Below are 72089 nucleotides of genomic sequence, written 5' to 3' on the forward strand. Positions count from 1 at the left end.
GAGAACAGTTCGCTGGAAATGGCCACGTCTGCAATGAGATCGCTGACCGCCGTCCCAGTTACTAGTATATCAGTTTGACTGATTATATGATTAACATGTACATGTATATGGACTTTTTAGAAATAGTGTTTAAAATCCGATGCCAACTTCAGATAATCCGTTCGTCTCTCCGTACCATACAAAACAAATGTTCGCCCCAGTTTTCTCAGCAACTGATCATTGCAGATGCTTGAAATTTTAGCAAATTTTTCGTTGAGGCATGCAATATGGTTTTATTCATTTTATAGCTCAACTGATCAAAATTGTCCGCCGTCTGTCGTCGTTGGCGTCATCGTTGTTGCTGTCGTTGTAAACTTTTTACATTTTCATCTTTTTCTCAAAATCCACCGGGCCAATTTCAACCAAACTTGCCACAAAGTATCCTTAGGTGAGGGGAATTTGAGTTTGTTCAACGGAAGGGCCACGCCCTTATTCAAGGGAAGATAATTCAGAAATAGTGAAAATTTGGTGGTATATTTTAAAAATGTTCTTCTCAAAAACCACTGTGAAAAGAAACTTAAAACTTATAGGGAAGCATTTTCAAGTAGTGTAGATTCAAATCTGTTCAAATCATGACCCCCAGGGTTGGGCGGGGCCATAATGGCCGATCAAAGTTTTACATAGAAATATATAGGGGAATTCTTTAAAAATCTTCTTCTCAAGAATAGCTAAGGCATGAATGGTCATATTCATATGGAAGCATCCTCAGGTAGCGTTAATCTAGGTTTGTTCAAATCATGACCCCAGGGATAGGGCGGGGCCACGATGGCCGATCAAAGTTTTACATAGAAATATATAGGGAATTTCTTTAAAAATCTTCTTCACAAGAACCACTGTGCCGGTCAAGATGAAATTTATGGGGAAGCATCCTCAGGTAGTGAGATTCACGTTTGTTCAAATCATGACCCTCAGGGGTAGGGCAGGGCCAAAATGGCCGATGAAAGTTTTACATAGAAATATATAGGGAAATTCTTCAAAAATCATCTTCTTAATCATAGCAAAGTCATGTATGATCTTATTTATATGGAAGAATCCTTAGGTGCTGTAGATTCAGCTTTGTTCAAATAATGATCCCCGGGGGTAGGTCGAGGCTTCAATGGTGAATCCAAGTTTTACATAGAAATATGTTGAAAAATTCTTTAAAAATCTTTTTTTAAGAATAGCAAAGCCATGATAAGTCATATTCATATAAAAGCATTCTCATGTATAGTGTAGATTCAAGTTTGTTCAAATCATGTCGAGACCACAATGTAAGTTCAAATGTAAAGGGCCATAAAGAAATATGCAAGCATCCCTAGAAAATGTAAATTTAAGTTTGTTCAAATCATACCCTCTTCCCTTTAAGGATTTGTTGGAAACACTTTTGGGTTTAAACTTTTCAATAATAAACTAAGTCTAATTTCTGCTTTTTTCAAACTACAGTGCTCAGGTGAGCGATGTGGCCCATGGGCCTCTTGTTTTAAACCTGATATCAACTTCCCGTTTATCCATGTGTCTATTCCATAAATTACAAAACAATTTTTGGTGTAGTTCCTCAGCAACTACTCATCGCAGATGCATGAATTATTCGCAAATTCTTAGCTGAGTTATCGCATATATTTGAATGAATCTTATGGGCAGCGGAAAGGGTAAAAAAGACGTTTATGCAAAACTAACAACTAGTTTTATTAACATAATGAAATACAAAACAGACAACCTTAAAAAAAATCAACAGACTCGTTTTCAAAATCAACAGACTCCGATGCGAAACAAACGATCACCAATGCAAAACCAACGATTATTTCCTGAATTGTCGCTAGATGGCGTGCAAAAAAACATAAATTACCTGAATTAACGCTAGATGGCGCGCAAGTTTTTCTACATCATCATTATTTTTGTACTTTAATAGGAACGTAAATGGATTAGGGCCACAATTATAGAGTGAAGGTCAAAAGATTGAAAAGTAGCACATAAAGGAAATTCGCATGCCTCTGTTTCAATGATAAAAATAAAAACAGAAACTTTCTGGGTATAGAATGTCAAAAGTTTACAATGATATGCATCAAGGTGCATTTCAAGCATAAATTATGCATAGAAATATGTATTGAAATAAAAGGTCATTTGGTTTTTTTTTTTTTTTTTTTTTTTTTTTTTTTTTTTTTACACATTTTTAGCCAAGCAAAAGCTATTCAGAGGTCATGACGTCAGAAATTTATTAATAACCATGGATTTCCACATTGAATACCCCCACATTTATGTGAATATTAATCTGACACATTGCTCTGTCATGCGTTAAAAATATTTGGGAAAATGAATCTATTTAAAAAAAGTTACAAAGAAAACAAAACACATGTTTTTACTATATAAGTCTATATATGTACATGTAAGCTAATTGTAGTCCGGGTCCAAATCCTGCGAAATTGTCTATCAACATCCACTTTGCAAACCTCGGATAATGTAGCGCATCATGTCGCACTTTTAAAATTCAAACAAATTAGAGGCAGCGAGACAAACGACTGAAAATATATTACAAGAAACCAGTAGCAGATATTGTTTTTCCCCAATGAGAAAATTTTTGCAAGAAAAAAATCCGCTTACACTCTTAAAAATGTTCATATAAAATTATTTTATTGTGTTTATGCATTACACAATTTGTTGATATATGAAAATTCGCTTGGCAAATTGTACTTTTATCATTTTTGCTTTTCTTTATACGAATAAGTGAAGTCTATTAAATTTTTTTTAGAATAAGTTAACTTAGGAAGCAATCTGATTAAAATCAGATCCTTTGGTCCGCTCACATAAATCGCTATTTGTTTAGCGGTCTATGGGCGCGGATCAAAGGATCTGTGCACGTGAAAAAAAATAAGGGCTTGATTGTTTTTATTGGGGTGGACCCCCCCCCCCCCCCCCCCCCCCGAAAAACAGGATGGATTATATAATACAGAAAAGATAAATGCTTTGAGGAACAGGATAATCAAGGTGGGTACTTTTTGTGCAAAGGAGTTGATAATTTATTTATTTATTTTTTTTTTGGGGGGGGGGGGGGGGGGTTCGATATCAGTAACTCATGAAGTTTCAGTCAAAGTCTTGCAAGATTTTGGTAACTTGTTGATGAAACATGAATTAAAATGTTTGATAATAAATCTGGAAAACATATTAGAAAGGATAGTTTTAATTTTATTAATAAGTTTACTATGCGTTTCATTTTCCTTTTAGTATAGTTGAAACCGTAAAAGATATGCTTGAAATTGGAAGGCTTTTAAATATTCTTTACCTACATGATCAACGGGTTCATATTTCTTTAATACATTATAAATTAAAAACCTTTATAAATAACGTCCTTCCGCAATGAAAAATAAATAGGGAGATGAAAAATAGTGGTCTCGTACTTTTCATTACATGCAATTGTTATACATCGAGTCTAATATATTCCTATTCTTACTAGCTTTCAGTGACCTTCACTGTGACCTATATTACTTTATCTGTCATGCATACATAATTATATTCAATCAAGGGCAGATAGGTGTATATTTTGTGTTTTTTGTAAACAATGAGGAGAAAAAAACCATGGAGTGGAATAAGTGTATCAAGTAGGCTAGGCGGTCAACAAATAAACCATAAGATATAACTTAAATTTTTAGATATGATATCTTAAGCTGTCATCTATCAATTGGCAAAGAGGAATTTCATACACTTTAGTTTTAAAATTTGATCACATTTGTATTTCTTTACATCGAACTCTTCTTCTTAAGGAGACAAAAATTGTGTAAAATGGCCACAACCAAAGCCACAGTGTTTAGTAATGTCATCTTTTCCAGTTTTCTTAATGTCGTTGGTTCTGACGTTTTCCAGGCAATAAAGATAACAACAACGTAGAAAAGCACGTAAATATTTCGGATAAATCATGATCAGAGCGGGGGTACTGTAAGGGAGAATTGTCTTACCGTCTTGTTGTCCGCCGCTTTCCCGAAAGCTAGGGGACCTTAAATCTTATTCGTCTGTCCGTCTGTCTGTCAGCTAGTCAGTCAGTCTGTCTGTCTGTCCGTCTGTCACAAGAACTTTTACCTTGCTCATAACTTTTGATTAAGTGGAGCTATGACTTTCATATTTCACATGTGTATTAATTCCTTGAAAGACCTTTTTTTGGGTACCACCAAATTGGACCTTTCTACTAGATACTAAATGTAGGGCTTTCACATAATTATGTATTATTTGTGACAAGTCCTTTCACAGAATACCAACGACCTTCTGATCTTGACCTTGGAGATTTCCGTTCTTTTGAAAAAACTTTAACCTTGGCCATAACTTTTGAACGGTTTGGGCAAGGGCTTTCATACTTCACACATGTAATACTTATTGCAAGACCTTTCTTAAGTAGCTTACACAATCCTTGACCTTGGAGTTTGACCTACCTTTCAAAACTTATCCTTGACCATGCTTTTTGAACAGGTAGTGCTGGGGATTACATATTTCACAATCATATTTCTTGTGACCCTACGTTGGGAACCAATACAATATATTTGATTTGCATTTAAGAAAAATTTAATCTTCGCTTTTTTTTCCATACTGGGTCATCAGTGTTTCACTTTCTTATAATTTTTGATTGAGATAAGATAGGGCTTTCAAATTTTACAAGTGCATTACCTTTTTGTTTAAATGTTTAAAATTCATAACTAAGGCATTATCTAATGATAAGCAAATATTTGAAAATCATGTGTTGATTAACAAACGAGATGCAGAACTTAAAGTACTTCATAATGTAAACAAGGCTCGTGCCTTGTTTTTGTTTACGTATAGAAAATATCATATTTATAACAAGATGAAATTCAGCATATCAATAGAAACTGTCAAATCTGTTTTGAAATTAACTTTTTATTGAAATTATCTACTTTGAATGAACATATATTAGTATATTAACTTTGTAAACAAAAGCATGACACGGACCTAGTTTACATAACAAAGGTTTGGACCTCTAAATCCGTCTTGTATCTGGACAACTGATCATGAAGTTCAAAATTTTTGATGATCATTAGAAAGACTTAAATATCTGTAAAAATGGGAAAATAAATTTTGAAATTTAAGCTGAAACTGTGTCCAAGCCCCTTTAAATAAGTCTAGATTATAATTTCTAACTCCATATTTAGGTTAAATAATTATTTTGTATAAAAAAAACGCGAAGCGCTTTATAAAAAAGTGTAACCGTTCCAACCCAGTTTATACCGTACAAAATGGGTAGCTATTAAATTCATTGCTTATATTTTAATTTTCGTTCATTTGATGATTAAAGCAAAAGCATTATTTATATGAAACAATTAAAGCTAAATATTGAGTTTGAGGTGTTTTGTATGTTTTCTGTATGTTTCAATGTAAAATTTAGATTACCAATTTTGTCCCACTTTACCAATTTAGTTGTACAATTTCAGCCCAGGATCAGGATGCTTGCACATAAGTTTAATGTCCCAGTGGTTCTTGAAAGGAAGTTGTTAATGATTTTTCTTAATTACTTCAATAAAGAGAACTGGTAAGGGGAATTTTAATGGGAATGTATTAGCTATACATATTGCAGTCAATAATTTACAGAACCGTATGCAAATAACAGCTTAGAAGGATATGGAAATAACGAACAGTATTCAATCTCAACGTCCATTAAACAAATATACAAAATAAGAGCAGAGCAAACACGGACCTCCAAAACATTAGAAATAAAATGGTAAAAACACTGTAAGCTATAACTTTCCAACCCCAACCCCGCTCTTATACCCCCCCCCCCCCAAAAAAAAAAAAAAATGCATGACAACTTCCAATTCTGGTGAAATGTATATTTACAGGAAATTCTTTAATTAAACTATGCGAATTATACGTACTTAAGCATATTTATCTAAATAAGTATTATTTTGTCACTAAATTAAGAATTATGTTTAAGCTCAAGAAAATCAACCCTACTGCAGAATTCAAACATAAGATAAACAATATTATTTCTAATTATCGGCTTGAGTCCTCCACTTTTTTGCAAAGATAAACATTATGTGGACATTGAAAATAGGGTTTACGGTTTTATTGGGGATTAGCTCCATTTCAATATTAGCCCCCCCCCCTGTTTAATTTGCTTTTGACGCCTATGAACTATGCTGAATGTATCGCGACTGCTTATTATAAAACTGCAATACTGCGTGGTTTATAACGTGCAAACTGCCCCAAGTTATGTTAGAATTATCGAATTATTCGAATAACCTTCATTCCTTAAAAAATTATAGGCTCGATTAAGAAACTTAATTTACATGCGTAAGTACTAAGTCAATAGTACATCTATAATCCAGATGTTCCATAGACACGAATGTTTGTCAGACTTGCTGATGATCATACCCTAGTAACGTAGCATAATATATGTAACTTTAACCTTTAAAAAATACGGAATTAAAAAAATAAGAAAGAGAATATATATCAAGGTAATGTTTGTTTCAGGAAAGGTCACGTGACACGTTTTTCACTATACTACCGGGGACACGTGTGTAAGCCCCAAGAACGAACCTTCGCTCATTATGAAAAGTTCACACTAACACACATCTTTTAATCCTAACTAACCGGGGACATTTTTTCAACATGTTAAAAAATGGATTTTTTCGGCTTTTTGGGGTAATTAGACATCCCTGATTTCGAATTTGGCGCTATTTTTAATCGGAGACAACCGGGGACGTCCCCGGTTGGAAGGTGTGTAAACAAACAAATGTCCCCGTTTGACACCTTTCACGCACGCACACACACACACCCTCCCTCACACACACACACACACACACACACATTCTTTGTGTTCCCCTGAAGTTTTTGTAATTCGAATTCCTTTATTGTCTGGAAGAATATGGCGATTTTTTTTTACTATAGTTATCATGCCTTTTTGGTACATGCAACTTTTCACCAGTGCTTCTTTAAGGTCTGTTACACTGGCAACATTCTGAAATAAATGCATTTTTTTAGCGAAAATTCCCTATTCTGTTAATTAATTCATAATGTTGTTCGCATATATTAGATAATTACCTCAATAATACATTCTACTTCCGGTCCAGAAACCCTTTGTAAAGTTATTATTGAACTTCGTCTGTGTATAATGAAGGACATATTTAATAATTAGTAATTTTCATAATGTAATAAGAAGACTAATGTTAAAAAGAAAAAAAAATAAATGCACATGCACTACAGTAAATATAATTGGTTACAACTTAACAATTAATATCAATACGTTTTCTTACACGGGATGTCAAGGAGACTTGCTGACAGGTTGTTTTGTGGATAATATTTCTTAATAAATGTTTTATTGGCCATCGTTATCAAATGAAACAGTTAAATTGAAGCATTTGATTATAAAAAACAACAACCCCAAATCTGATTGTTTCTGTCTCACATCCTTATGTCAAAGTTTTTATAACCAATGAAACGTACTCAGGAAAATACTTGTGACCCCTCTTTGTTTTTTTTTGTTGATAAGCAGTTTGTTTTGCATATTGATACTGTTTTTTTTGTGTGGGCTGCCTTGTCCGTCAATTTAAGAAAAATAGATATCTACTGATATATATAAATGGATCCATGCCTCATTTAAGATTAAAGTTCCTTAAAAGCATACACATAAGATTAAAAGACAATTATTAAAGCACACATTTTTTTTCTAGTTTCAAAATCATTAAAAGGTTCTGTACCTCCTTATCAAAGCCTCAGTTTCATTATCACTTCCTCTCTGTCCATCTTCTCAGTTCAATATGAAAGAATTATTTATCAAAATTACTTAGAAAAAAAGCAAGCAAATAAAAAAAAGACTGTCATAACACATAATGCACTTTTAATAGCCTTCAAAAGAATAAATACTGTATTCAAAGTTATCATAAAAAATATGTTATGTTTTTTCAGTATCTCTATCCTCTTACAAGCTGCGTATTATGTGCAATGCATTGTGTACAGAATACGAACGTTTATTCATCTCTTTTAAAAAATCTCTTTAGAATTTTCTCTTTGAAGACCAACATGAAAATTAATCCGGCAATAAGGCAGGCAAAGATTATTATTAGAGCTATGTAACCTCCCTCTGATGAACATTTTAGATGACTGACCATGGGCTTCACAAAAAAGGAGCTAGATCAAGGAATTCATAGAGATGTACTAGATAGAACAGAATTTCTGGATATTTTAGTATATTAAAATGATAAAATTAATATCCAATTTTATATTTAGATGTCATTTGAAAATAATGAAAAAGGTTTTTTTTTAGAAAGCTGTTTTTATCAATACTTTATATTCCCATTAGTGAACTCTTCAGAATTAGTGGCGCGTTTGGTCGTCTGATTGGGACAGCATGGCATTGCGGATAATACAAAACATGCCAGTATCAATCCTATTTTAGATGTTATATATGCATTTGTCATTCTAACTAAAGAATAGAAGAACTAAAAGACATATTAAAAGAGAGAAACCCCTAACTTTATCATCCATTAATAAAAATACGATATTTCTGATGTATGTGTATTGACTTTAAATGTATACCATTACCATGATTACGATAAATAGATACACACGATCACCAATAGTATCACTCGTGATTTGAATAAAGTCCACAACAGTAAAAACTTTCATATGCATTTTGTTAGGATTTGTTCATCGACATTCAACGTGTTGTTTACATGTTTATGTTACATTTGTCCCAGAAATCCCACGAGATTTGTACATTCTCTGACTTTTTTTTACAAAAGAGCGCACAAAGAACTATAACTCTTCGATAGTGGAAATAGAACGTATTACATTGTATTTAACAATTTTTTTTGTATATTACCCGTTTCTGATTTCTTCTATATCAGGAGCGTCTGTGAGCAGTTTATAGCAATCTTGGTCTAGCAAAACGTAGTAATAAAATATTAAACTTTTCACTCGAGATAATGCAGAAAAAAATATATAAATTCATTATTTTTATTTAAATTTGTTCTCAAATAAAGAATTTATAAATTGTGACAAAAAATTCCTCACATTTGTATGCTTCCGTAGAATTGTATCTTATTGGACAGGGTTTCGAGAAAGTAAGGCATTCCGTATCCGGGCTATTCCAAATTTTTGCATCGCGTATACTGTATCTAGCACAGTTTCCTGTTAAACAAAAAATTTCTGATTACGTACGGAAAATAAATGTGACAAATTTCATGATACATCTTATCTACAGATATTCATTGCTGTTCCTACGGAATATTCAAAATAATTGTACATGTTATGATAAATAGGTATTGTGTGCTCATATTGAAACCAAAGTGCATAAGTTAATATATAAATAATAAAAAAAGAAATGTGTGGTGCCTGCTTCAGGTACAACGTATACCTATATTATTGCTTGTAAATGTACATGTAAATACCTGTTAAAAACCATACAGGAACGCACGCCTCTAGTAGTTTTGTGACTTCTTTATTCAAGACACAGTGATACTCATACTTATAAGACGATGTATAGTTATTCAACATGTCACATTTTTTCAGCTTCGCTGCCCTATCCCAAGATCCCTTGTTAACAGGACAGGAAGTGACATATGTTATTGCTGGTAATGATGCTGGAAAGGAGATTCCCTCACAAAACATGTTCAATGTAAACTGCAAATATCGAGAGTTTTGCATGAAAACAAAACTGCAAGCATGAAATCAGTAGGGAAAAATCTAAAGCATTGCCACTGATCTCAAATGTTCATTCTAAATACAGAGTTTTAAAAAGTACATACTTACCTCTGTAGAACATGCATTACAATAAATGTATATTCTGCAAAGGTTGATTAATAACTAGAGTTTTCGAACTCGATGTGCCTAAAAGAAACCTCAAATTATCACCGAAAAATTAAGATTGAACTTAAAAGACCGTTTGACATATCCAAGGAGATTTATGTGTCAGATGAAATTCAACTGTATTTTCAAATTGATTTATTATCAAATTGAATAGACTTCTGGGAGAATGAAGAGCACTTATCTCTACATGTATCTACCATTCTTACCGTGCTGGTCATTATGACAGAAAGAATGGCTTTTATCACCATATTTGAATTAACCTTGCACAGAACCACAATACTGAAAGATAAAAAAAATGCTGAAATACAGTTCAATTGTCAGAAATATTCCTTCTTATTACTTTCTCCAATCTAAAAAAAAAAACAGTTTATGTCTGGTTTTTTCAATATATGTGGAATAATATTTTATGCAGAAAGAATTTTATTTTGATATGAAATAAGTTCTCACCAAATTTTATGATTTAGAATTGATTAGAATTAGATTAGAATTGATTATCTTAAACGTAAATTATTATTTGTTGTAGTCAAATGCGTGCAATGTAACCCAGTTCTCTTCAGTAATGTTCTTGTTATCTAAAGTGTACCAAAGCTTGAAAGGCTCATTCCAGTTTCATGATATGAGACTCGAAATTAAAATTGTGGGTTTCAAGATCCGAACTAACCAATCAAAAGGCGGTTTAAGATTTAATTACTCCACTTGACAATAACGAAATCGTTGAATATGTTTGTACTACCGAAAAGGTCATTTTATATTTTAAATTACAATACAAGTAATGTTTATAGCCGATCCTTGGTATTTCTTATCAATAATTGTGTTCTCCCTCATCAATGTCATGAAATAATTTTTCGACCTACTAAGTTATAATTCCGCCATTCAAAGGAATGACCATGAAATATTCTTTTTACGTATTTATTAATTTGTTTAATTGGGAATATTTATTTCAGAAAATTTTTTTTTTAATGTAACAAAAATTATTTTTATGATATTGTTTGATCCATCTGACTTTTTCTTATAAATTGCATTATCATTTAAGCAAAGGATCCATTTATCTTAAATATATTTTAATACAAATATAGAAAGTAAAAACCTAAAATTAATAATCAAATATTAAATATATCTTTTAATCATTTAGTTTGGATTTAAATTCTCGAAACTCGTATCTCGAATTTCGAGTCTCTTATTTTCAAAACTCGAATCTCGAAGAAAAAAAACCTTTGGGCTTTCATATATAAATGTCCTAAAGAACTTCTTTTCTTTAATAGAAAAGGTATTTGTTTTCAGAGTATTTTCTATAGGTATATAGAGATTTGGGAATAAAAAACAATGTGTTGTTGTTTAAACTTAACAATTATGGGCAATTTCAGGCTACGAAAAAATAAAAAAAAATATTCACGAAAATGTGTTGATCTATAATCTTGTAATAAAAAAGTTACGATGAAATGTCTACATATTTTTGAATGACCCTCGTATTTAGCTTGCACGATTATAATTTTGATGATCAGATGCAATCTGAATGATTGAATATAGTTTGAAATGTAACAAATATCATAATTATCAATTTTTAACTTATTATCATTATGTGAGATTGCAGTGTCCCTTTAACAATTCAAAACACGTAGATCATCGGCGGATCTAAGAATATTGAAAGGGGTAACATGTTGGGGTCGAAGTAGGGGACCACAGACGCATTAAAATAATCTTGATTTATTAAATCTTATGTGTATTTTTGACACAAAAAAGAGGGCTGTGCAACCAGGGCCCACTCTTAAATACTCAGCCGAGTTGCAGTTAAAAAGAAAGCTATTTTTAAGCACACTAATCTGAAAACAATTCAGGAAAGGTATGCACGAGTCACATATGGCATTTAAAATAATTTATGTTGAAGAACCGTAGAAGTAAGATAGCTTTCTTTTCTTAGCAGATAAAAAAGAATAGGTCACTTTTGTTTCATAAAAACATCAACCAACTATACCATTGAGTGCGTTTACAATGTACCTGGTATGGAAATCCCCAAAAAATAAAGACAAGAACCAACTTGAAATTTAAATAATATGTTCGCAGTAATAAAAGAGTAGGGACTTGAAGCATCCGAATAAAATACTGCTAAATTATTAAATAAATATATATGAAAATGAGTTCGTCTGTTTCATATTGTATTAATAAGTATTTAATGAAGTTACTTATTCATTCAATAATTATTTACTTATCTATTCATTTACTGTTCGTTTTCTTTTTGGCACACTTTTATTGAACTCAATCCTGCAGAGTTTGTAAACAAATTTATACAATTCCCTGGCTTTTCATTGGCTTATAATTCCTAAGATTTCATCTCCCCTATTTCAAGTGTTTTTAGGGCTGCCTCTGTCGTGGCAACCTCTCGTGAATGAACCAAAATTTCAAGGTCAGCTTCTAACTTTGCGTTTTCTTTTTCCATTGCAGCATTCTGGACAGCTATTCGTTCTTTTTTAGCTGCCTTCTGTCTCTTTTATTCAGATTCTTTTTTTTTTTTTTTACAAATTAGAATAATTGAGTTATAATTAAATTATAAGAGTAGGGCCCTGTAAATTATTTTTTATAATTTGAATTTTATTGTCCTTTGATCTTCACACTGATAGTTTCAATTTTGATTCATAACACAATATGTAAACATACATAATTATGGATATACTGTACAAATTTATATTTCAATTAAAATTATGTATTTTACGTTCATTTAATTTAAAGCAATATGAGCTGCATGTTTGACATTGGAAATTTTTATTGCAAATTTGTGATTAACTACTGTAGAAATACTTTTTTCCGCGTGGTATTAATTTACGCTATGTACGCGGTCATAAATTTTCCGCGGAAATTTGTCCAAGCGTACTAAATGTAAATGTAAGGCATATAGCGACAGTCTAGAAAATCCGCGTATTTTTCTACCCGCGGATTAAACAGAAATTGAGATTCCGCGGAATTATGATCCCGTGGAAAGAAGTACGTCTACAGTAATTAAATGACAGAAAAATAAATCATTCATAAATTTCTGTTGTTCATATTCGCAATGGAAAATTTATTTTTAGCTGTGATTGAAGCAAAATTGTCATCCTGTACAATAATGCTTTCTTATATAAAACTGTATGTTCGGTTGTACAGAAATATTTCTTCTGAAACATTTTTAAACTTTATTTTGGGCTTATTAGTCATAAGGGTTTAAATTATATACAAATTAATCATAATAGCACATTTTACCAGCAAAATAAAATTTTCAAAGATACAGCTCATATTGCTTTAATAACAAAGACAATGACAATGTAATACACCCAATACACAAATTAAATAATCACTCACTGATTCCCAGCGATACTACCTGGATTGAGCAACACATGTATAGAGTGGATTTTTCTTGTCTTCTAAGATCCTGTTAAGGTATATACCAATTTATTATCTTTTCATCCACTTTGTTAAAAATTCGGTAGTTCTTTTTTATTAATTGAAATGTATTTGACTTTGTAGATCCACTTTATTCAATATAAGTCAGTATGCTATTTTAACTGAGATCAGTGAAATCGCTTATGGACCTCTCTTCTTTAATATGAGAGGATGCCTTATTTTTTAATCAGAAACGTTCATCTCAATTTTTTCATCGATTGTAAATCAACTCACTTTGATTGCAATTGAGAGAGATATGATAGGGTGCGTTATTTATGTAAATGCATACACATTTTAGTAGGAATTATAATTTCGGCACAATCCCTCTACCTGTCATCTCCTCGCTCTTGATGAACCGTATTTTTTAAATCCCTGTCTTCTACTCGTCGATTCTCTGTTACATTACAATTTTTCTTACCAATTCGATTGGCGTAGTTTGGAATAAATATTGAGACATGATAGGCTCTTAATTACAAATTGTTTACAATTGATCATCATTAACTTCCTGTTATTTAATTATATATAAACTACTAGTAATATAAAACTAATCAAAATACATTAACTTTATATATGCAGTCTTAAATCAATTTTTTACTTTCAAGGCATATTTTAAATAAGTACTAGATATTGGATATGAGAATTCAATTCAACCTTAAGTAATAAGTTTAGTTACTCGGGAGAAATGTAGACTACTGGGTTCTTTTCATCTACTTAAAACCCAAAGACACTCTGCAATTTTTGCAATGAATTCTGCGAAGTAAGACAGAGAAATTAAAAGAACTGATCATTTAATTCATAATGAATAATAAAATTCAAATACTTTTTTCTGCAAATAAACATGTATTTATTTCTTAATAACCACTATATGTCTTTTAAAGGTTACAATAAGATAAATGAAAGAGGTCAAGATATTTAACAAAACATTTATTTATTCTATTACTGAAGAACAATGTAATATAAAAACACATGGCAATGCATTAAAACTATTAAAAACATAAATTTACATAATCAGAAGAAAAATATATTGACAAAAAACTATATTTAGTTTATGCCCTGCTTTTATGTCGATCAATTGACACTCCTCCCTTGTTCAATTTCATATACACGTATCAAAATAAAGTAAAGACTCTATGGTTTCATTTAAAAAAATGAGAAAAGATACTTGACATTTATTGGAAATCAGGCGTAGTGCAAATGCAATGTTCTAAAATTTTGCAGAAAATGGCGTATTTGACAACCTTCAGAATAAAACTAAAATATGAGCACAGTCCTCGATCCAAAAAATAAAAAAAATGTTTATGTTCTTCACTGAATGATCTTACAGTCTGTTATCTTATGTTATTGCATATTTTGATCAGTGGTTTTGCTATGAATGACATTTTGAAAAAGAATCTTTCATTTCGTGGCCATTATAAAGGAAACTAACATGACATGGGGAAAATGACGCATTTTATGACGTCATAACACATTGGCTAGAGAGAAAATTAAGTCATAAGCAGTTTTGACTTAAGAAATTCACAGAGCCAAAAAGATCCTTGCTATTTATGTGTTCATTTCAATATGACTGGAATGTTCTAGTCTGTTCTCATTGGGATGGGAATCTTGGTCGTTGGTATCTTCTTTTATTTCGCTGTATTCATCGCTTTTCTTAAGAGAGCCAAACTCAACAGATTCATAGTAATTAGCCGATGAGGAGCACCTAGTACTGACTGAACTTTTCCGAGCTTCCATCTTGATAGAACTTTTTTGAACTGGTTTGCTGGGACTACGACATGGGGCACTGTACTGTTGACTGGACAAAATAGCATCTCGTGTATCGATGTATTCGCCAGCTTCGGTCTGTTGATCGGCAGATGGACAATTGTCATTTGTTGATTTCATGCGTCGACAGATTGCAATTATGAGAGCAAATGAAATGGTAACGACTGCCGCGAGAGATATAGATAATATTAGAACCAGTATAGGAACGACTTTAACTTCTTCCTTCGAAATTGAGGAGAACATTGATGTGGATGTTTCAACACCAAAACTAGCTGTAGCTAAAACATACATATTAGATTATTCACATAATATGTTGGATTGTTCAAGTAATATGGATATAAATCATTTAATTCTTTTCATATAATTTAAGTATTATTCTACAGGTTGTATTTTATATGAAATATATTAGCTTTTAACATTTTTCTTTTCTTTTCATAATTAATCCTCTTTCTGCAATACTTAAACTGAACTTCTAATGTGCATACGAGGGTTGATCCAAAAGTAATGTCACAGTGTCCATATCTTTTATATTTGGCGTTATATTATCAAATACAATATACCAAAAGATGCACAAATATAAATCTAATTAACATTGAAATTTTAATTTAATAATGTTTATTTGAATTTATTTTATAGATGTTTAAAACATAGAGTATAGGGGGTGTCGTAGCGTCACAACGGAACGTCACGATTTTAAGTGTATTTTTTCTTAGAATGAAAAAGACAAACACATTAAAGATTCTAAAAAAACACCTAATCTCCCATTTTTTTTTTCAAAGAAAACCACACACACACAGTCCTTGTCATTTTCTAGTCATTAAATGAAAATTAAATGACGGTATTGGTTTTTGTGATCATAAACATTGTTGTTTTACTCTGCTGAATTCAATATAAAGATTGTCGAAATGGGGAAAAAGGCTCGACGTGTTGTAATGCATTTTTGCATCAAAATATGGGAATCATCACTTAAGCGACATTTCCGTTAATCAATCAGACTTACAGAATAAAGTATGAAAATAAGAGACATCTAAATAGATGGTTTCAGCAATTTTAGGCGGGTGATTGGTTACTGAATGATTAGCAGAGGACAAGAAGACTGAAAGATACGAAATCGGACGGAAACGTTCAATGGTGTCTGACGTTGTCAAAAAAGACAGTCAGATAGAGTGACATGTGACTTTTTAAGTTTGTCTTGTGCTACAGTAACTGTTAAAAAGATGACAAAGTTCTTAATTATGAAAAGAGTGAGTGTATATAGTACCAAGAATTCTTAAAGAAAGTGGATTTGGTGAAAGTGTTTGCGAATCACACATATTTTTTAATGAAACGAAGGGGAAACGCTTAAAAGTATGACGGTTCCTATCCGTCATATGACGTTATATTTAGGTGCGGCGACTACCATAAATGCGCATTGTTTAAAATCCGATATTTTCAAAAGTATACATCATATTCCTTTGAATTTTTCAGGCCTGATTTGAAATAAATAAAGCTTCCATCTTGTATAATTTTGTTGCTTTACGTCGATTTATAGCAATTTCATCAAAGTTGTGACATTACTTCTGGATCAACCTTCGTATTTACAATATGAATGTTTGTTTTGTTTTAAGACTTTTGTGATTTGAATTTATCACACTAATTTTATATTTTGATCAATCAACATTTTTAAACACACATATGGTTTATCTTATTTTGAGAGGAAGTTATGGAAAGAGAACGAAGAAAATCTATTCCGAGATAATATTTATTAAAGATGTAAAACTATAACCGCTTGCCTTCCTTTACTGGACAGCCGGTAATGTAATGACAGATAGATTCATCACACTGGCAGATTTGTTGACAATGTTTTCCATACACTGGTACTCTGCATTTAAACATACATCTTTCTCCATAGTAACCTGTCCTACATCCATCTTAAAAGAAAAAGAGGTTAATGTGTATATTACTGATTTTACCATAAATCGAATACAAAATCTTTGCCTATACCACATTTGCAATTATTTAATGATAATGTAAACTAGAATAAAATAAAATCTACAAAGAAGTTAAATTGTTTGGCTTTATTGGTGCTGGAGGAAGGGGTTTTATCTAAGAAATAAGGTTTCATTTTTTGAGTTTTATTGGGATGTAAAACGGGTTGGTCACGTGATCAAATCCCATAAAGCCCGAAGGGCTCTATGGAAGATTTGATCATGTGCCAACCCGTTTATATCCCAATAAAACTAAAAAAATGATACCTTATTAGTTATATTTACATTTGTGACTTATTCATACTTTAAATTTGCCTGATTGTGACTTTTAACATGTAAAATGCATTATTTTTCAAACCCAACGGCATGTATGTAATCCACTGAACGCGCGTTGACCCTTTATAACGTCACTGAGAAATTACATCGAACGTTTATTCATACGAGCATCTATGACCTCTTGACCCCGTACCTGTATTTATACAGTTATAAAAACGCTTGCTTTCAGTAGTGTTATATAAAGGAAAACATTTCCAAATGTAGATATTTAATTTTAAAATCAATTCACGACACTACTTTCTCACAGAAAATTAAAAATGAAATAAATTATCAAAACAAATCTCTTTTTTCCGCCTCCTTCCTTCCGATCTACTATAAATATTACCATATTTTGAGGTTAACGACTAATCTCAATGATATCCATATAATTTAGAACGTGTTCATGTAATTGTACTTAAAAAAAGAGAGTTAGGGAGTGGTACGGAAGAAACATACATCGTGTTTTGTTTTCGCGTACTTTTTAATAACGAAATATACATTACCCGAGACAGAATAGCAGCCTGTTGCGATGTCACATAGTCTCTCTTCGCAATCACATTTCCCTTGGCACTCTAAACCATAGTTAGGGTACGGACATATCTGTGTACAATTCCGACCTAAATATCCTGGTGAACACACTACAATATAGAGAGATTAAATACATCACGAGATATCCAGACTGATACGATTTAAAATAATGTTAAAAATGATGGAATCAATTTAGCTATATTGCAAATGAAAAAAAAATTGATACTGTTATGTGAAGATAAGATCATTTTGCGTTTTATTATAAATTATTGTAGTGAAGAAAAAATTATGCCCCTGTCTTTCGATTTTTAATTTAAAATGTTTTTGTTATATATATATATATATATATATATATATATATATATATATATATATATATATATATATATTGTATATAAGCCTTAAAGAATTATAAATTATCCAAAAAATCTTAGATTTAAGTTAACAGTTTTACTAAAAACACGTATGCAATTACATATGAATTACATACCGAGTATGTATAAAACTTAGTGTAGTATCACCTTGCCTTTTTGTAAGAATGCATTCATCTAGATAACTCCATCGATTTCTCAGACAATCAGTCAAGTACTTATCATACAACAATGAATGATATTTAGAATACATAGTAGAAGATACTTAATTTCACATTTTCATCCTCTTTGATGTAGATGAAGAATTAGATAAAATTACCTTTACATTCTGTAAAAAATTCGTCTCATTCAAGACAGCAATTGTCAATTCTAAAACAATATATAGCTGCTTCTTTAGATAAAATTAGATGATAAGCTTGCAATGTATTAATTCATTCAATCAAAAGAGTTTAATTAAAAACAATTGGTTTAATCCAAACCGTCTTACTTTTCGCAATGTTCCTCATTGTAAGCAGCAAGTACCAAGACACAGATTATTAAAATAAATACACAACAAACAAGATCCTCCATGGTGCCAAATGTAATTTATTTGCGAGGCATTGTGTCTAATAGGCACCGGAACTTTCAAGAGTCCGTTATTCTTTTGAGACCGATCACTGTTCATTCCGTATTTTGATACAGATACTGAGTACATCTGTTTATTAATATTATGAACTATTTTTCTCACAGGAAGAAAGACAAGTAAACAAGATAATAAAGTTTTAAGAAATATACATTATTTACTTTTCATACAATTAAATGTTCGAATAAGTAAATGGTTTATGACACTTTACACGTACATTACGCATAAAGGATTAAAATTTTCTTTTATGCCTTGTCCCTCTGTCTGAATTATTCAACTTTAGCCAAAATTAAAACATAAAAAATAGAATATAGATATGAAATTAAAATCAAAAGAAAAACTGAAATTTAAAAAAATGTTTATTAATTGATTGAATATTTAGGATTTACCATTTACGTTCGCACTTATTCAGAATTATATCTCATTAAGAAGGGAGTCAATTAAAGTTTACTTTCCATTTCATTTGTCTCAAGTTGTATCTGACTGATAGGGGGCACAACAAAAAATCTAAAGAGAAAGAGTCCTATATCGTTTAAGTAGCGTACATGTGTATCCAACACAAAGCCTTTCTTTTTCCGTTTTATTGGTATGGTTTTAAAAGTTTCAACACTGATGTCGTCTAAATTAGTTCCCTTAATCCTCCCTAACAAAAAAAAATACTATAGAAAACTATATTTAACTATTAAATTTTAAAACTTTGATTTACTATGGTGATAACTTTGACACTTTAAAAAACTTTGGCGAAAATTTTGATACTTTGAAAAACTTTGGCGAAAACCTTGACACTTTGAAAAATTTTGACGAAAACTTTCATACTTTGAAAAACTTTCATTTGGCAAAAACTTTGACACTTGGAAAAACTTTGGCAAAAACTTTGACACTTGGAAAAACTTTATCGAAAACTTTGACACTTTGAAAACCTTTGGCGAAAACTTTTACACTTTGAAAAACTTTATCGAAAACTTTGACACTTTGAAAAATTTAATCTAAAACTCTGACATTTTGAAAAACTTTATTGAAAACTTTGACACTTTGAAAAAAACTTTGGCAAAAACTTTGACACTTTGGAAAACTTTGGCGAAAACTTTGACACTTTGATTTACTTTATCAAAAACTTTGATACTTTGAAAAACTTTACCGAAAACTTTGACACTTTAAAAAACTTTATCGAAAACTTTGATACTTTCATAAACTTTGGCGAAAACTTTCACACTTTGAACTACTGACGAAAACTTTTACACTTGGAAAATATTTGCAAAAACTTTGACAATTTGATAAACTTTGACGAAAACTTTGACACTTTGATAAACTTTTACGAAAACTTTGACATTTTGATAAACTTTGATAATCTTTGACGAAAACTTTGACGAAAACTTTGACACTTTGACACTTTGAGAAACTTTGGCTAAAACTTTGACACTTTGATTAACTATAGTTAACTATAGTAATCTATAGTAAACTATAGTTTTTTTGTAAGGGCTAGAATAATCCTTGAGAATTTGTTTTGTTATTCTATTTAAGAAAATTAGAAATCAATTCGAAAGAATACTTTTCTTTCCTTGATTTTTTCAGTATATTATGAATAAAATTTCTACTTGTTCATATATGGAGAAGAATAATGTGCTTTTTTTCAGCATTGAAAGGTTTTTTTTTTGTTCCTGGATACGTCTTTTCAGTTAATCATACATGTTACTTCCTACTAGCTCGTATACAGAAAAGGATTGCATGCTTGTTTTAGCATGGGAAACGACCTCCTTTGTTATCAAATTCCAATTCGTATCTTGAGCGTCTTCTGAAGATTTGGATGTTTTCGTTTGGATGCAAAATTTACGAAGCGCAAAACCCGTGCATAGTAAAGCAATGATAACACAAACACTTATTATTGGCAGGATCACCTTTGTATGAGAAACACCTTGTTCACCTTGTTTATTTCTGTTGTCTGAAATTATATTTAAAATATACTTGTAAAAATTTCCCCACTTTTATTATTTTAAGTATTTAAAATTCTTAAAATTTATTAACTAGTTATTCACAATTTTGACTTAATTTTTCGATGATTGCCTGTTACGACCAAAAAAAATTGAAATCGAATGTGTAATTACTCATCCATGACCCTTTTTGTTAAAAAGCATGAAGTGCGGGTTTCATATGTGCGGGTTTCATATGTTTTCAGGTTTATCTTCCATTCATTTAAATTACCATGTGTTCTCCATTTAGTTGTTTAGGAAAAACAGAAAAAAGCTTGTCTAAAATGCCGTGTATGTCCGAACGACAATATGCAACTGAAGTTGCCATGGTCCAAGCTGGTATTAGTAAAGGAAAGTTGTATATCCTTCGTTTGTATTTGTTTATTTTATGTAAAACGGTTAAAAATACCGTCAGGAAGATGCACAAAGCTTACTTGTATTCCTTATAATCATTAAAAATTTCTAGATTTTCAAGAAATACCACTTAATCACCCTAGAGTTTAACCGGAAATTCACTCAAACCGGAACCGGAAGTGCCCATGGTCAAGGCATACACATGTACTGTAACGACATATCAACAGGGCTACTACATAAGAATTACTAACTATTGTGTAAGGAACCTTTCTGCACGTGCAATTGCTCTGCACTCATTAAAAATTAATTCAAGTCTCCTTAATTATCCAAATTATTAGAAACAAACTGGAAGAGTGGGGAATGCGTTTAAGAAGACCTTGTGTACTGTCGGATTAATATTGGGTACAAACAATTTCGGTAAGCTTCAATGTCATCCAAATCTCAACCCTATAGAACATGAACGGGACAAGATGGAAAAGAGATTGAGCGCTTTTCCAGCAGCAGAATCTGGCGGAAATATACAGGACGACCTAGTCCATTCATGGAATAACCTTCCATAGAGATTTTTCTTTAATTGTGTGAACTCTTTGAGAAGCAATTGTCTTGATCTTAATTTGTTTGCACGGAGGATAAAACCAGTATTGAACGTTGCGAATTTTTAATTCTAGGGTGCTTTCACTCTTCTGCATTTTGTGTTAAAGTCCTTCAATATAATTAGATTAAGTGAAAAAAAAATATTTTGCTTCTTTTTATCCTGTATAGTTTTCAAATGAATTATTTAATATAAAAGAATTGTAAAACAAAAACTTACGTGGGGACTTAGAAATTTTGATTAGTATACATAGTATGTAATACCAGTAAAACACGCTGAAGAAAAGGTATATATCAGAGAAATGCTGATTAAAATATGAAAAGTACTCAATCATTATTAACAACTCTTTTTTGATTTAGATACAAAATTATATGTTTGAAATGAACTTTCAAGCGATTTAAAGTGTTTAATTTATTATTGTCACACACCTTCAAACTCCTTCCTACCCCGATCCTCTCACATACACAAACACAAACACATAAACCCCTAAACCCTACGTCAAATCTTCCTCTACTTACCTGTATCTGTGCATCCAGTAATTGGATCACATTTGCTAGCATTGTTACAAGAACACTCTTCCTGACAAAATCTTCCATAGCTTGGATACAGACAAAGTGTTTCACAGTTTAAACCTTCGTATCCGATTGGGCATTCTGTTTATTTTGGAACAAAATAAAAATAATTTTTAATCTAATAAATACTGTAAGCTGAGTAAATGAATGTAAAAAGGCATTTGCTAATCTTTTCCCCGTAAAATAAATTTTTTTGTTTGTGTAATTAAGCATTACCAAGGTAAATTTCGACTTTTATCTGTTAATCGGGATGTCCGACTTCCTATGTAATATTAATTTGAGATCAAAGGTAATATTTATAAAGCAGATGTTTGACTCACTTGTTAAATATTAAGCTTACTATCTTTGCAATGAAGTCGCTTGCTTTTAAAACATTGTTCCGATTGAACACAAATGAAAATTGCTCAATTAAGAAATAAATTCGTTTCTTGAAGATTCATATGGACATGAGCTAATACGCTTCACGCCGGGATATTTCATGAAACAAATCATTCTTCGTGTTTCGTGGGAAAATAAACGGTCTTCTAAATTGCAAAGAAGCCTAAAGGAATTTTTTGGGGAAACGTAAATATTGAACAATCAACAGTTATAATGAAGAAACAATTTGATTTTTTCGGATGTTGTCTTGTAAAACTTAAATACTGTTGTCTGACATAAGCTTTATCAAACATACATTTGGTCAATATAATTTACTTATATTCTTGTATTCATACATCTTACCAACACATTCCGAAGTATTATTGTCCCATTTATAACCCGTGCAACAAGTCATTTTACCATCTGGGCTTTAGAGATAAGAGAGAAAAAAGGAAATTGAAAACAAAATTGTATGCATAATTTATAAAAATAAAAAAAAAAAATAAAAAGATAAAGCTTTAAACACTTTAATAATTAGGACTATTCAGTTTTCATTTAGCAATTAAAAGTTGTTTATGTATTAATAATAATAATGATAAGCGTCCTTTCTCATGCTAACCTTGCACAGTTTTGGCAACATGATGGATATGCCGCAGACAGGATTAAAATTATGATTTCCAACATGACTAGCCAGTATAAGTAAATCAAACGTGTATTCACTTTTCTGCCCAAAGTATTATTTTATAATAACAAGAACTAAAACATTTCGGTTTAATGATCTGAGAAGAAGCTGATGACTTTATACAGGAAATGTTACTTTTCTAAACTTATATCATATACGGTCTAATAGGTGTTTATGGCTTTTGAATTGAAGAGTTTTATTATAAAATCAAGTTCAAAGATTATGCTATTTGATATCACTTCGTATTTTCCTCTGTAACTGCTGTAAATGATTTCCTTATTGCACCTAGTTTTCTGTTCCAATTTGCGTATATCTGTTTTCACCGTTTCTAATTGGGGTCATATCAGTCTCCTACATGGGGCAATGTACCAAAAGTCAATTAAATATTATGCAAATAAGTGTACCAATAAAGAAGGTATAATAAAAAATACTTAATAATTTTCCGACATATTGATTTTTTCCTCATGAGGACTTTGCTTTTGAAACTTCTAAAATTAAAGATGTACATGCATATAAAATGTACTCTAAATTTCTGAAATCAGTACAAAATGAAATTAACAAAAATTTGATTACTAAATATAATAATTAACGCCCCATGCAAGGCTCGAACCAAAAAAAAGTTATTCACACCTAGCGCCCTGAATAGGTAGCCTATCATACTGAGCTATCATCGCTACTTATAAAGAAGATTTTACAAAGGAGAAAGAAGCACCAAATTTACACAGTTGAAGTTTTTGGAAAAAGTTAATTTTTTATAGTCTCTGGGACTTCTCTCCAATTTTTGCACATGTATGTTCGTTTCTTTGTATAAAAATGCATTTCAAAATCATGGAGAGAAGACCAAGAGATGAAAAAAATTTAGAAAAAGATGTTTAAAAATGTACCATTTTGTACCACATGTCTGATTTAGCCAATTTTCAAGTTATTTTTAGCAAATCAAAACTCACATTGAGGATAATATTTTCCTTTCCCATTTCACAGGAACGCGATAAATAAAAAAAAAATTGCAAAAATTTCTTGTGACATGTCGATAAAATTTTAACTTTTCAATTACGTCCAGATTCCCTCCGAATGCCAATCAAAAGCGCCCTCGTTCTTTTATACAAATTTTATTATTGCAGCTTTACTATGTTAGCTTATCCTATCGTGTTCAATCAAGTGCGGGTAAGTGTGAATTCTATGTATCTTTTAAACAATCAGGACTAAAAAGAACATGGTCTAAATCTATTGTATTAATATAAGTCTTAAATAAATATAGATATTTTAACATGGTGCCACATTGACAGACTTCTCTAAAAAAAAAAAACACATAAGTGAAATTAGTATGAGATTTAAAAGCAACACAAATCACAGCTTTTAGTGCGGTCTTCTGTTCCAGTTTTCCTAATGCCGTTGGTTCTGACGTTTTCCAGGAACGAACAATATTAAAAACGTAAAAATGCGTGGAACACTTAAGCTATTTCGTACAAATCAGAGCAGGGGTATTACTAATGAAAACTGGCTCAAAGTCTTTATCTTTATAAAGTTAGGAAAGTATTTGCAAAATTTTTAAATTTATAATGAACAAAACAGAACTGTGGAATATCCAGAGTTGTGAAATTCAATTTAAATGCGACAGACCTGAACAGTTTATCAATAATTTAAAAATTGATACGGAAACACTTTTCTCGCATAATCACCAGTGTAAGATTGACTTGTCCGGTGTGAGACAGCAGTGTGAGATTTTTCTGTCTTACACTGTGTATTACTACGCCACGAACGAGAACGTAAACATTCCGTCATTATATAAAGAAATTGCAACAATGTAAAAAAATATAACACATAATTAAACTGTTGTCATTTAACTTATTAATATAAACTTATTTGCATTCAAAATATTGTCGTATTTTCACTTTTTTAATGGCACTATTTTTAGATCGCGGAATGATTCTTCTTTTACGCTGTCGGATAGATAAGTTTTTTATTCCCAGTTTTTATCTTTCTGATTAATTTACACGGACTGAAAATTATTTTATCAGTTTACACACAGTGTAAACCATTTTCAGGTACGTTCTCTCCGATGGTGTATTCAGATTTTTAATTAAATGGAAAATTAAAAATATTTTTTTTAGCCCCATCATGGCGACGTCATTGACAGGCCGTTATTTTGGATAAAATAATGCGAGAAAAATAATCATTCATTACATACTCGTGTGGGAATAGTGAAATTCCACCTCGGGGCCAAGATTCACGGTAAAGCCTCGTCCTAGACTGTGAATCTTGTCCCCTCGGTGGAATTTCACTATCCCACACTCGTAGTAATGAATGATTCTATTATTCTCACACGGACTAACGTCAACTGTAAATGAAGGTCTGTCTATAATCTTCATTTATTCAATATTAATTGCATTCATATTCATTCACATTTATTTCATTACACATACATGTAGCTCGCGGTGTAGTTTCTGGTCTCGGGAGTGGTACTTCTGTTTTTCGAAACTCATAGAGTTAGGTTCAAATAGAAAGGAATCAAATTTATCCGAACGGCTACAAATGAATATGAGAGAACATTCAAGACTCCTAGAATGATATGAAACACAGAAACTTGAAGAAATCATGATGAAGTTGGATGAAATTATTGAATCGAGAAGAGATGTTGCAGATGAATTATCAAGAGCAGATCCCGTACGCTCGTCGGCCGTCTACCTGAGATCTGTTTGTGGATAAGCCTCATTACCAATGCATGTACATGCATAAAATTAAATTCATTGCAAACTTTATTAGTTATTTAATGGTTAAAATGTTTCAAATTTAAGCTGAAAACATTACACATGTATTTTCTATAGACACTGTGTAGAAATTTATAGCATTCAGAACACCATAACACATAAATGGAGCCAAAAGGCTAAACATATGTTTTATTTTGACGTCACAAACGTTGATCTCAGGCTTCAAAGTCATCAGTAACAAATCAAATATCATGCTCATTTTAACTATAGGCAGTTACAATGGTTCTCCAATTAAACTTAGACAAAATGGTTTTGAAGTAAGAGGTTCTGCGTGAACTTTGCGAAAAAGCTGACGAGTGACGTACCTTAATTCGGTTGTAAAAACGGTTGCAGTTACATGTAGGAGACAATATCTTTCAGCAAATGATTCATTACTAAAAAAAAATAACTTCTGCATATGCATATGTCGTATATTGTGAGTGTATGTGTGTATGTGAAGAGTGAACTTTATTTTGATCAGTTGATTTTCTGTCATTTATACATACTTCACAATATGCCTCCGAAGTTTTAGCAAAGAAAATAATGTCCACAGCAACATAACATGACCAAATAACTGTTGCTCAGTCAATTTTGCTGATTCGGCAATATTTTACCACTCAGGATAACCTCAGAAAAAAAACCGAATATCTAGATAAAAAAATCTTCTTTCTAGCCCCAGCAGTGTTTGTCGTATTATTTTAAACTGATGAGACATTCACCGATAACAACCATGAAATATATATATATATACGATGACCTTGTCAGCAAAAACAATTTATCATTGAGTCAAATGAATACTGCCTTTTTCATACTAATTATTATAGTAGGGCATTATTTACACAGAGCATGAATTGAAAACAGATTTTGCCATTATTTTCCTATCATTACAGGGAGCACACGGCGGGTATGACAGGTCGACATGGGATGCTCATTCCTCCATGGCACCTCACCCCATCTTGGATGTTTTGGATATCTATGCTTGATCCGCTTCTATTTTATATTGTTTTATGGACTATTGAGATTGTTTACTGTTTGTAATTTCCATATGCTTTAAATTCAACCCTAAAGTAAAGATTTTCAAGACGTGTTTTTTTTCAATGTTCCTGTGTTTGATATATTCAGATAATTAAAAACTCATTTGGGACGAGGACACTTATGATATTCAAATGATGTAATAATGAAATTTTTGTGTAATTATGTGTTCAGAAAGCTTACTTGATAAGTTTTTTTTTATCTTGCGTATTTGGATGATTTGTTCTCTGGTGTAAGATGTCTATAAAAGCTTTAAAGTCCTACAAATACACAGTACCTCTGCAGTTAAATCAATTGCAAATTGCAAGACATTCACTATGTCATAATGCAGTCAACAATACTTCTATAATATTATCATCTATAAATAAAACTTTGAATTCACACCTTTCCTGTATCGCTTCCGTATAGAAGATAGGAAATAAATGAAATGATTCTAATATGTAAAATCTAAACAGGCCAATTGAAAAGTCACAAATTTGCGGTTTTGTTAAGTTAGAATTGCCATGTTTGAATAAACCCTTATAACGGAATTGAATAAGTCATTTATTTTTCATTTAAACAACTGAAATTGAAGAAAACATAAAACAAATCAATATGACATCAGTATTAACAAGTACATGTACATGGAACTACCGTGTCTTATGATGATAATACGTACATATAGTACTATAGCTTCAATATTTTATTCAGTATGAAATCAATACACATTAATATTGAAGGATATGAATCGAAATTCAGAAAAAAGATCAACTATTTCAACTCTACAAAAACAAAATAATCCTAAAATATGTTCATACAGACAAGGGAACTGGGGGGACATAACAGACTAATAAGCCCTATTCATTCATGTTAATATGTTGTAGATTTACTTAGACACAAAAGAAAAGGCAGGGAGTAAAATTGCTTGTATGAGAATGCTTTTCTATTAGGTTATAAAAGGCGCGGACAGATATTTTTAATAAAGAAGTGTATTATATGGTAACAGTCAAGGGCACAGCATTTAAATCTAAATGAATAGTACTGCTGTTTTGTTCTGCTGAAAAATATTTTACATTTCAAGATATGAAAATTACACGCTATTGAACAAAACGAAATATAATTTACATATGCCTATAAAGGTATACTGTACTATATCATTTTACATTCTACGATTGGGTTTCTTGATTAACTAATGTTATGAAATTAGATTTAAAAAAATGCAAAACAATTGTATAAATGGGTATCACATTCTTATTAATTGAATTCAGAAGCGATATTCAAACATTACTTATTAACATCAGAGATGTTTTGTCGCCCGCGTGGCGCGGTGGTTAGAGCGTCTGCTCTAGAGTCGCAGGTATGGAGTCAATCCTTACGTCGCGGGTTCGAATCCCACTGCGGGACGTGGAGACCGGTCCTTCGGATGAGACCGTATAAACCGAGGCCCCGTGTCGCAGTAGGTGCTGGCACGAAAAAGATCCCTCACTGCTCAAAGGCCCTGAGTGCCGAGCATAGGACAAGTAGCCATCCACCGGCAAGTGGTGGCGTCTCCATATGAGTGAAAAATTCTCGCGAGGGACGTTAAACAACATACAATCAATCAATCAATCAATCAGAGATTGTTTTCGTTTCAGCTTTATATCAATGGAAAATTCTAAAATGCCTATACAAGATCAGAAGAAAATAAGTAAAAGACGACTATTACAGGGAACCTCGTATGCACTTTGCATTTAATTATAATCATGTCAACAGTTTTCTCCTTGTCTACAAGTGAAAACAGGATTTCAGTCACCTTTCTGCTAATCAAATTATACTTTCAATGAAAACGTTCTAATTAAACAACAAACATCCTTTTATACACAAGGATGAATACATATAGTTTTTTTGTAGTGTTACTACACATAATTGTAATTATGTAAATTATATAATTATGTAAGATCAAAAGTTTATTTGTTGGACGACATAAGTGTCAAAAAGGTGAACAAGTTATACACATGGGCAGGAACCTAATTGTCTTTTGCTTTCAATAAGGTAATGATGAACCTTAATTTATTTTGTTTCTATTTCTCTTTATTGACTGAGGTTTACAGAGCACGTAAATTTAAGGGTTGTGCTTGATAACTTTAAACATCTTTCTCGATCAATAAAACCATTATATGTATTTTATTTAAGTTGCTGTATGCGAAAAGGTTGCGATATTCACGTCAGTAAGAAGAAGAGGAAAATTCTAATTTGTGCGTGATAATTGCAGTATTAAAATAAATCTTGATTCTTTTGGCGGAAATACAATGAAGCTACCCAGTGTAGCACATTTTATATACGTCTTCCTTTTTCGGAATACAAATCCAGAAGTCATCATAACTCATTTTTCACACCGCGGATCCATTCCAGAAACAGCCAAAGCATGTGTTATAAACAATTTTACTTTGCCCAATGGATCGGGACATTCATGTGCCCCTATTGTCACAATGATTTTCTTTGTAACGCATATGACATTTGTTTTCTCGAGGGGAAACATGTGTGTCGTCTCCGCTATGGAAAAATGGCAGTGTTTCCTCATTCCACTCCAGGTTGTGCCTACTTTGAAGTGATTCCGGTAATTGTCTTAAATAAGTTGATCTTAATCACTAAATGTATTTAATTACAATTATGTTTTTATTATATAAATACCTGTTTTAAGAGTTAAAATAGCGTATATATCATTTTTAATTAATTATTTTACATCTAGAAATTTTTAATAAAAGAAAATGTATTAATTTTACAACATAAATAAATGGAATTAAATATGCAGTTGTATAAGAAAGGTTGTGGATAAGAGATGGGTACCCTAAAGCGTGACGGAAGCACGTACAGAGGGCTATACAGACAGCTAGACGGATGGATGGACACTCCTGTCACAACTGTATACAGGGTTATTTTCGCCCCGTCTTATTTTCGCCCTTCGGATCTACACTTGCAAACAATTTTGCTCCATTTTCAAATCGCCCAGTCATAGTTTTGTTTAAGAAATACTACTGTATTCTTTGAATTCGCCCCGTTTTAAATTCGACCAAATGAAGGTAGGGCGAAAGGGGCGAAAATAAAACGGGGGCGAAAATTTCCCTGTATACAGTATTTAAAGACTTCTTTTCAGCGAGGCATATGTAATGAAAAAAAAATCGTAAAAAATAACAGATCTAAATTTTTAAATCACACTTAAGCTTGATTTTTGTAACAAAATTTAAAAGCAAGTATAAATTATCTCTTTGATGAGAAATGCCAGTTCTAAAATATTTTTTTTTAATTTCTCTTGTATTAGGAACTCGTCTGCTCTGGGGGATTCTTTCTACGTTCTAAAGGAGTCTGTAAAAACAGTAAGTAAACAATGAAAGAACAATTACCATGAATTGTGATTGGGACACAATTAGTCGACATACATTTATTCAATAAATATGCATTTGTTTCTAAGGGTTATAAAAACAAAACAATATATAACAAAATAATTTCTTCAATATCAAGAAACGTGTCTTTAAAGATAACAAAATTAATAGGTACGAATAAAGATCAGAGAATTTAAGAAATTGTTAAAAATGTTTTTCACTTCATTTCGATATAATTTTTTTGTGGTTCTTTACCTCAGTCCAAGAATATCTGAATCCTGTTCCAGATAACCTGGCTTTAAATAGCCCTGTAATGATGAGGTCTGTTTTTGACGATCCTGCCCATGCCAGCTTCCGCCATGGTAGCGGTAGTCTCGCAGTGAATGGAGAAGTGAGACCTGACGACAAAGAGTGCGCTCATACTAACACTGAACCTCAGCCTTGGTTGACAGTAGATCTCCTCGACCAGTTTTATGTCCGGTGGGTCGTATTTGTAAACAGGAAAGTTTCAGGTAATTTTGTGCTTATTTGTTATTCATGTATCCCCCGAAAATGATACAATTATGGTAGGATCCAACCAACTGCCGATAGAAGACTAATAATGTAGCCAACAGTAAGATAGTACGTGCATAAGTCTTTAAATCGACAAAGTTCCAGTAATCATATTGATATTCAAATTCACAGTTTTGTAGTTTGGATTAAAGCTGCTTCTAACTCATGACGAACAAAAAAGAATTCATATGAACAAAGAGAAAATTCTTTTTAACAACAATCTGCTGAAGAAAAATATGTTCAAGCATCTTGAAGTTGATTTAAATAAGCGTAACGTTCCATTTGGACTTTGGTTTTGTTTTTTGTTACTTGAATGAAGCCAGAAAATTGATATTTATGTAACGATCTTAAAGTTTAATTATTTCATTAAGTTTGTTTATATTTGATTCTGTTATCATATAATTATAGTTGATTGTAGTCTTTTGTTTACGTATCATTGCCCCTCGCGAGCAATGGTAAACTATTATGTAATGGTCAAAACGCATTGCTCCTCGCGAGCAATGCCTTGAAGTTATATATGGGGGGATGTTCTCAGACATTAGCACTTGCGCAGAATTAGTACATAAGTCACTGACTTGCTGAACTTGGATTACATTATTGTTTTAATATTGGGATTATGTGTGTGTGACTCTTGGATGTTATTGGGATTTATTATGATGTGAAAATAATGTAAATAAACTTTTAAAACGAACTTGGCGTAATTCATTCAGAGGATTGGAAATTTAGAGTTATCTCTCTTTGAACGCTGCGGCGACGTTACATTTATGCCAGGTGTACGTAAAAGGTCTTGTATTCGGAAATTATTGTAGAGGAAATATTTATTTTATAGTTTTGATAATTAATTAAACAATAATGTCTTTCATGTTCTTCGAATATCAGAATCCATACCAGTCAAATAAGACTCGGTGTCTGGCTCTTGATGAGCATTTAAACCAAAAAATATTTTCATGCAAACGTAAATGAGATACTTTTTCTGTCCTGTTTAGAGTGGCGTTTGCACGATTTGAATGTGACCGTAGGAACAACTAATGTGACCTTCCCCTGTTTGTGTGGATATATTATCGGTCCGGGAAGGTGAACATGACATGTGAAGAGCATTGTAGAGGGCGCTACGTGCGTCTACAAATTAACTCCCCTGTTCAAGAGATTTGACAGCTGTGTGAAGTTGAAGTCTACAATGATTGCAATATCTAATCTGTAATAACGCATTTATAAGAAAATAATACCTACGGAAACTATTTTTGATACACCAAAATTGTCAACGTTTGTTTAAAGCCAATAATAATAACATTGTAAAATATATTTCCCTGGAGTGTTATGTTTTTCACTTGATTAAAATTAAGATGAATATCGTATACTATTTCCATTTCTAACTTTTTTCTCTGTGATAAATCTTTGAAAGTAAGAGGGGTTGATTTCTTGACAATTCTACCGGAATGTAAATTAGGCTGGTCGATAGGTCAGGAGCTAAGGAGGCCTAATATGCATGCAAATCTCGTGCGCATCTGTCTCTGTTTCTGACGCTAAGGAGACCAAATATGCATGTAAATCTCGTGCGGCTGTCTTTGTGTTTGACGTCACTTGCAGGGGACTATTGAAATTGGCCTGGGAGTCCTCATGTAATTAAAATCTATGCTTACATTTTTAAAATATAAATCTATAATTTTATTATTTTTATTTTACAATGAAATGGAAATATAAGGAATCACTGTCTAGGTACTATAGTATGCCAGGGACATCAACAATAGTGGGAAACATGGGATAATTTATACCTAACGAGCTTCGCCCGTTATGAAAATTATCCCATGTTTCCCACTATTGTTGGTGCCCTGGCACACTATACTAACTAGACAATGATTCCTTAAATATATAATCTATATTTTATTATCGGCCACTGCGGTGTCTGATCTTTATGTGGATGTGTTAAACAGTTCTTATGGGTATAAGAATTGTTTATTATTTCAAATATTCTTTTATTGTTGACATTTACTGACATTCATTAATTTTTTTCTTCAATAGTTCACAAAGTGTCAACTTAATGATTAGTACAGTACGGTTATAAACAGAAATAAAATGAATTATTTTAATTTGAATTTTGATATATTGTCCAATATCGAAGCACATGAGGCATGTATGAATCGATTGTCTACTTGGCATTTTTTTTTTTTACAAATCCTATCTAACTCAGACGTGATAAGCGCCTTCTTTTTTATTACTCAGGAACAAAGTAAATACTATATATATTTCAAGAGTATGCTTAACAGGTTTTGTCAGGCTGAGGAAATCAAAAGGGTGCATTTTGATAAAATCCGTCTCAAGAAAAACCACAAAATAAATTTGAGTACGCGTTCAGTGCAACTTAGATACATGTAGCGTTAATATGATCAACAGGTAAGTTCGTAGTGTAACTTTTATTTCAACTAATACTTTTCCTTGCATTGTTTTTTAAAACAATTAAGACAATCGAAAACGAATTGTATATTCATTAGATTTAATTTATTGATAAAGGTAATATGAAAACGACATTGTATTTTCAAACCTTTACTTCCATTTTCAGAATTATGTGTGCAATGAATTAATTACTTAATAGTTTGATTTTAAGACATGTATATTATATGAAATCTTTTGAAAATATTAGATGATGAGAAAGGAAGCAAGCTACTTTTATCCTAAAACGTATTCACTTTGGTTTAGATAACAACGAGTTTTATGTACCAATAGAAAACTAAAAATCAATTACGTTTACTAATTAAAGACATTTCAAAAGTGTAACACACCTTTAAGATTTGAAATGATAATGATTTATTGTCCAAGTCACCTGACAGCAAAATCAATAGCGTGCAGCGATCGTACACATGGACTTCTTATCACCAAGCAATGACAATCTACATATTTTTACATGTACGTAGTGGTGCCCTTATGTTTAATTAGTGCCTCTTTTCGATAAATATCGCATTGTTTTGTTTATATTACATAATAGTTTACATTTCATATTGATGATCAACTTTGATCTGCAATTGAATAGATTTTGGTGTTCAATATGTTTGTTATTGATTAAAAATATTAATAATTAATATTTTGTTTTTTATTTTCTAACAGGTCAAACAGATCATCACAGGAGAAGACAGATAAAAAGTAAAAATTAATATAAGTTTTTTGATCATATTCCAATATTTATATTTCAAAGGTTCTCTTACACAAAATACCAGACATGGATGTCAATTTCCCAGAGGAAAAACTGAAAGAATATTTTGCTATATCTGCACATCCTCACGATAACAATGAACTGTATTCTATTGTTGGAAAAATTCTTTCAAAAGATTATAAAAGTAAAAACGTTCGCAGAGATCTGTCGAAATTCCAAAAAAGATTTAAGTTTTATTTTTCCCTGTTCAAGGCGCAAACATATAGACCAGGTATGTCGACGCGCGAGGCGTTCATGAGCGATATGACTGTTCTAGAAGATGAACAGTTTCCACCAACTCTACGCGATTTGTATGCAGTGAGTGAGTTTCTTGAACAAAAAATTATACTCCTGAAAATTACTGAGGATTGTGAAGCAGTCGATGGATTTCGCATATCACCCATCTTAAGAGAAACGTCCAAAACCGATAAAATTATGCTTTTGCTCACTTTTGTAGACGGTGAACCGTACTTCCGGCAAATCGAAGGAGAAGAAAATAACCTTGCAAATTGTCCGGTTACATTTATCAATCAGAATCATTATTTGTGTCTTGATAAGCGATTCAAGAACGCGTTTCAGGAACTCCATGCATCATTCATTTTAAGGAAAATTGAGGGAATGAAAATGAATTCTTTAGAAGAAAATAGGACAACCATCACAATATCTGAAACAGATAAAACGAACATTTTTGTTGTGCTAAGTCAGCTTGTATATGGCTCAGAGTGCATGGAGGAATTCGTCAAGGATCACGTTATTACCCATATGAAAAGTGAGGAATTCTGTGAAATATACCAAGCTTTTGTATGTTTAGATAAATTCGAAGAAAAAAAGAAGGCAATTGATATGCTGCCTGAAGGAAAAGCAAAGGATGCAGAACGTTCAGATTTACAGAGGAAAGCTTTTCAATGTCATCTCGATCAATGGGATACTGTAAGCCTTGTGGACTTCTTTGCAGTTGCAAGTGTATTCAATGTTGAAATGTATGTCAAAAAGGGAAAAGAATATAATCTATTCCTTCCTACCTGCAGTAGTTTCTCTAAGACATTTTCCTCTCCTATCTACCTTGAGCAAGCTTCCAGCGACCTGTTGGTTCCTTTACAAAATTGCAATAACTGTTCATGTGTTTGTCGAGAACCAGTTATCTCCGGCCGATTACCAGTTTACCAGGAGATGATCGAAGATTTTGTCATGAAAAGACTTGGTAAATCTTGGTCATTTAAATTTATTCTGAGGTATTTTATATTTAAAATCATTATGTCACTTACTTGGTGTTCTTTTTTTTAGCATTGGAACCATGTTGTCCTGTTGGAAGACACGGTACTCATAAACACTTCTCTACAATCAAAGATTCCCAAATTGTCCCCAACGACCAAATTTCCTCTTATCAGAGTCCTTTGGATAGACACGTAGAAAAGGTTATCGAAGTGTTGGATACACAAGGAAGAAAACTTGATCAAATAAATGGTGGCAAAGGTTCCCTAGAGCAATGCCTAAGCAGAGAAATTTTTGGAGATGAGAATAAAATTTCATTCCTTAAGTCAAGGTAGGAAATTGGCTGATTGATCATTTTTTTTATCTTAAATAAATATCCACCAATCAGAATACATACTAGAAATTGATCAGAGAAAGAGAAATTATACATGTATATGTATTCTATATCTATAGGAATATCCATATTCCTTACAAAGTTAACGCCTTGAAATGGCGTTTATATTCTAAAAACTTATCGAATGAAAAAACACTTTAAAAATCAATATCCGACCTTTTTCAATATGTCATGAAATTTTTTTTTTTTTGAAGTTGTATAAAAGCATATTTTATTATTCTACGATTTTAGAGTCTTTTCTTCCGTATTTTATATTTTATCTATATGTTAATTCTAAATCTCTTTTATGAAAACAATTGCTTCATATTTACCATGACTTATAGGTTTTGTTTGGGAGAGGCAATGACTCCAGAAGAAATCTTGGCTGTCATTGCGAATTCAACAGAAAAACCGGTTTTTGTATTTAAGTATTATCCAGAAAATTATTCATGGATCTTGACTGTGCCTGACTCAACAACTTCTGGGGATGGCTGCTGTCGATATTACATCACAATTTTCTACAATGGACTTACCAAATATTTTGACAGAATTGTTGCCAAAAATGGATGCAACTGTAAATTACCTTCACCTGCAGTTGATATCAGAACTAAAATAGGTATACTTCATTAACTTTTCAGTCCCTGGAATTACAAGAAATAAGGGAAAAAGTATTCTTTTGTGATTTTATAAGAGACAATATGTAAAGATATAGAACATCAATTCGTAATGGCAAGGTTCTAGTTTTTGATAATTGTTACCAGTAAAAGTATAAATTGATTATATATGCAGATGTTACTATGCAAGATAACAAAAATGCAATTAATATTATGGTATACATGTATTATATTTTAGATTTGAAAAGAGATGAAAAGAAAATCCTCGTTTCAAACAGACATAGACCACTCTTGACGTTTCTTTCCGATGATGTAATTATAAGCGAAGCCTTGTTTATTGACGAAGTTCGACGTGTACCGAAAGTATTTTCAAGATATTCAGAAATTCCCATCATAATGAGTCGCAACGATATGCAGGATAAAGAAATTGATTTTATGTCCGATTATAGTTACTCTTTGTGTAGATGTGTAAGCAAGGAAATTTTTGGAACTGAAAATGAGTTTCAACTTATAATGAAAGAACTTGTGAACGAAATTTGTGAAAATCCTCATTTATATGGTAAATTTATGAGATTGGACAAAGATGAAACGGAAGATAATGAACTCCATAAGAATTTTACATCAAGAAGAAGAACGAAATGGGATTTTGTCATGGGGCAGGCTGAAAAAAAGCAAGCAGTTTATTATGCTAATCGAATAAGGGATGGAATGGAAATGGAAGACTTAGAACTCCTTGCAATAGCCACTCGCTTCCAGGTTCCAGTTTTTGTTATCTGTGTTGAAGAAGAGAAAGGACAAATTTCTACATCTTGGAAGGAATTTACACAGCTGAAAAGAAAGCACAGACCGAAACACATTAGAGAAATTGCACGAGAACATTGTTGCAATATGGGTAGCGATGGCTCAAGCAATTTTTTTGTAATGGTGTACAGAACCTTTTCAGGCCAATTTCATCGAATAGTTTCCAAAGATATGATCTGCAATTGTTTGATAGACCACCCTAATGTTCCGAAGATTGAATACCACAAACCAGCCAGAGCAGGTAGGTATTGGTTAACAAGCCTTTACTAATATGCATATTTTTAGAAGGATCAATAAGCCTTCTTCATTTAAAAGAAACATTTACATATTTTTTAGATAAAAATATCTTTGCCAAAATGAGGAGTATAGAGAACAGGCTTACTGTAACACGGTTAGCACTTGACAATTGGATACGATGTAACATGGCGCTTGAACTTCTTTGCACAGAAATCATCGATGGGTTAGAATGCAGAAGAAAAAATGTCAATATTGCATCAATCGTTGGGTCTTCTGTGGGTCTTGTTGGGGCCGCCCTTGCTGTTGGTGGACTTATAGCTGCTCCGTTCACAGCAGGGGTGTCACTTGGTCTCACAATTGCTGGTGGAGTTGTAGGAGGAGTGGGAGGTTTCACGTCAGCGGGATCAAAGATTTCCGAGTTCATTTTGAATAAAGAGACCGTCTCCCAAATGGAAAGATATCAGATGAATTTACGAGAACGATCACGAAACCTCGAAAAATCCATCAAAGCTGTTGAAAAAGAATTCAAAGAGCTTTTAACGGCTAAAGATTACGTTGAATGCATGGATAACAACTCCTTAGAACTAGCTACCTCTGCACTTAGATCGCTCACCGTTGTCCCAGTGGTTTTGCTTCGAATTATTGCAAGGGCCATTACTCTTGGAGATATGATTATCGTTCCACTTTCTGCTCTCCTCGATGCAGGAATTCTAGTATTTTCCATACATAATCTTGTTAAAGGGTGTCGAACAAGAGAAACAGAAAGGTTAAGGACAATTCGTACCATACTTAAAGTTACAAGAGTACAAATGCAAATATGGGGTTACGGAAACCAGAAAAAATGGGAAAAGAATACAAATGAAATTCCTAAAATTTCCGAAAGCTAGTAACAGTGTCGATTGATATGAGGACTAGATTTAAAGTCTTTATTTTGTATGGTCCATTTAAATATTTATGTAACGATAAAAAGTAAATATTTCTTTTTAAATTCAGGAAAATACTAATAAATTCAAATTATCGACCAACAATAAATTCATTGAGTAAGACACTGATAATTTTTTATATGAGCATTTAGAGATTTTAAAGAATGAGGGGAGTGTGCAAATTTCTTATAACACTTGTAATGTTAACCAAAACATCGTGAGATACTTTGCAAACAGTTTCAATTCATAGAGAAGGTTGTGCATTCCTAGGTACGTTTTAATAAACTTTTCACGTGTTATTTATCTGTGTCACCAATGTATTTATTATTCAAGGAATGTATTAAGCTACACATAATTTATCAATGTGTAAATCACACAAACTTTTACAGTTGGATTATATTAAAAAATGTCCCTGTGCAAGTCTATTTAAATAACACAGCAATAATTCATTTATATTTACATATTAGATGTTTATAAGCACTAACACGTTATCAATGTTTGAAGTTCGTCATGCCATATATAATAAAACTTTCTTTAACATCTTTGTAGTTTCACTGTATTTCGCCTTTCTACCTTTATATTGCTACTCGTAAATTTAAACAAAAAATGGCATTCAAATCAATTTTAGGGGGCCGACTGTAGTTTCCATTGCGCAATATTTCGCGCATCATTGTTAAATGAAACTTATTTACTGTTTATAAGAAATGTTTTTCACTTAATTAAAAAAATTGATAAAATAAAGAAATTATAGGTTAAAAAATTAAATTACGATTTCATTTATCAGATTTTTAAAACGATTTTTCAAATGATAAGTAGAATGGCGTCGTAAAATAGTGTTTTTGACGTAATGATAGAGTGAAGAATAAGTAACAAATATATGCTCCTGAAATTAAAAGCATAGAAATTTGAGAATCTTCCCTTCATTTGTATATTTTTTTTATGTAAATCCTTCATATTTTGTGGAACTCTATAAAAACAGGAAAATTCGTAATTTTTTTGGTATTTTGAGATGTTCCCTATGGGAACGAGACGGTGGAATGTTGTGTTTCTTTCATTTAATGTACAAAAAGGTGTTACCCATCATATATTATAGCTGGAGCAAAAAATCTATTGTAGTATCTGTATAATTTGCTGAAAAATGCCAAAAAATGACACTTTCTAATACAATCCTATAGTAAATGTACCCGTATTTTGAGACGGTCCCTTATAAATACCTGGACGGTAGATTTTTCTCAACCTTGGCATACACACTTGAATCAGTATACGTAATATAAAGTTTGAAAATAAAAAGTTTCATTATTGTAGTTTTCACGCAATAAAACCCCAGACGACCCCCTTAACACTTAGTAAAAAAAATTAAAAACATGTCTATTATTAATATTATGCTTTGCAACCTTAAAAAATTCTTTGTTTTTGATGTAAAAAAAAAGGCATGAAGCATAGCATAAGATAACCTGTTTGACCGCTTAACCGCTGGTGTTAAGGTAGATTTCGTGGATTTCGAGGGATTGATTCTTAAGGAGGATGAAGGATGATTACACAAATGCAATTTACCGAAAAGGTCTATTTATAGATAGGAAACTCCAGACTTAACAGAGATTTTTTTGTACATCAAATGTTAAGGAAAGGAACTGTTCTGTCACAAAATACAATGACTCAATTTTTTAGTACGTGCGTATATATTTTAAAAGAATCCAGTGATGCTTGTGTCAGTTTAATTTTAAAAGAGAGTGATTTGCTGATAATATTTAATTTTTTTGCATGTCATTCGGTTAACTTTACTTTTACGTGTTAACTCATAATTCAATGCAATCCTACATCAAACATACTTAAGGAAAAAAGGTCAACAAAATGATTTAATTTAAAATCTAACTAAACAATTTTATACACAACGTGACTGACGAAATAACTTGACCTTCTAACTTAAGTTTATACTTTAAAGAAAGACCTGATGATGATAAAATAATTTTTTTCGAGTCTGGAAACTTTTAACCTGAATAAACATTTTGGATAAAAACATATTATTGATAATGGCAGGGGACCTAGGTATGATTTAAATAAGGAAACTAACAATTCTTGCTTTTATCACATTTGATAACGTTCAAAGTGGGCATTTCTTAAATTGTCCTTCCACTGAATGAGGGAAAAGTGAATCAAAAAACAAAAAATGTTTTTTCTGTCTTTCCTCGTGTCAACTTTATATTTTGATATTTCACCATAGTTGAAAAGGAAAGACAATAGGATTCTACATGCACAGCTTATAACTTTGTTCAACGAACGAGGTTTTAGAAATATTCTTTTTATCTTGTTTCTGCTTATAATCATTAGGGTCTTAATTCTGTCTTCAGCAGAAACATTTCTTTCCATTAAATTCCCCCATTATATCAATTTTTGTTTTACGTCATCATAGATGGAGTTTTAAGGATACATGTACGTGTATATAGTTTTTGTCCTGTCCTTCCTTCTTTCCGTCTGTCTGTCTGCTTTCCCACAAAAAAACTTTTATTTTGACAATAATATTTGAGTAAGTGAGGCTATTACGTCTATTTCAAAAGGTGTGTTTTTGTGAAAAAACCGTTCTTTGGAGTACCACAAAATTTGATCTCTTGAACTTGACATTAGAGTTTGACCTACTTTACAAAAAAAAAAAAAAACTTCCACTCTTTTATCTTAGCCATAAATTTTAAATAGTTGTAGCTAGGGTTTTTATACTTGATATGTTAATTCATTGTAACAAGCTTAAGACCTTTCAATGGGTATAAATATTTATGATCTTTGGACATTGATCCTAGATTTGAAATTGACACACTTTTGGAAAACTGAACACTTCTTGTGATTGATGGACAGATACACTAATAAAATTTAGCAATCCATGCTTTAAATTTGTTTTACGTTCTTTTGAAAAGTTGTCATATTTAAACGTCGTCGTTTTCCAGCAAAGGCTGTTGATTTAGACCAGTACATTGGGTGAATGATCTTTAGCATGCAAGGAACATTTATACAGTATATGATGTTACCAAAGGACCGTTATCAACTGCACACATTTGATTAGAACAATCAATGTAAGGCACACTTTTTGTTTTGCTATCCAAACCAAGCGCTTTATCAGTAGTGTCACACACTTCCTTTTTTTGTACAAAAACAGAGAAATCAAAATGGTCTAAATACACCCTCATATTGCAATGTTTAAGATACAGTTAATTTTTGTTTATACTAACAAGCTAAGAGGCCCATGGGCCTTATAGGTCACCTGAGCATTATGTAACAACTTTCCAGTGATTGAATTTGATTCATGTTTAAGCCAGATGCTATGGCGTTCACAATTTTGAAAGAGGCACCATTGATCATCATAAGAATACACAAAGAAGCTGCTTAGTTTGTTTATCTAATGCCCATAGTCAGATTAGGGGAAAGAAAAATGCATTTAAATTAATCAGTAATATTCATCAATAATCAGTAGTATCCCTACCACACATTAACCCCTGACATTTAGGCCTAGATCAACACATTGCACGATTTTTGAAAAGGCATCCTTGCTTTTCAAAATATTTGATTAATACCAAGGAGCAAATTTCAAACAATTCATTCCTTTTCAGTATATAAGTACACCCCCCCTTTTGGTAACCCTGACCCTGGGGCTTTGAAATTCACAATATTGGAAGATTGCTCAACATAACTAGATTGCTAGTTCATCTGCTTAATACCCAAGAGCAGAGAAGATTTTCCTTGATTTAATGTATTTTCATTATATAATCAATAGAGCCCTGCCTTAACACGAGAACCCCTGACCCTGGGGCCATAAAATTCACAATTTTGGTAGAGGCACTTTTTCTTATCATAACTATGCACTTAGTTAGTTTATTTAATACCTAGGAGCAGAGAAGAAGATTTTCAAAGAATTCATGTATTTTCACTATATAATCTATAAAGCACCGCCCTTGCACTAGAACCCCTGACGCAGGGGCCATTAAATTCCCAATTTTGGTAGAGGTACTCTTGCTCATCATAACTATGCACTTAGTTTATTTAATTCCGAGGAGCAGAGAAGAAGATTTTCAAGAATTCATGTATTTTCACTATATAATATATCGAGCCCCGCCCTTGCACTAGAACCCCTGACCCAAGGACCATAAAATTCACAATTTTGGTAGAGGCACTCTTGCTCATCATAACTATGTATTTAGTTGCTTTATTTATTACCCAGGAGCAGAGAAGAAGATTTTAAAAGAAATAATTGCATTTTCACTACCTACTTATTTAGCCCCGCCCTAGCACTAGAACCCCTGACCCCAGGGACATGAAATTCACAATTTTAGCAGAAGACTTATTGTTGATAACAATCATGCAAACATTTTGACTGCTTGATGTCCAGGAGTAAAGAAGAAGATTTTTAAAGATTGCATTAATTTTAGTGGTTTTGGCCCCACTCCTCAGACCCCAGGGAGACAGGGATCATGAAATTCACAATTTTTGTTCCCCTTCACCCATAGATGCTTTGTGCTAAATTTGGTTGAAATTGATTCAGTGGTTGCAGAGAAGAAGCTAAAAATGTTGAAATGTTAACGCAAAACGCACGACGACAAACAAAAACGGATAGCAATAGGTCACCTGAGTTTACTCAAGTGACCTAATAAAAATATGATAATATTCTAGTAAGTTTGATGGAGGTCGAGTGGTAAAAACAATGTTTCTGAGTGACATGTTTTGATGGTGAAGTATGTTATTGAGTTATCTGACAACTTAAATCCCATTGTAATCCCCTACTATTCAATATCAAAAAATATATAATTTCTCAACTTATGAACGTTTCACCACAATATTGAGCTTAAAGCAATATGAGCTGCATGTTTGACTTCGGAAAAAAAATATTTCAAATTTGTAATTAACTATATCAATGACAGGAAAATAGAACATTTATAAAATTCTGTTGTTCATATTGCTATGATAGGACTTTTTATTAGCTTTGATTGAAGCAAAATTGAATTATTGTCGTCCTGTACAATAATGATTTCTTATAAAGTACTATATATTCTGTTGTACAGAAATATTTCTTTTGAAATATTTCTAAACTTTATTTTGATCTTTTTGATCATAAGGGTTTAGATTACATTTATATTAATCATAATAACACATTTTACCAGCAAAATAAAATTCTAAAAAATGCAGCTCATATTCCTTTAAACAATTTCAAACTTCATTATTAATTTGCACTTTCAAATTATTATTTTAAAAAAAGGAAAATTTAAACAATTCATTTGGGTCAGTTCATTGTTTCTTTGTTTTCTAGATAATATCGGTAAAACTGTTCTTCATCTCTTGAAATATCACACTTCTCTTTCAATTCTTCATAATTCCAGACCATACAACATGATGGACATTTAATTTCCATACACATTTCTGTAACTTTCATCTTTGTGTACTCATACAATCCGTAAGGTTCTGGGAAAAAAAAACAGAGGGATGGTTTTTAAAATATATTCAGAATTATCACGAATAAAGCTCTGTCTGATAAATAATTAAATAAATAAGGTGATTGGCATGATAGACAATACTTTTAAAAATCGCAAAGGGAGTAAACATTATCGATAGGTGATACACACCGAGTATTGACTCATTTTATAAATGAGAGTACTTTCTAAAGGAATGCCCGTTAGATATTTTAATTGAGGCTTCTCTAAAATGTATTTTGTTGTATTCTAAACATAAAATGTTTCATATAAGAACATAATTTTTAGTTACCTGCAGAATGTGAACAGCTCATTTTCACACAAATATAATTTGTATTGCTGTTTGATATGACATCTTCGGCGCATTTACTGAAATATTTTCTTTGAACTTTTCTGCTTGCATTACCTATCATGATTTTTATTTGGTCTCTTTCTTCCGGTAATTTTATGTCATTTTCGTCATCAGAATTTTCGTCTATTTTTTCCTCGCGTCTACACACACACATAATCTTTCTGTTGCCCTGAGGTTTTTGTAATTCGAATTCCTTTATTGTCTGGAAGAATATGGCGATTTTTAACTATAGTTATCATGCCTTTTTGGTACATGCAACTTTTCACCAGTGCTTCTTTAAGGTCTGTTACACTGGCAACATTCTGAAATAAATGCAATTTCTTAGCGAAAATTCCCTATTCTGTTAAGTAATTCATAGTGTTGTTCGTATAGATTAGATAATTACCTCAATAATACATTCTACTTCCGGTCCAGAAACCCTTTGTAAAGTTATTTTGGAACTTCGTCTGTGTATAATGAAGGACATATTCAATAATTAGTAATTTTCAATATGTAATAAGATGACTGATGTTAGAAAGAAAAAATCTAAATGAACATGCACTACTGTAAATAAAATTGGTTACAACTTAACAATAAATATCAATACGTTTTCTTACACAGGATGTCAAGGAGACTTGCTGACAGGTTGTTTTGTAGATAATATTTCTTAATAAATGTTTTATTGGCCATCGTTATCAAATGAAACTGATTGATTCTGTCTCACATCCTAATGTCAAAGCTTTTAAAAACAATGAAACGTACTCAGGAAAATACTTGTGACCCCTCTTTGTTTTTTTTGTTTTGTTGATAAGCAGTTAGTTTTGCATATTAATACTGTTTTTTTCTGTGTGGGCTGCCTTGTCCGTCAATTTAAGAAAAATAGATATCTACTTATATCTATTGATGGATCCATGCCTCAGTTAAGATTAAAGTTCCTTAAAAGCATACACTTAAGATTAAAAGACGAATATTAAAGCACACATTTTCTTTCTAGTTTCAAAATCATTAAAAGGTTTTGTACCTCCTTATCAAAGCCTCAGTTTCATTATCACTTCCTCTCTGACCATCTTCTCAGTTCAAAATGAAAAAAAATTCTTTATCAAAATTACTTAAAAACAAGAGGTCCATGGGCCACATCGCTCACCTGAGTAACTTGGGTGATGCAGATCTTTACCAGATTCCCCCTCTTGCTATACCTATCATGCCCAACAACCCCCTTCCCTTTTTTATTTTAAAACTTTAGAATCTACACTACCCCAGGATGCTTCCACATAAGTTTCAGCTTTCCTGGCCCATATCTTCTTGAGAAGAAGATATTTTAAAAGATTTGTTCTATATATTTCTATGTAAAACATGGAATTCCCTATTGTGGCCCCGCCCTACACCCGGGGGTCATGAATTTAAAAATTTAATATCTACACTACCCAAGGATGCTCCCACATAAGTCTCAGCTTTCCTGGCCCAATGGTTCTTGAGAAGAAGATTTTTAAAGATTTGTTCTATATATATTTCTTTGTTAAACTTGGATTCCCTATTGTTGGCCCGCCCTACCCCCAGGGGTCATGATTTTAACAATTTCATATCTACACTACCCAAGGATGCTCCCACATAAGTTTCAGCTTTCCTGGCACAGTGGTTCTTGAGAAGAAGATTTTTAAAGATTTGTTCTATATATTTCTATGTAAAACTTGGATTCCCTATTGTGGCCCGCCCTACCCCCGGGGGTCATGATTTTAACAATTTAATATCTACACTACCCAAGGATGCTTCCACATAAATTTCAACTTTCCTAGCCCAGTGGTTCTTGAGAAGAAGATTTTTTAGTGACCCCACCCTATTTTTGTCTTTTCTTGATTATCTCCCCTTGTAAGGAGACTTGGCCCTTTATTTTAATAATTTAAAGTTTCCTTTACCCAAGGATGCTTTGTACCAAGTTTGGTTAAAATTTGCCCATTGGTTCTTGTGAAGAAGTCGAAAATGTGAAAAGTTTACAAACGGACGGACAAACAGACGGTCGGACGGACGGACGACGGACAAAATGTGATCAGAAAAGCTCACTTGAGCCTTCGGCTCAGGTGAGCTAAAAAAGCAAGCAAATAAAAAAAGTCTGTTATAACACATAATGCACTTTTAATAGCTTTCAAAAGAATAAATACTGTATTCAAAGTTATCATAAAAAATATGTTATGTTTTTATGTTGTTTTTTTTTCAGTATCTCTATCCTCTAACAAGCTGCGTACATGTATTATGTGCAAGGCATTGTGTAAAGAATACGAACGTTTACTCACTTCTTCTAAAAAAGCTCTTTCGAATTTTCTCTTTGAAGACCAACATGAAAATTAATCCGGCAATGAGGCAGGCACAGATTATTATGAGAGCTATGTATCGTTTCTCTGATGAACATTCTATATGACTGATCATGGGCTCACAAAAGAGGAGCTAGATAAGGGAATTCATAGAAATGTACTAGATAGAACAGAATTTCTGGATATTTTAGTATATTAAAATGAAATTTCAACTTTTCATTATATTTGTACAAAATGAAATTTCAGTTTTACATTTAGGCGTCATTTGAAAATAATGAAAAAGGTTTTTTTTTATTAGAAAGCTGTTTTTATCAATTACATTGTATTTAACATTTCTTTTGTATATTACCTGTTTCTGATTTCTTCTATATCAGGAGCGTTTGTGAGCAGTTTATAGCAATCTTGGTCTAGCAAAACATAGTAATAAAATATTAAACTTTTCACGCGAGATAATGCAGAAAAAAAAATATATAAATTCATTATTTTTATTTGAATTTGTTCTCAAATAAAGTATCTTATTGGACAGGGTTTCGAGAAAGTAAGGCATTCCGTATCTTGGCTATTCCAAATTTTGGCATCGCGGATACTGTATCTAGCACAGTTTCCTGTTAAACAAAAATTTCTAATTACGTACGGAAAATAAATGTGACACATTTCATCATATATCTTATCTACAGATATTCATTACTACGGAATATTCAAAATAATTGTATTGTACATGTAATGATAAATAGGTATTATTTGCTCATATTGAAAGCAAAGTGCATAAGTAGATATATAAATAATAAAAAAAATGTATGGTGCCTGCTTCAAGTACAACGATACCTATATAATTGCTTGTAAATGTACATGTAAATACCTGTTAAAAACCATACAGGAACGCACACCTCTAGTAGTTTTGTGACCTCTTTATTCAAGACACAGTGATACTCATACTTATAAGACGATGTATAGTTATTTAACATGTCACATTTTTTCAGCTTCGCTGCCTTGTCCCAAGATTCCTTGTTAACAGGACAGGAAGTGACGTATGTTATTGTTGGTAATGATGCTGGAAAGGAGATTCCCTCACAAAGCATGTTCAATGTAAACTGCAAATATCGAGAGCTTTGCATGAAAACAAAACTGTAAGCATGAATTAAGTAGGGAAAAATCTAAAGCATTGCCACTAATATGTACATTTGATTTTCAAATATTTACATTTCCAATGTCTTTGTCCGAGATAAAATTACAAATTGTAAATGTACTTTATTTCCAAACAAAGTATTGGTGCGGTTCCAAAAAAACCAAGTGCAGGGCGTAACAAACAGCTAAACAGAAGCAGGGATTAAAGCACGTGTATTGGCGGAATCAAAGCATGTAGATTTAGGGAATAACTGTCAGATTTTCAATTTCATGACGATGATCAATCGACTGGCTTGCATGATAATTTTATGCATAATTTTGACCCAATCGATTGATCACATCATGAAATCGAAAAATAAGACAGCTATTCGATCCTTAAATATTCATTCTAAATACAGAGTGTAAATAATAGTACATACTTACCTCTGCAGAACTTGTATTACAATAAATGCATATTCTGCAAAGGTTGATTAATAACTAGAGTTTTCGAACTCGATGGGCCTAGAAGAAACTTAAAATTATTACCGAAAAATTAAGACTATAATACCTTTTTAAAAAGGGCTTGGTCCCCCTAAAAAAAATTACTACAGTTAACTATAGTTAACTCTAGTAAATAAGTGTCAAAGTTTTCGTCAAAGTTTTTCAAAGTGTCAAAGTTTTCGCCAAAGTTTTTCAAAGTGTCAAAGTTTTCGCCAAAGTTTCCAAATTGTCAAAGTTTTTGCCAAAGTTTTTCAAAGTGTCAAAGTTTTCGATAAAGTTTTTCAAAGTATCGAAGTTTTCGATAAAGTTTTTCAAAGCATCAAAGTTTTCGATAAAGTTTTTCAAAGTTTTCGATAAAGTTTTTCAAAGCATCAAAGTTTTCACCAAAGTTTTCAAAATATCGAAGTTTTCGTCAAAGTTTTTCAAAGTGTCAAAGTTTTCAATAAACTTTTTTGAAGTGTCAAAGTTTTCGATAAAGTTTTTCAAAGTGTCAAAATTTTTGATAAACTTTTTTCAATTTAAAGTTTCAAAGTTTTAGATAAACTTTTTCAACGTGTCAAAGTTTTCAATAAAGTTTTTCAAAGTGTCAAAGTTTTCGATAAACTTTTTCATATTGTCAAAGTTTTTGATTAACTTTTTCAAAGTGTCAAAGTTTTTAATAAACCTTTTCAAAGTGTCAAAGTTTTTAATAAACTTTTTCAAAGTTTTTGATAAAGTTTTTTAAATTGTCAAAGTTTCCGATAAAGTTTTTTGAAGTGTTAAAGTTTTCGCCATAGTTTTTCAAAGTATCCAAGTTTTCGATAATTTTTTTTTAAGTGTCAAAGTTTTTGATTAAGTTTTTAAACTATCAAAGTTTTCGATAAACATTTTCAAAGTGTCAAAGTTTTCAATAAACTTTTTTAAAGTGTCAAACTTTTAGATAAACTTTTTCAAAGTGTTAAAGTTTTCCATAAACTTTTTCAAAGTTTTAAAGTATCCAAGTTATTAATAAAGTTTTTCAAATTGTCAAAGTTTTCGATAAAGTTTTTTGAAGTGTCAAAGTTTTTGCCATAGTTTTTCAAAGTATCCAAGTTTTCGATAATTTTTTTCAAAGTGTCAAAGATTTCGATAAAGCTTTTGAACTATCAAAGTTTTCGATAAAGTGTTTCAAAGTGTCAAACATTTTGATAAAGTTTTTTTTAAAGTGCTAAAGTATCCAAGTTTTCGCCAAATTTTTCCAAAGTGTAAAAGTTTTTGATAAAGTTTTTCGAAGTGTCAAAGTTTTCACCAAAGTTTTCAAAATATCAAAGTTTTCGTCAAAGTTTTTCAAAGTGTCAAAGTTTTTGCCAAAGTTTTTCAGTGTGTCAAAGTTTTTGCCAGAGTTTTTCAAAGTGTCAAAGTTTTCGCCAAAGTTTTATCAAAGTTTTCGCCAAAGTTTTTCAAAGTGTCAAAATTTTCGCCAAAGTTTTTCAAAGTGTCAAAGTTTTCGCCAAAGTTTTTATAGTGTGTCAAAGTTTTTGTCAAAGTTTTTCAAAATGTCAAAGTTTTCATCAAAGTTTTTCAAAGTGTCAAAGATATCACTATAGTAAATCAAAGTTTTCAAAGTGTCAAAGTTATAATTATAGTTTACTATAGTATTTTTTTGTTAGGGGGGACTTAAAAGACCGTTTGACATATCCAAGAAGATCAATGTGTCAGATGTTGAAATTCAACTGTATTTTCAAATTGATTAATTATCAAATTGAATAGACTTATCCGAGAATGAAAAGCACTTATCTCTACATGTATCTAATATTCTTACCGTGCTGGTCATTATGACAGAAAAAAATGGCTTTTATTACCATATTCAAATTAACCTTGCACAGGTCTACAATACTGAAACATAAAGAAAATGATGAAATACAGTTCATTTGTAAGTAATATTTCTTATTTCTTTCTCCAATCTAAAAATATCCAGTTTATGTCTGTTTTTTTATACATCTGTAATAGTATTTTATCCAGAAAGAATCATTTTTTGATATGTAATATGTAATAGTGCTGACTCTACCTCTAACAGTCGTAATATTACATGTATAAGAAACTTGAAATTGACATGTACTCATCCAAGTTCTAGATTTTGTTTCGTGAAATTGCAGGCAATTAATATCTAAATCTTTCAATTTCGTATATTGTTTCTTTTTTTCTAATTAATATTTTTAGAAGCAAGCTAGCCCAATATTATTTTGCTTATATTACAAAGGGCAGACGTGATTATGATATTCTGAAATTCTGATATTCGTGAAAATAAAAATATTAAATATATTTTTTTTTATTAACGAAAATGTATTGATCTATAATCTTGTAATAATAATGTGACGATGAGGATCAATGTCTACGTATTTTTAAATGACCCTCGTATTTAGCTTGTACGGTTATAACTTTGATGATTAGATGCAATCGTAATGATTTAATATAGTTTAAAATGTAACAGTCAAATAACTATCAATTTTTAATTTATTATCTTTATGTGAGATTGCATTGTCCCTTTAACAATTCAAAACACGTAGATCATTGGCGGATCTAAGAATCTCGAAAGGGGTATGAGTTTGGGGTCGAAGTAGGGGGTCACAGACACATTAAAATAATTTTGAATTTTAAACCTTATGTATATTTTTGACACAAAAGGGGAGGGTTGTGCAACCAGGGCCCTACTCTAAATCATCCACTGCAAATACCCAGCCCAGTTGCAGTTAAAATAGAAAGCTATTTTTAACGCACACTAATCTGAAAATAACTCAAGAAAGGTACGCACGAGTCACATATTGCATCTAAAATACATTTAGTTGAAGAAGCGTAGAAGTAAAATAGCTTTCTTTTCTTATTTAACAGATAAAAAAAGAATACATGTAGGTTACTTTTGTTTCATAAAAACATCAACCAATTATACCTTTGAGTGCACCTTGTATGGAAATCCCCAAAAAATAAAGACAAGAACCAACTTGAAATCTAAATAATATGTTTGCAGTAAATATAAGGGTAGGGACTTGAAACATCCGAATAAAAAAATGGTAAATCATTAAAAAAATATAATTATGAAAATGATTTTGTCTGTGTCATATTGTATTAATAAATAATTGATAAAGTTACTGATTCATTCAATATCTTTTTACTTATTTATTCATTTACTTGTTTATTTTTTCAGATTGAATACTGTTCGTTTTCTTTTTGGCATTCTTTTATTGAACTCAATCCCGCAGAGTTTGTAACAAGTTCACTTGAATATCATCGTCCTTTGCTCTTCACCCTGATAGTTTCAATCTTAATTCTTAACACGATATGTAAACATACATAATTATGTACAAATTAATATATCAATTAAACTTATATATATTACTTTCATTTCATTTATTGTGTACACTGTTGAAAACAATCTTTAGCGTAATAACAAAGACAATGTCAATGTAATACACCCAATACACAAATTTAATAATCCCTCCCATCTCATTCCAAGCGATACGACCTGGATTGAGCAACACCCTTACCAAAATAAAAGACTTCTGGCGCATAGTTGCAGCAAGTTTACTGCAAAGTTGCCGCAACCTTGCGGCAAATATTTGCGACAAACTTGCCGCAAATAGATTTCTCGTATGCAAATTTTTTTTCTGGCACACAATTTGCGGCATATTTGCGGCAAAGTTCTGGCACATTTGCGGCAAACATTTCAAATCCTTACATTATGCACTTAGCTGCAAGTTTGTGGCACATACTTGCGGCACATTTCTGGCATATATAGTTAACTGCAAATTTGTGACACACACTTGTGACATACACAATTCCATAAGCTAATATACCTTACCTAAACAAATTAATTTTTAATTAAAAGAACGTGGTTAAACATGACAGCAACATGTAATACATGTACTATAAAAAGAGAACATTAAAGCCATTTTAAAAATTATTTATGAAAATTTCAGAGTTAATGGTACATGTATATATAACACTTACTAAAATATTAATGTTTAAAAAAAAAACTTGCACAGTACGAGAACAAAATCTGTTGATTGTACAGGTACACTGTATACATCAGATAGAGAAAGAAACAGAGAAAAAAAAATAAATTCACAACCTTTGTTTAATATAATGGCACAAATTTACATTGGTCATTATGCAAAATGAATAGAGGATTTGTAGTTAACAACAATCACAAAACATTTTACATAAAAGAAAAGATTAACCTCTTAAAATGAATTTCAACTGCACATATCAAAGTAATAGTGCTGCACGACATGAATAAAAACATATCAAGTATTTTGACAAATTAAATCTCACAATATTATTTACACAGGAATGGCGACAGTTTTGTCCAGTGTCTTGATTCTATCACTTTTAATAAAACAACAACATAATCCCCTTGAAGAATCCATGTCATGTTGAAAGAGTGTCCTCATCTGTTGCATTTTCCATTAATTGATTGATTGTATATAGTTTAACGTCCCTCATGAGAAATTTTCACTTATATGGAGATGCCAACATCTGGCGTGGGAGAGCTGCAAATTTTGTCCTAAACTACATTAATTGGCACTCAGGGCCATTGAGCAGGGAGGATCTTTTTTGATCATCACCTACTGCAACATGGGACCTCAGTTTATACAGATCCACAGTGGAATTCAACTCCTTACTTCTTGACTTGAGAGCAGACGCTCTAACCATGCGGGCGACAGATTTGATAGGAATATTTATTAACTACTTTCTTAGTACTTCAAGTTCACTCTTATATTTCAACTAACTTTTCATGAAGGGGGGGGGAGGGCTTCCTTTCCAACATTATGCAAGTACCTGTTAAAAGGATAGAGAGAAATTACTCGCACTGCAGTCATTGAAACCAATAGTTATTTAAGCAATGAATTAAACCTAATTTTAACCTAGAGATCCCACATTTGTATCTTATTGTTTTGTGTGCCTTAAAATCATATTAAATGGCATTTCAGGATGGATTGATAAACAAGGATTCGAAAACAACACCTCATTAAAAAAAACTACACAATTCTTTGACAAATTATATAATGTAAAGTGCATTTTATCATTTGTTTACTAGTATTTGTTTATATGACATAAACATTTAAATATGGACCTAGTTATTAATTGTGATTACTTACTTTCAGTCCATCTCTTAGTTAGCAGAATCCTTTCCTGCAGATAAATGCCCTTTTGGTCTATTCTTTGTGGAGGGTTTACTGATTCATCATCAGTCCATCTGGATAGAACAAAAAATAAAAACATATACTATATCGACCCAATTTGTTATGAACAAGGACCTTAAAAATTCAAATTGGCTCAGCAAATACAGTCAAGTCTTATTTCTATGCAAAAAAGACATCAGCGTAATACAATTTTTTTTTTTAAATACTCACTTTCTCTCTTTATCCACGGTCTATGTTGCTGTTTTCTCCTTTCTCTTTGTTCTTGTCATGAGTCATGACCCAGGTGGTTTAAAATTGGCGCAAACTTCAAAACCGAATGTGAACTGATAAGCCATTCTTAGATAGGTCTGTAACGTAACAGACAAGTCGTTCCTAAATCTTTATGGCACACTTTTGGCACGCAATGATTTTGATAGATAATAGAAACATTTCTGGTACACTTCTGGCACACTATATAAATAAAAGGCATCTAAGGGAAAATTGTGGCATACTTCTGGCACATATGTGCATCAGATCATCTAATGTGCCGCTAGAAGTACATATGTGCCCCTAGCAGCACACAATGAACCGCAAGTGGCATACTGTGTGCTGCTAGCTGCATTTACTGCACACTTCTGGCATACTGTTCTGATACATAGATTTGTTTGCGGCAAACTTGCTGCAAGCTTGCCGCAAACTTGCAGCAAACATTTCATTTTGGTAAGGGTGCACATGCAAAGAGTGGATTATTCTTGTCCTCTAAAACCCTGTTAAGGTATAGTTCCAATTTATTACCTTTTTATCTACTATGTTATAAATTCGGTAGTTTTTTTTAAGTATTGATTGTAATGTATTGGACTATGTAGAGCCACTTTGAATTATTCAATATAAGTCAGTAAGCTATTTTAACTGAGATCAGTGAGATCGCTTATGGACCTCTCTTCTTTAATATGAGAGAATCCTTATTTTTAATCAGGAACTTTCATCTCAATTTTTTCATCTACTGTATATCAACTTACTTTGATTGCAATTGAGAGGAATATGATATTTTGGTAAGAATTATAAGTTCGGCAGACAGTTCCTCTACCTGTCATCTCCTTGCTCTTGATGACCCGTATCTTTTTAATCCCTGTCTTCTACTCGTCGATTTTATGTTACATTACAATTTTCCTTGTCAATTTGATTGGCGTAGTTTGGAATAAATATTGAAACATAATAGGCACTGAATTACAAATTGTAAAATTTACTTCCTGTTATTTTATCATATTTCCTATTAGTAATATAAAACTAATCGAAATACATTAACTTTGTATATGCAGTCTTTAATCAATTTTTTTGCTTTTAATGCATATTTTAAATAAGTACTAGATATTGGATATGAGAATTCAATTCAACCTTAATAAGTTTAGTTACTCGGGAGAAATGTAGACTACTGGTTTCTTTTCATCTTTTTAAAACCCAAAGATACTCTGCAATTTTTGCAATGAATTCTGCAAAGTAAGACAGAGAAATTAAATGAATTGATCATTTAATTCATAATGAATGATAAAAATTCAATTACTTTTTTTGCACATAAACATGCATTTATTTCTTAATAACGACTATATGTCTTTTAAAGGTTACAATAAGATAAATGAAAGAGGTCAAGATATTTAACAAAACATTTATTTAGTCTATTACCGAAGAACAATGTAATATAAAAACACATGGCATTGCATTAAAATTATTAAAAACATACATTTACATAATCAGAAGAAAAATATATTGACAAAGAACTATATCCAATTTATGCATAAAATGGCCCTGCTTTTATGTCAATCAATTGACACTCCTCCCTTGTTCAGTTTCATATACACGTATCAAAATAAAGTAAAGACTCTGTGGTTTCATTTAAAAAAAATGAGAAATGATACTTGACATTATTGGAAATCAGGCGTAGTGCAAATGCAATGTTCTAAAATGTTGCAGACAATGGCGTATTTGACAACCTTTAGAATAAAACTAAAATATGAGCACAGTCCTCGATCCAAAAAATAAAACATGTTTATGTTCTTCACAGAATGATCTTATAGTCTGTTACCTTATTTTATTGCATATTTTCATCAGTGGTTTTGCTCTGTATGACATTTTGAAAAAGAATCTTTCATTTCGTGGCCATTTTAAAAGAAACTAACATGAAATGGGGAAAATGACGCATTTTATGACGTCATAACACATTGACTAGAGAGAAAATTAAGTCATAAGCAGTTTTGACTTAAAGACCCAACTTTTTTACCGTACGGTTACCTGAGGAGGGGGAGTGGTCTAGGTAACAGTGGTGTTATTTACCTGGAGACCCCCAATACTCAAAATGTCAAAAATCTCTATACACGTAGCATTAAACAGGAAGTCTGTCTTTGGTAATCATTGCGTGTTTCGTGTCTAATTTTGAGTCAAGCTACTCGAACTAATCTAAATATTTCATAATAAAATTTAATAAATTTTGTAAAGCAATCGCTTTCATTGATATCTTTTGAAGAAGAAAAAATTATGAAGTAAAATGGTTTTATTAAATTTTTAATAAAAAAAAATGTAAAATTAAAGAAAAGATCACAAGTTAAAACTGCATGAAAAACAATCATATGATCTCTATTTTTCTCAAATGACTGTGAATAATGAAATAAAAACTAAAGTATACCATTTATCCTTCGTGTGAACATTGACCGCGATCGGAATATTTTTTTTTATGTTCTGGCCAAAAACATGAAAAATAGTGTCCGAAATACATGTATTCATAATTTCCGAGTGCTCGCATGTTTAAAAAATGTTTATTGCTGTGCAAGATTTATTTTCTATATCGATCGAGCATTGTTCGTTATCTTTTCCTTTCCACAACAAATAGATACAGACATCAGAGAAAATTCGAACAGTAACTTACAATCTCGAAACTCGCGTTTTCTAGCAATAATTGTAACATTTCTTTACAACATGGTGTAGATTGTATCTATATAATTATACAAAGATAAAACATGTGAAAAAAGATTTTTTGTAATCGGCATTAATTTCTGTGGACGTTGTACGGCACGACATATCTTCTACAAGTACCATACTGCCGTGAAGATTGAAAACAAGTATTTTGTGAAGTCATGTTTTAATCATCTCTCAATTATTTTTTGAAATAAAATTACCAACACCACGATTAGGATTTGTTAGCCCGCGTGTACACAAGGCGGGTACATGAAAGTGTTAGCATGGTTAGACGCGTGCCCAGGCAATTGTTTTCAAAACATGCAAAATCAGATTATCAGGAAGCACAGGTAGCTGGTCTGTCAATCAAATCAGAAGCTATTGTTTTTTTAATGATTGACAGGCGGTAAATTATTGATCTCGAATCTGGTAGATTTTGGGGGCGTCAACGTAAAATTGGGTGTTTAAGAAATTCACAGATCCAAAAAGATGCTTGCTATTTATGTGTTCATTTCAATATAACTGGAATGTTCTAGTCTGTTCTCATTGGGATGGGAATCTTGGTCATTGGTATCTTCTTTAATTTCGCTGTATTCATCATTTTTCTTAAGAGAGCCAAACTCAACAGATTCATAGTAATTAGCCGATGAGGAGCGCCTAATACTGTCTGAACTCTTCCGAGCTTCCATCATGATATAACTTTTTTGAACTGGTTTGCTGGGATTCCGACATGGGGCACTGTACTGTTGACTGGACAAAATAGCTTCTCGTGTATCAATGTATTCTCCAGCTTCGGTCTGTTGATTGGTAGAAGGACATTTGTCATTTGTTGATTTCATGCGTCGACAGATTGCAATTATGACAGCAAATGAAATGGTTACGACTGCGGCGAGAGATATAGATAATATTAGAACCAGCATAGTCACGCCTTTAACTTCTTTCTTCGAAATTGAGGAGAACATTGCTGTGGATGTTTCCAGACCAAAACTAGCCGTACCTAAACCATACAGGTTGGATTATTCACATAATATGCTGACTTGTTCAAATAATATGGATATAAAGCATTTATTTTATTTCTTTTCCTCTTATTTGAGTATTATTCTACTGGTTGAATTTGTGTCTAATATGTTAGCTGATTACAAATTTAATGTTCCTTTACATTGATAATTCCTATATATGCAATACTGTAGTTGCACTTTTAATTTGCATATTTACTTTATGAAATCTTTTTTTTTTTTACAAAATTTGTATGGGGACATGATTTGATATTATCAAAATTGGATCAATCAACATTTTTAAACACGTATATATGTTTGTCTAATGAAGATGAGGGTATGGAATGAAGAGGTATAAATCTATTAAGAGACAATGATTATTAGATATTTAAAACACTATAACTACTTGCTTTCCTTTACTGGACACCCGGTAATGTAATGACAGATAAATTCATCACACTTGCAGATTTGTTGACAATGTTTTCCATACGTCGGTACTCTGCACTTAAACATACATCTTTCTCCATAGTAACCTGCCCTGCATCCATCTTAAAAGAAAAAAGAAAATACAAGGAAGTTAGATAATATACTGTCTAAGTTTGATGCGAGTATTTCTGACTTAACTCTCTACAGCATAGAAGGTCTTTGTCTATCCAACGTTCACAATCATTGAAAGATTTTGTTAACTAGTCTTAAAATAAAATAAAACTGAAAAGAATTTTAAATTGTTTTGTTTTTTTAGGGGGAGGCTACTGTGGGCGGGGGTCTCATTGGATAAAAACACGACCTTATTTTCTAACAGAAAATAAAAACATGAAACTTCTGTATGCCTCCTTCCTTCCTCTCCATTTATAAACGTTATCATATTTTGAGTTTAACGGCTAATCTCAATGATTTTCATATAATTTAGACACTGTTCATGTTACTGAACATGCACTTACAAAAATCAGAATTAGGGAGTAGTACGGAAGACACACGCATGGCATTTGTTTCCTTGTTCTTTTTATATGAACATTTATAATTACCCGAATCAGAGAAGCAACCTGTAGCGATGTCACATAGTCTCTTATCGCATCCACAATTTCCCTGGCACTCTAAGCCATAGTTAGGGTACGGACATGCCTGTGTACAATTCCGACCTAGATATCCTGGTGAACACACTACAATACAGAGAGATTAAATACATCACGATATATATTGAGTCTGATACAATTTAATTTATTAAAAATGTTGAAATTGATTGAATAATTTGCAAATGAAAATAATCCCTAAAACAGGAATTATCAGAAAATTTTGCGTTTATAAAATACAGATTTGTAGTGCATAAACAAATACATTTTGTGCTTAGTAATGTTAAAACTAAAATGTAACCTTTCGATTTTTAATATTTAATGTTATACTTACATTGTATTTTAGGCATTAAGAATTAAAAATTATTTAGAATTTTAAATGGTTTAGGTCATCGGTTTTGCCAAAAACTAGTGTATGTAACAGCAATACTTTATATGAAATACATATGTATGAATGTTGTATCACCTTGCCTTTTTGAATACATTTTCATATACATCTTGGTAAAGCATTCATCTAGAAAACTTTGTTGCAACCAGAACTGAAATAATTATTTCAATAGAGGTCGTTATTTCAATGGTGGTTGTATAACAAAGCTTTATCGATTTCTCAGAAAGTCGACCAAAGGCGTATGATACATTAGTAAATGATATATAAGATACACACTAGCAGATATTAAATTTTACATTTCCATTCTATTTCATATGTAGAAGTAAATCAAATTACCTTTACATCCTGTAAAAAATTCGTCCCATTCCCGACAGCAATTGTCAATTCTAAAACAATATGTAATGACTTGAATAGATAAATGACATTATAACTGGCAATATGTAAATTCATTTAATCAAAAGATTAATTCTAAACGTTTGATATAATTAAAACTTTCTTACTTTTCGCAATTTTCCTCGTTGTAAACAGCAAGTACCGAGACACAGATTATAAAAATTTTAACAAAATGAACAAATTTCTCCATAGTGCTAAATTACATAACAAAAATCGTAATTGTAACTTTGTGTGACTTAATTGGTAAATATCTAAAAAAAAAAAACTAATGAGTTAAAAACCAAGAAAAACGGAAATGGAATTTAGACCAATTATTCAAAGTAAAACTTCCTTCTCGACATTTTAGTGTTTAACACAGACTGACAATTCATGTACATGTATTTATCTAAGAGATCAATTCCCCGTTTCCTGAATTTTACTGACAATTGTTAATTGTATCTACAAATGCGGTAAATTTTGCATACAATTAATTGGTGAAATTAGTTCAAACAGTGTTCAGTCTTTGGGAATTTGGACTAGTTGATTATCCTATATTTAATGGAAAACAACATACACTGGAAGGAAAAGGAAACGCATGGTAAACTTTTGAATTGGATTAAAACTATGATTTCCAGAAACCTCATCAAACATTTTATCTTTTATCAACATGTTACCAGATTCTTGTTTGACTTTAAATGATAAATCATGCGTTATTGAAATTGATATGTCGATAACTCCCCCCATCACCAACCGCCCCCCCCCCCCCCCCCCAAATATAAAATAAAATTCTCATCATCCCCCTTGCGCAGGATTCTCCTGCGTATTGAGTTCATCATGACATTTTTCTTTGTCAAACGATTATTATTCAACCCTACCGACGGTAGTCGTAATGCTTAAGAGTAGCCGTTACATTCTAAAGCAAACATATCCTCTCGCCAATGAATCCCATGATTTTTTGAGAATCAAGCTGGTTTAGTACATATGAATGTTTGTAAGAAAGTTTCGACAAACACCGGCTACATTTTCCCAGTGTGAACATGCTTAAAGCGATAGGCATACAACTAATGTGTGCGCATGTGAGCGTGAAATTGACATTAAGTCGCCAAGATCTCGAACCAACTGGAAATCTGGATTAACTATTAACTATTTTGTTGAGAGAAGACAAGTTCTTAACAATATCATTGAATTTGAAGTAACAACGTATTCTTTCAAAAAAAGTTATCGACATCATTGTGTCTTAAATGCCCGCCCAATCCACACTTTGATAAAAAAAATAAATGCAATATATTAAATCATAAATGTATATGTATTGGTTTGTGTTTTGTTAGCTGTTTATCGACCCTCTCAAGAATTTTTCAATCATATGGCGACACCAGTTGATAGCTGGCTTAATATTTTGTCCTATTCTGAGCGATTAGGGTCTTAAGTAAGGAGGGGTCTTTTTTGTATTGGAACAGAGGATACTTCTACGAATCTTCTTATAAATCTGGATTAACTATCAACTGTCCTGTTAAAATAAAAACATTTTCATCCATATATTTTTTAATTACAGATAACGGATGGTTTCTTTTTACACATACAAGATATATTCAATTTAAAGTTGGTCTACTCTAAAACAGTTTTCATCTACAGAGATTAACAAAAGTTGACAAAGAATGAGTAAATGATTTGTAAATTATAAATGAGAAATACAAACATACATATATGTATACACAGATTGTAAATAAGCAGGAAAAAAATATATGAAGCCAAATAATCTTTATAACACAAAAATAAAGACAAGTTAATATCGCAAGTCATCACAAAATAAATTAAATTATAATATCACAGACAAAGTTAGAAAGCATACTGCAACAAAAATTTTCATGTTCATACAGTATTTTAAATTTGAAAATGATTTTCAATGATCGATTGCTTAAAAAAATATTAGAAAATCAAAATGATTTTTTTTAACTCTGGAAATATTTGTATCTCTCATATGCATTCGTTTTGATATCATTATTAATAGACACGATCTAATTGTATAGACGGAGTTGTCACATATGCATCAGATATGAACATGCAATTTTGTTTCCTTGATAATCTCTTCAATCAATTTGAGGAATTCCTGATCATATTTTCCTTGCAAAAAACATAGATATGAACAAAAACTTCCGCATTATTGACTTAAATTGAAAATTACATAACTATATTGATTACTCATCAACAGAAATCTATTCAATATTAACGTGATATTTGATTCTTTTTAACATTAAATTCTACATACTAGCCATGCTTCGCGTACTGTGCCTTATTTCTTTTCCAGACATGCACCACAACAAGTTTCAATATTTTCCAAGGCCGAGCCTCAGTCAAAATTGTTTGATACATATTGATTTCTTTTCCAATGATCATGTTTTTCTCTTCTACATTTTAGTGAATTTCGTTCTTTTTGAGATTCCATTTTTCAGAGCGTGTTTTGTAAATGTTTGACATTTGATATTTTCGTTGAAATGTTCATAAAATATCTAGTACACATCTTTGTCCATTTTATATTTTCATTTTTGTGATGATTGATGATTCCTAATTATACGTCTGCAGTTCAGTGCTCTCATTTTGTTTATTCATAAATATCTCTGGTGGGTTATGTAATGGTTCTTGTAGAGAGTGGGTATGTTCTGAGAGTAAAAGACCCCCATTTTTTATTTTAATGTTATTTCCTGATATGTTGCTTCATTTGCAGCACAAGTCATTTGTTCATCCGAACGCCCTTGTCTCCTTAGGTAAAATTCGATAATAACGAAGAGTATAACAAAAACTGTTAGAAAAACTATAATAACAATTGCGCCCACGCGAAAATAAATATGCTGTTGTCCTAAATCATTGATTTTGCCGCCACGTGAGTGAACTTGTGTGATGTTATCTGTGTTTGTATACAAAAAGATAAATTTTTGCTTAAAAAATAATTTTCATCAGGATAAAACTGAAATTCGTAGAATTTCAGATACATCAAGTAAAACAGGTCTCATTTGTTCAAAATTGAATAAGCATTAGTTTATAAAATTGACATTAGATCGCGTCAGTATGCCTGTAAAAACAACAATTCGTACCGTTAGGTTTTGGCATCTGGTAATGTGCATCCTGTCTCATGATAACAATAATCTTCCGAACAGTTACAACTCCGTTGACACAGTTTGCCATATAATGGGAAAGGACATCTTTCTACACAATTTTTTCCAAAGTATCCCGGATTACATTCTAAATTTAAATCAATTAGGTTAGGCAAAAAACCCTTTTCACGGAATTTTCAAAATAATATAAGAAATAGTTCAAGAAAAGATGCAAATAATTTAGTTGATTTTTTTTCAAGTTTGAAAAATATAAGTGATGTATAAATGTACATGTATGTAGATGATGAAATAAAGTGTTTTACCCAAAGACTTATGCAACTACCGCAAAAAAGAAGCATAATATGTATAAGAAGGATAATAATAATCTTTACCAACACATTCATGACTCTCCTCATTGTACCAGTAATTACTGCAGCATGTTACACCAGAGATTCTAACAAAAATATTTTTAAAAAAGTCATTAGATAAAGAAATTAATTTTTTGGCATGTTTAAACATATAAATAGAAAAACCTTTTCAAGAAAAGGTGCTTATAGTAGAACATACCCTCTGCAAAGTTTACTTTCTGCTGAAATAAATTTAAAAATATATGATTTCGTCTTTTTCGTGATATTTAAGAAATGGAATAGAACTCTTGCACTTTGATCTTAATAAACTCAATTAATGATTGCTAATTAGACATTTCAACTTTAAAAACAAAACAAACAAACAAACAAATGAAAGTTCAACTTAAAACATCTTAGATTGTTTCTAAAAAAATAATTACAATACATGCATCTACTTATCATGACTCTGATAATGTGTTGCTTACCCGGGCTTTCGGTAAAACATCCTCCAACTACATGACATAAGTCTGCTGAACAGTTACATGTTTGTATGCAGAGCTCTCCAAAATAGGGATATGGACAGCCATCTGAGCAGTTATCACCATAGTAACCGGCGGGACATTCTACAAAATTTTTTGTCATTATTTGATCGATCATTTGATTTAACCAAAACTTTATTTTTAAAAGCAGGAAACTATACACTTAAAAGATTTACACAAACTTACGTAAACATTGGTTTTTTTTTTTGCTCGTACCAAAAACCACTGCAGCATATTTTATGGCCATTTTCACTAAAAGAGAAAGAATAATTGCTGATGTATTTGTAAAATGTAAATGTAAAGGAATAGTTTTTTTTTTTTCAAAGATATATTACCTTCCACAATCTTGACCTTGACATTCCAACCCAGCAAGACAGATGGTTAATAAAAAAGAAAGGTGCATACATTCTCTTTTCGGAGACATCAGTGACCGTTCGCCTTAAAATTCTTAACTAATAACAGCAGTTCCATTTGGCTTTTTAACCTCATTTCATTTTGTTTTCTCCGAAAAGTTATCCAAAATAATATCGTTTTTAAATATATATTCATTTGCTAACAACAAAAATAACTATTGATTAATGAACATATAAGTTTACAATAAAAAGAATTTTAAATTAATATGTAAAAATATCACAGTTTACGTTCCGTCAAAAACAAGGAAGTGCTATATTTATATTGTGATGCAGAATGGCACCAAAAAATCAGTTCGATCTGATTAATTCTATATTAATCACAAGAAACAGCCTTTCAAAAAGCTTGCCTGACTAATGTCATCCATATCCATAGAGCGCTTAAGCTTGATAAGTTATAAACGTTTACATTGGGGGGGGGGGGTAAAAATGTTCACTAGAGTAAATTATGAAGATGTTGCACAAAACATCATGCATTCATTTTTAGTTGTATGATATTCATCAGATCAATAGAAAAAGAATACATTTTATATCAAGCATAATTAATATATTGTTTGAATCTCAAATAAAAAGTGGAAAGAATATGTACCGCTGGGATTCGAACCCGCGACGTAAAGATGAACACCTCACTCCGCAAGTCTAAAATGGTTTTATAGGATGACATAAATAAGGGAAATAAACTAATGTAATTGATTTATGCTGGAAAGTATGTTAAGATTACATAAGTTGGATTCAAATACATACAACATAGGCTATGAGAGAGACAGCTGAAATAATGTTAACTACAAGAAATTGGGAAGCGTAACGTACGGTTATGACTGACATGCAGATTATATTTACTAGACTTAGATTCTTGTGTATGCCGGAGCATCAACGATTGTTAGAAACGTGGGATAAATAAAACCCGTTATGCATAAATTACCTAATAAACTTGACTGTGATATATCAATGGCGATAGTCCTGGATACAGGAAAGTTTACCCATGGATGAGGGGTCCACATAAAATATTTTTGTATGAGCAAAAAGTAATATACGTCCTCAATCCTAAAATTAGACGGGGCACTTTCCTAAGTCTCCATATCCTACTCTATATTCTTTTTTTTTTTGGAGGAGCAAATTAAGCCCATGGAGGGGGGGGGGGCGATCAGATGTATATTTGGCCAATGTTAACTTTTCGTTTGTGGGAAAGATTGACTTAGCATCATGATGTGCTGATTTATGCAACGCGGGTCAACGTTATTAATTCCGTAAATGATATTTATATCGTACTTAATAAATGATAGTTGTCCAGAGTTTTTAATTTTACTCTGGTTGAGTTAATTGTACAAAAATGTCTACCAATAAAATAACAAACCCTAACACATTTTTCTCTCCTTGTCATTGTTTTATTAGGTTATTCATCAGTCTGGAAAAGAGTTCTACATTGTGCTTCATAAATTTTAGGTCTGCTCACTGCTCCTCCCTTCACGTCAAAATTCATTTTGTCGTTGATTGCTGATTTCTCTACCGCGCTTAATATTTTTTTAGGATCTTCGTATTTCTGATCGAAATTCTACCAAAGCTGCACACCATGAATTTGAAATAAAGCTGAAAATTTTAACGTATAAGCTGAAATATTTTCGCTCTTATTATAGGTCCACGAAGAGTCGGAACGTTGGTATTACATATTCTCAATAGTTGATTTCGTGACTGCTCCGGGTACCCCTACTATCGACACATTTATATGTCACTGTAGGAAAAGATTTTTATATTTGTGAAATAGTCCTTGCTTTTATTATTTATAAGTGTAAGTCAAACGTATATGTAAATTTTTACCGAAAGACGTTCATTAGAAAGCAAAATATACACAATGTCTCAATTATTTACTAATAGCCCTCATAATTTTAAACTTTATCGACATACATATTTTTACTGTTTGTGTGCACAATAAGATTAGAACATATCGTATTGACTGTAGAAAAGAAAATTAAGTTTAAAAACATAGTTCCACTGAATACGTTCCCCTTTATTAACAAGGAAAATCGATTTTGTTATAAATCAATTTACCATACGCTATTTCAAAAATGTTTTAAAGTAGTCAGCATAAAGTCGGATCATCAAGCATTAACGTAAATATAAAATCAACAAGATATTTAACGTAACCATTTAAACATAACATGTGTATAAATAAAAAAAAGAGATTTATTTACTTTTTATACATGTATCGACCCAAAGAAATGTTACGAACAAAATAAGTTACTTTGAGAATTAAAAATTGTAGTCATTGCAGAAAAAAAAAACAACAACGAAAAAAATTTTATTTGGATAAACTTAATAGTACATGTAACAACTTGTATATTTTATAGTTTTAAATCTAATTTCCTTTGTTACTTCAAATCATTTAATGTTTTTTTCTAGTTAAACAACTATATTATATCTTTTTCTTTTTCTCATAATTTTGAATAAATAAGAAAAACAATGCAAATTATCAAAATCTATATCTTTGTCGGAAAATTAGAACATACTTATGAATATACAATGAAAACTTACTTTAAATTACTGATAACAATCTAAGGAAATGTACACCTATATTATGAAGTTTTAAGTATCCGTTCTATGTAGCAAAATCTTGGTCACCTTGTTATTTAAATACCATCTTTTTATACAGAAATAATGAAGAAAACGGATAATCAGAAACGGATAAAAAAAATAATCGTTAAAGAACGACATAGTGTTCAACTATCGTATTGTTTCTTAATATAGTAACGCTATAGTAACTTTACAAAAACATGTTACATGTACATGAAGGTAAGTGGAAGAAGCAACTACATATAAGGGCTGTTCACAAAGTTCGTAAACCATTTCAATATTCGTTATATTACTTTCAAGAAGTTTAAAAGAAACCCAATATAATATGTAAATATATGTAAATTTTTTTTTGATGTATGAAGTTTTATTCCGTTTGTTCTAACAGAATCTCTTTTCTTCATTTTGATACCAACAAGTTTTGTATCGTCAGATCACACTTTCGGGCAATGTATCTTCAAAAAATAGAGTCATGAATTTCAATTCTTCTCATTGTATAATTTCCTTCGTTGATGTTTTGACTTATTTTGCTACATAATTCTGCTTTCAAAGGATCAGCTAATCTGAAGCGTCTATGGCTTTCATTGACGTTCCAAGTTTTAAAAGCTTCCTATAAGATTTTTACAGCTGAACCGTTTCTTCACAGATTGTTTTCATCCGATCAAATACTGTACAATTTGTAACAATTGATAACATATTAACGCAATATAATAAAAAAAATGAAACCCTTGAGGTCTACATATCCTGAATCATTGGTTCATGTTAGATCATATGCTCATTGGTACGCTTTCCTGTAGATTGAAGCAACTCGACCATTATACAGATTATCACAAAAATCGTAATTCCTACAAAGACGTATGCACCAACACGAAGATGAAAACGTTCATTGATTTTTACATTGGTGGCCTTCGTCTCTGAAAAACAAGAGTGATTGTTAGTTATGTACTTTGAGGGCTTTATTTTTCTCTCTGGTTGATGATTTTCCAGTAATGCTTTCGCATGTTTATCCACAAAACAAATGTACATATTTTATAGCCCATGTATTAAGCGTAGATGCATTATAAAGAGAAAAAAATATAATTAAATTCAAAATATCTACATTTCACCTCCACTCGATCAACACCATTCCTTTTTTTTTACATCTCAAAATAACAAATTTACATTGTACCTGTGGGAAGGTCATTTTATTTGAAGTTTTTATTTAATTTTATTTTTGATATAAAATAAAGCTATTTATTTTTTGTTCAACAATATATGCACAATCCAGCTTATTGATGGTCGAAAAATTATTCAAAATAGAAAAAAAGTACAAAGAATGCAATGTTTTCACGTATAATATGACCTGTATGGGGAATATCCTAAACCCTTGCCTTTTTCAACCTTTATCGGCGTTGCATCGATTGCTAGGCCAACAGGTGTATGTTTTGCAAGAAATGATTTTGTTCTCTCTTGGAACAAAAACAATGTCTGTATATTTTTTAAGTTAGCATAAAAGTAGAAGACATGTTAAATTTTAGCAATAAATTATTTAGATGTAGCGAAACTGCAGATGTTGATTTCTTATGTACCTATAATTATACAAAGAGCATTATTATTCATTTTTAGATGGATCGTAATATTGAATAAATTGTAGTATTTGCATTTTTAAAAAAAATTCTTTCTCATATATAATCCTACGAGATCAATTGTACCAAATTAATGAGTTCATTCTGACCATTAGAATTGCTACTTGGTATACACGTAGGACATCCTCTGGAATAACTGTAATTTTCTTCAGAACAGTTGCTAGTTTGTTTACACCATACACCATATAATTGAAGTAGACATGTCTTCATACAATAGGCTCTAGAATGTCCAGGATTACACTCTCCATCTGAAAAGGTTCAACAAAACACATTTTTCTGATAACTTTAAACAAGATGGAACAAGTAGACAAAATTGACAAAAGAAAAGCAAAATATAAAGCCCTATTTAAGGTGAATATTCAAATGTGTACATGCGCTACATGTATGTTGAGAAAAATATTTAGTTGCAGTTACACGTATGTTGAAAATTGAAAAATACAATGATACAATCAAATAATTGAAGAAAATTTCAAGAGTAGGATTATACATCAGCATCAAAATATGCAGTTATTTTTTGTATATAAATTAATGAACTTATGACTAGAAAATATGTGGTTTTATATGCTATTAGGAGTCGAGGATACATTTTATGAGTATGTGTGCCATGTCAAAATATTTTTTCAAGACTGAAAATGACGAAAGGATAAAATTAAAACTTAAAAAAAAATATTTAAAATAAGTGTACATGTATTTGCAACTTTACGTGAGTGCTTACCTGAACTATTGGGAAAACATTCTACCGTCTTTTGGCAAACGGCTGACAAGCAGTTACATACATGTTTGCAGAACTCTCCAGAGTCTGGATATGGACGAACATCTGTGTAATTCTGACAATGGTACCTGTATAGACATTCTGAAGTATGCTTTTTGTTTGTTTTTATAATGACCTCATTTGATTATTATGATATTGCTTTGACAAAGTAGAAAAATCAATCTCTTAAAAAAATCACCATTTACGTAATCAAACAATAACCATATCTAAGCTCGTACCAAAGGACAGTACAGGATATTTTTCGACCAATTTTTACTATAAACAACAATTGATGCATACTATTTATTTATTTTTTAAAATGTTCATTAAATACGCCTATCAAAATGATATATTACCTTCCACAAGGACTCTGTTTTCCAAAACCCGAAAGACTGATGATAATTAATATATGTCGGTTAAATTCCATTTTAGGAGAGATGAGACCATGTGTCTAAGTTTCACATATGAGTGGATAACCGTTTTCTATTTAAATTAGAATATCAGTATATGTATTTAAAACTTTACTCTAAAAGAATTTCATAATGGATGTTCGACAAGTAACCAATAACTTTCTTGATTATAATATTAATGTCAAGCCATATGCACAAGAACTGCATTTATACTCAATATAATTGACGTCAAGTTCAAAACAAGAAATTCCACTTTTATAAATACTGCGAAGGAAAACTCTAAAAAAGGAATGTAATCTGGTTATTCCTTTATTGTAATCATTCAACAGGTGTAAGCAACAATTGTTGTATTTTGTTTTATAAAAAAACCTTCCTAAATCAAAATAAATTTGTCCTGGTGCATTATTTAATATTATAAAGATAACAAAGTATTTTTAATACTACATGTACATAATCTGGTATTAAAATTTTGTTTTTATCTCATGTGCATTACGACAATTGCAAATATGAGGGCACAGGTGCATGATCATATGTATATTGTTATTTTCATGTACGGTTTGCCATTCATGTTACGCATAGTCGTATACATGTATAAATCATGGGATTGATGCCCCTGTCACGATTCACGTTGACAAAAATAAGGATTTCCGACTGCTCAATGCCATGAATTTCAAGTTAGAGCCCTTCACCTTTTATTGCGACTTATCTATATGAGTAAAAATCATAAAAGGGGAATAAAACATCATACAATCTTTTAAAATCATCTAAACAGTAAGAGTAGAGTAAGAGTACTTTATAAGTTCTCACTTTCTTTACAAATGTCTTCACTTACAAACCAAAGAAAATATCTGTATATTGTTGAATTCAATGCAGAGCAAATACATTTACAATTGGTAAGAAAATGCGAGAATTTATAAAGTTCTCTCCTTGGAATTAGCCAAACTTCTTTTATTTTAGTCTTCTCCCAGTTCAAATGAACTCTTCTATTTATGATTAAAAAAAAGCATCTGCTTCGAGAATTAAATATAGCTTTTCAATGCTTATTTTGAAAAAAAAAAGTTTGAATCTTTTTAATTTAAGAAAGATGATTTTTTTTTCTTGGTAAAGCTTGTGAAAAAAAAATTGAAAAGTAAATATGTCTTTCATTTAAATTAAATTCAGTGTTAAATAGAAAAAAAAACTTTAAAAGCAGCATTTGCGTCTCAACACCAAGCCAAACGTTCACTTAAAGTGTGCCATACTCAGCCTAAATTTACTCTAGTGTTCTTTACGTCCTCAAATAAAAAAAATACACCAACACAAACACCAAGTTTGGTATGCACTCTTTTGAATATGATTGCATACATTATCTCTACTGAGTACAATCTCCTTTTGATTTTTAAAGATACAAGTACATATTTAAATATATATATCAATTGATTAAAAATTTATTGCAAAAAAAATCAGTATTAATAAATGCTTTCGATTGTTGTACATGTACCAAAAGCAGCTTGTTTACAACGCTAGGTTTTTTTAAAGCATTTGTAGGATTTCCTGAAATAATTTAGCACACAGCGCGTGTGACGGAACAGCAGGGGATGTTCAATCCTCCATAACGCCTGATCTCACCTTTGATGTTTTGGAGGTCCGTATTTGCTCTGCTCCTATTTTGTATCGGTTATGGAATTTGAGATTGGAAACCTCCATATCCCTCTTGAAATATCTATAAAATAGATAGTTTTGTCTGTAAAGTACTTTCAGGGCAATGGATTACCCTACACAGCAGTGGTTAATTGACTTTTCCATTTTTTTAAAAAAAATTCAAATAACACGTTTGTGTAAGACTTTTTTGAATGTATTGTCTAATAACTGGAGTCAGTTACTATAATTCTTTTTAGTCATCTTTTTAACCTTCTTTTTCTCGAAATTTCGCGTATCATTATTAACAAATTCTTTTTTTTTCTCTTTTGCGATTTTCTGCATGGGTCACATTATATTTTAACACGGATGCTCTTCATTGATTTGAATTTCCTCATACGCTGGTCCATTTTCAGTGTATATTTGTTGTTCAACGACACTTCGTCTTGTCCTTCGAAGCAATTCAATCAAAAGGAAGAGCAGAACAATAACAAGAAGAATACCACCAAAGACAAACACACCTATGCGAATATTTAGACGTTTCCGGTTAAACGTATCACGTTCCGCACTGGAAGACGTTGTCCCTGCAAGAAGATAATAGCATACCTTCGGAATTCATTTTTATGTTTGATATTTTGTTATATTTTTGCTTTACTTTTCTTGAACAATACAGTGATATTCTGATTTTTTTTTTCTAGCAAAGTGACATGATGCCTTAGCTATAGTGTTTAGTAGATTACTTACGTCTTAAATACATGTTTTGAAAGTTCTCTGATTTTGCAATATTTATAACGAAATAAAAATAAAGCAAATCCTGTCGTACAATAAATAACTGTATGTATTAAATATATATTTACAATTTAAAATATATAATAATTCCATTTGATATAAATGAATATTGTTTTTCTAATTCTTACATTTTTGGTAAGGTTAAAATTCCCCGAATAACATGTTAATTTGTTATAAAAATGGTAGCTTTCCTTAAATTTGCTCGTTTCTGAATTCGAAACTATTTAAGGAATAATGATTTGCATGTTTTTGTTTTAGTTAATTTATTATTTGGAAATCAATTTATGTATTTCTAATTGCATTGACTATAAGGCTTATCTTCCAACATTATCTGATGATTTCTATATGCATGCATAAGATATTTTCAACATCAAAAAACAAGTACATAAACTTTAGTATACTCATACCATTAGTTTCAGTTTGTAGCACTGGGCATCCTGTAGCGTAGTTACAGTCGTCGAAAGAGCAGTTGCATTTTTGAGCACAAACTACTCCGTAAAATGGAAATGGACACAGCTCTGTACAGTTGGGACCAAAATATCCTTGATTGCACACTACATTAAAATTTAAAAAATCCAAATTCTATTTAACTCGTTATTTGTATCAATTAAAGCAATAGACAGACGCATATAACAGCAAATTCTACAAAAATAACGTATCATAAAAAGAGACAAATTTCATGTTTTGAGTAAATTAAAAATATAGGATTTATTCAGTCAATTACCAACACATTCATTACTGTCCTCTTTATACCAGTAATTAGTGGAACAACTTGAAGCCCTGTTTCTGTAAAAAATAAATGTAAAAGAGAATAATTCTGCATAAAATGCGCATAAAAAGCACAGAATATAAGAACAGGAAATCCATTTATGAAATATTGATAGCATAGAGCTTACCCAGTGTTACCTTTTCTTCCTGCTGAAAAAAATCGAGAAATATGTTCCTGGTGGAAAATGTACTCTTATTTGTGTACAAAAAAGGTTTTGCTGAAACATCGATGCCCCCATATGGTAGATTA

At 31.5% G+C, this 72089-nt stretch overlaps 5 protein-coding genes, 3 long non-coding RNA genes and 1 pseudogene across 8 annotated transcripts; 2 read left to right on the forward strand and 7 right to left on the reverse strand.

The window, feature by feature from the left end:
• Positions 1 to 7979: 7979 nt before the first annotated feature.
• On the reverse strand, positions 7980 to 11848 carry LOC134236520 (uncharacterized). Its single transcript, XM_062718697.1, has 6 exons — positions 11792 to 11848; positions 10026 to 10098; positions 9402 to 9633; positions 9025 to 9141; positions 8834 to 8891; positions 7980 to 8139 (listed from the first exon to the last, which is right to left on the reverse strand). The coding sequence occupies exons 2-6, from the start codon at positions 10065 to 10067 to the stop codon at positions 7980 to 7982; spliced, it is 609 nt and encodes a 202-aa protein (XP_062574681.1). The 5' UTR covers positions 10068 to 10098; positions 11792 to 11848.
• A 2438-nt stretch (positions 11849 to 14286) lies between these two features.
• LOC134236521 (multiple epidermal growth factor-like domains protein 10) lies at positions 14287 to 18678 on the reverse strand. Its single transcript, XM_062718698.1, has 4 exons — positions 18660 to 18678; positions 17777 to 17911; positions 16764 to 16901; positions 14287 to 15269 (listed from the first exon to the last, which is right to left on the reverse strand). Exons 1-4 carry the CDS (start codon positions 18676 to 18678, stop codon positions 14773 to 14775), a joined length of 789 nt encoding a protein of 262 aa, XP_062574682.1. The 3' UTR covers positions 14287 to 14772.
• A 10625-nt stretch (positions 18679 to 29303) lies between these two features.
• Positions 29304 to 32181, forward strand: LOC134236522 (uncharacterized; annotated as a pseudogene).
• Positions 32182 to 35040: 2859 nt separating this feature from the next.
• LOC134236538 (uncharacterized) lies at positions 35041 to 38307 on the forward strand. Its single transcript, XM_062718714.1, has 5 exons — positions 35041 to 35372; positions 35456 to 35714; positions 36101 to 36372; positions 36609 to 37412; positions 37508 to 38307. Exons 1-5 carry the CDS (start codon positions 35150 to 35152, stop codon positions 38293 to 38295), a joined length of 2346 nt encoding a protein of 781 aa, XP_062574698.1. The 5' UTR covers positions 35041 to 35149; the 3' UTR covers positions 38296 to 38307.
• Positions 38308 to 43596: 5289 nt separating this feature from the next.
• Positions 43597 to 46529, reverse strand: LOC134236539 (uncharacterized). Its single transcript, XR_009985629.1, has 5 exons — positions 46398 to 46529; positions 45131 to 45176; positions 44516 to 44576; positions 44071 to 44432; positions 43597 to 43770 (listed from the first exon to the last, which is right to left on the reverse strand). It is a non-coding gene; the product is annotated as an uncharacterized LOC134236539 (long non-coding RNA).
• Positions 46530 to 46916: 387 nt separating this feature from the next.
• LOC134236523 (uncharacterized) lies at positions 46917 to 49870 on the reverse strand. The gene is made up of 3 exons (XM_062718699.1): positions 49801 to 49870; positions 47275 to 47506; positions 46917 to 47020 (listed from the first exon to the last, which is right to left on the reverse strand). Exons 1-3 carry the CDS (start codon positions 49810 to 49812, stop codon positions 46917 to 46919), a joined length of 348 nt encoding a protein of 115 aa, XP_062574683.1. The 5' UTR covers positions 49813 to 49870.
• Positions 49871 to 52549: 2679 nt separating this feature from the next.
• Positions 52550 to 53510, reverse strand: LOC134236540 (uncharacterized). The gene is made up of 3 exons (XR_009985631.1): positions 53390 to 53510; positions 53135 to 53232; positions 52550 to 52814 (listed from the first exon to the last, which is right to left on the reverse strand). It is a non-coding gene; the product is annotated as an uncharacterized LOC134236540 (long non-coding RNA).
• A 3856-nt stretch (positions 53511 to 57366) lies between these two features.
• On the reverse strand, positions 57367 to 58966 carry LOC134236524 (multiple epidermal growth factor-like domains protein 10; the record flags this gene model as incomplete). Its single annotated transcript, XM_062718700.1, has 3 exons — positions 57367 to 57647; positions 58125 to 58259; positions 58894 to 58966. Coding segments are annotated over 3 exons (354 nt in total), but the record flags the coding sequence as incomplete, so codon positions are not given.
• An 11171-nt stretch (positions 58967 to 70137) lies between these two features.
• Positions 70138 to 71873, reverse strand: LOC134236541 (uncharacterized). Its single transcript, XR_009985632.1, has 3 exons — positions 71796 to 71873; positions 71479 to 71625; positions 70138 to 70866 (listed from the first exon to the last, which is right to left on the reverse strand). It is a non-coding gene; the product is annotated as an uncharacterized LOC134236541 (long non-coding RNA).
• Positions 71874 to 72089: the final 216 nt, after the last annotated feature.

This window comes from Saccostrea cucullata, unplaced genomic scaffold, assembly GCF_032062105.1.
Source record: "Saccostrea cucullata isolate Sc308-1 unplaced genomic scaffold, CSIRO_AGI_Scuc_v1 ctg340, whole genome shotgun sequence".
Lineage (NCBI taxonomy): Eukaryota > Metazoa > Mollusca > Bivalvia > Ostreida > Ostreidae > Saccostrea > Saccostrea cuccullata.

Coding starts and splice junctions, on each gene's coding strand:
- LOC134236520 (XM_062718697.1), bottom strand. CDS start 10,067: ATGGTGATAAAAGCCATTCTTTCTGTCATAATGACCAGCACG. Junction 8,892..9,024: donor TTCTACGGAAGCATACAAAT/GTGAGGAATTTT, acceptor ACGTTTTGCTAG/ACCAAGATTGCTATAAACTG. Junction 8,140..8,833: donor ATAGAAGAAATCAGAAACGG/GTAATATACAAA, acceptor TCCTTGATCTAG/CTCCTTTTTTGTGAAGCCCA.
- LOC134236523 (XM_062718699.1), bottom strand. Junction 47,021..47,274: donor TCCTGTATGGTTTTTAACAG/GTATTTACATGT, acceptor TTTGTTTAACAG/GAAACTGTGCTAGATACAGT.
- LOC134236521 (XM_062718698.1), bottom strand. Junction 16,902..17,776: donor AGGCTGCTATTCTGTCTCGG/GTAATGTATATT, acceptor TTTTCTTTTAAG/ATGGATGTAGGACAGGTTAC. Junction 15,270..16,763: donor CGGCTGTCCAGTAAAGGAAG/GCAAGCGGTTAT, acceptor TGTATGTTTTAG/CTACAGCTAGTTTTGGTGTT.
- LOC134236538 (XM_062718714.1), top strand. CDS start 35,150: ATGTATGTCAAAAAGGGAAAAGAATATAATCTATTCCTTCCTACCTGC. Junction 36,373..36,608: donor TGATATCAGAACTAAAATAG/GTATACTTCATT, acceptor ATTATATTTTAG/ATTTGAAAAGAGATGAAAAG. Junction 37,413..37,507: donor CCACAAACCAGCCAGAGCAG/GTAGGTATTGGT, acceptor CATATTTTTTAG/ATAAAAATATCTTTGCCAAA.